Here is a 69,584-nt window from a genome sequence, read left to right as displayed (position 1 = left end):
AGCTGAGAAATTTCTCTACAGGACAACAAAAATGTCTCGAGCTACTTACTTGGAGGAGTCTGGGGAAGGTAGCTGGGATCTCCGGTCCTGAACGCAGAGGTCAAAACATTCTGGGAGACGCCTGGGAGGAGTCTTGCGTTGATCCCGCAGAAAAGAGCTTCCTGCAAAAGAGAAGAATCATCTTGGGTAGCCTCATTAGACAAGTCTGGGGCTGCTACCTGGGATCTCCAGCCCTTATAAGAAAAGGCCAGAAGACTCTAGGAGACGTCTGGAAGGAATCACAGGGGATCCCGGAGGGCAGCGGTTCCTCCAAAAAAGAAAAAAACCTCAACGGTAGCTTCCTTGGAGGAGTCTGGGGCTTCTACCTGACCCCTTAGGTAGGTAAAGCAGAGGACAGAAGACTCTGGGAGATGCCTGGGAGGAGTCTCAGGTGGCTGTCGGAGTTGAGAGATTTCTCTACAGGACAACAAAAATGTCTCGAGCTACTTACTTGGAGGAGTCTGGGGAAGGTAGCTGGGATCTCCGGTCCCGAACGCGGAGGTCAAAACATTCTGGGAGACGCCTGGGAGGAGTCTTGCGTCGATCCCGCAAAAGAGAGCTTCCTGCAAAAGAGAAGAATCATCTAGGGTAGCCTCATTAGACAAGTCTGGGGCTGCTACCTGGGATCTCCAGCCCTTATAAGAAAAGGCCAGAAGACTCTAGGAGACATCTGGAAGGAATCACAGGAGATCCCGGAGGGCAGCGGTTCCTCCAAGAAAAGAAAAAAACCTCAACGGTAGCTTCCTTGCAGGAGTCTGGGGCTTCTGACACCTTAGGTAGTTAAAGCAGAGGACAGAAGACTCTGGGAGATGCCTGGGAGGAGTCTCAGGTGGCTGTCAGAGCTGAGAAATTTCTCTACAGGACAACAAAAATGTCTCGAGCTACTTACTTGGAGGAGTCTGGGGCAGGTAGATGGGATCTCCGGTCCTGAACGCAGAGGTCAAAACATTCTGGGAGACGCCTGGGAGGAGTCTTGCGTTGATCCCGCAGAAAAGAGCTTCCTGCAAAAGAGAAGAATCATCTTGGGTAGCCTCATTAGACAAGTCTGGGGCTGCTACCTGGGATCTCCAGCCCTTATAAGAAAAGGCCAGAAGACTCTAGGAGACGTCTGGAAGGAATCACAGGGGATCCCGGAGGGCAGCGGTTCCTCCAAAAAAGAAAAAAACCTCAACGGTAGCTTCCTTGGAGGAGTCTGGGGCTTCTGACACCTTAGGTAGTTAAAGCAGAGGACAGAAGACTCTGGGAGATGCCTGGGAGGAGTCTCAGGTGGCTGTCAGAGCTGAGAAATTTCTCTACAGGACAACAAAAATGTCTCGAGCTACTTACTTGGAGGAGTCTGGGGCAGGTAGCTGGGATCTCCGGTCCTGAACGCAGAGGTCAAAACATTCTGGGAGACGCCTGGGAGGAGTCTTGCGTTGATCCCGCAGAAAAGAGCTTCCTGCAAAAGAGAAGAATCATCTTGGGTAGCCTCATTAGACAAGTCTGGGGCTGCTACCTGGGATCTCCAGCCCTTATAAGAAAAGGCCAGAAGACTCTAGGAGACGTCTGGAAGGAATCACAGGGGATCCCGGAGGGCAGCGGTTCCTCCAAAAAAGAAAAAAACCTCAACGGTAGCTTCCTTGGAGGAGTCTGGGGCTTCTACCTGACCCCTTAGGTAGGTAAAGCAGAGGACAGAAGACTCTGGGAGATGCCTGGGAGGAGTCTCAGGTGGCTGTCGGAGTTGAGAGATTTCTCTACAGGACAACAAAAATGTCTCGAGCTACTTACTTGGAGGAGTCTGGGGAAGGTAGCTGGGATCTCCGGTCCCGAACGCGGAGGTCAAAACATTCTGGGAGACGCCTGGGAGGAGTCTTGCGTCGATCCCGCAAAAGAGAGCTTCCTGCAAAAGAGAAGAATCATCTAGGGTAGCCTCATTAGACAAGTCTGGGGCTGCTACCTGGGATCTCCAGCCCTTATAAGAAAAGGCCAGAAGACTCTAGGAGACATCTGGAAGGAATCACAGGAGATCCCGGAGGGCAGCGGTTCCTCCAAAAAAAAAAAAAACCTCAACGGTAGTTTCCTTGGAGGAGTCTGGGGCTTCTGACACCTTAGGTAGTTAAAGCAGAGGACAGAAGACTCTGGGAGATGCCTGGGAGGAGTCTCAGGTGGCTGTCAGAGCTGAGAAATTTCTCTACAGGACAACAAAAATGTCTCGAGCTACTTACTTGGAGGAGTCTGGGGAAGGTAGCTGGGATCTCCGGTCCTGAACGCAGAGGTCAAAACATTCTGGGAGACGCCTGGGAGGAGTCTTGCGTTGATCCCGCAGAAAAGAGCTTCCTGCAAAAGAGAAGAATCATCTTGGGTAGCCTCATTAGACAAGTCTGGGGCTGCTACCTGGGATCTCCAGCCCTTATAAGAAAAGGCCAGAAGACTCTAGGAGACATCTGGAAGGAATCACAGGGGATCCCGGAGGGCAGCGGTTCCTCCAAAAAAGAAAAAAACCTCAACGGTAGCTTCCTTGGAGGAGTCTGGGGCTTCTGACACCTTAGGTAGTTAAAGCAGAGGACAGAAGACTCTGGGAGATGCCTGGGAGGAGTCTCAGGTGGCTGTCAGAGCTGAGAAATTTCTCTACAGGACAACAAAAATGTCTCGAGCTACTTACTTGGAGGAGTCTGGGGCAGGTAGATGGGATCTCCGGTCCTGAACACAGAGGTCAAAACATTCTGGGAGACGCCTGGGAGGAGTCTTGCGTTGATCCCGCAGAAAAGAGCTTCCTGCAAAAGAGAAGAATCATCTTGGGTAGCCTCATTAGACAAGTCTGGGGCTGCTACCTGGGATCTCCAGCCCTTATAAGAAAAGGCCAGAAGACTCTAGGAGACGTCTGGAAGGAATCACAGGGGATCCCGGAGGGCAGCGGTTCCTCCAAAAAAGAAAAAAAACTCAACGGTAGCTTCCTTGGAGGAGTCTGGGGCTTCTGACACCTTAGGTAGTTAAAGCAGAGGACAGAAGACTCTGGGAGATGCCTGGGAGGAGTCTCAGGTGGCTGTCAGAGCTGAGAAATTTCTCTACAGGAGAACAAAAATGTCTCGAGCTACTTACTTGGAGGAGTCTGGGGAAGGTAGCTGGGATCTCCGGTCCTGAACGCAGAGGTCAAAACATTCTGGGAGACGCCTGGGAGGAGTCTTGCGTTGATCCCGCAGAAAAGAGCTTCCTGCAAAAGAGAAGAATCATCTTGGGTAGCCTCATTAGACAAGTCTGGGGCTGCTACCTGGGATCTCCAGCCCTTATAAGAAAAGGCCAGAAGACTCTAGGAGACGTCTGGAAGGAATCACAGGGGATCCCGGAGGGCAGCGGTTCCTCCAAAAAAGAAAAAAACCTCAACGGTAGCTTCCTTGGAGGAGTCTGGGGCTTCTACCTGACCCCTTAGGTAGGTAAAGCAGAGGACAGAAGACTCTGGGAGATGCCTGGGAGGAGTCTCAGGTGGCTGTCAGAGCTGAGAAATTTCTCTACAGGACAACAAAAATGTCTCGAGCTACTTACTTGGAGGAGTCTGGGGAAGGTAGCTGGGATCTCCGGTCCCGAACGCGGAGGTCAAAACATTCTGGGAGACGCCTGGGAGGAGTCTTGCGTCGATCCCGCAAAAGAGAGCTTCCTGCAAAAGAGAAGAATCATCTAGGGTAGCCTCATTAGACAAGTCTGGGGCTGCTACCTGGGATCTCCAGCCCTTATAAGAAAAGGCCAGAAGACTCTAGGAGACATCTGGAAGGAATCACAGGAGATCCCGGAGGGCAGCGGTTCCTCCAAGAAAAGAAAAAAACCTCAACGGTAGCTTCCTTGGAGGAGTCTGGGGCTTCTGACACCTTAGGTAGTTAAAGCAGAGGACAGAAGACTCTGGGAGAAGCCTGGGAGGAGTCTCAGGTGGCTGTCAGAGCTGAGAAATTTCTCTACAGGACAACAAAAATGTCTCGAGCTACTTACTTGGAGGAGTCTGGGGAAGGTAGCTGGGATCTCCGGTCCTGAACGCAGAGGTCAAAACATTCTGGGAGACGCCTGGGAGGAGTCTTGCGTTGATCCCGCAGAAAAGAGCTTCCCGCAAAAGAGAATAATCATCTTGGGTAGCCTCATTAGACAAGTCTGGGGCTGCTACCTGGGATCTCCAGCCCTTATAAGAAAAGGCCAGAAGACTCTAGGAGACGTCTGGAAGGAATCACAGGGGATCCCGGAGGGCAGCGGTTCCTCCAAAAAAGAAAAAAAACTCAACGGTAGCTTCCTTGGAGGAGTCTGGGGCTTCTGACACCTTAGGTAGTTAAAGCAGAGGACAGAAGACTCTGGGAGATGCCTGGGAGGAGTCTCAGGTGGCTGTCAGAGCTGAGAAATTTCTCTACAGGACAACAAAAATGTCTCGAGCTACTTACTTGGAGGAGTCTGGGGCAGGTAGATGGGATCTCCGGTCCTGAACACAGAGGTCAAAACATTCTGGGAGACGCCTGGGAGGAGTCTTGCGTTGATCCCGCAGAAAAGAGCTTCCTGCAAAAGAGAAGAATCATCTTGGGTAGCCTCATTAGACAAGTCTGGGGCTGCTACCTGGGATCTCCAGCCCTTATAAGAAAAGGCCAGAAGACTCTAGGAGACGTCTGGAAGGAATCACAGGGGATCCCGGAGGGCAGCGGTTCCTCCAAAAAAGAAAAAAAACTCAACGGTAGCTTCCTTGGAGGAGTCTGGGGCTTCTGACACCTTAGGTAGTTAAAGCAGAGGACAGAAGACTCTGGGAGATGCCTGGGAGGAGTCTCAGGTGGCTGTCAGAGCTGAGAAATTTCTCTACAGGAGAACAAAAATGTCTCGAGCTACTTACTTGGAGGAGTCTGGGGAAGGTAGCTGGGATCTCCGGTCCTGAACGCAGAGGTCAAAACATTCTGGGAGACGCCTGGGAGGAGTCTTGCGTTGATCCCGCAGAAAAGAGCTTCCTGCAAAAGAGAAGAATCATCTTGGGTAGCCTCATTAGACAAGTCTGGGGCTGCTACCTGGGATCTCCAGCCCTTATAAGAAAAGGCCAGAAGACTCTAGGAGACGTCTGGAAGGAATCACAGGGGATCCCGGAGGGCAGCGGTTCCTCCAAAAAAGAAAAAAACCTCAACGGTAGCTTCCTTGGAGGAGTCTGGGGCTTCTACCTGACCCCTTAGGTAGGTAAAGCAGAGGACAGAAGACTCTGGGAGATGCCTGGGAGGAGTCTCAGGTGGCTGTCAGAGCTGAGAAATTTCTCTACAGGACAACAAAAATGTCTCGAGCTACTTACTTGGAGGAGTCTGGGGAAGGTAGCTGGGATCTCCGGTCCCGAACGCGGAGGTCAAAACATTCTGGGAGACGCCTGGGAGGAGTCTTGCGTCGATCCCGCAAAAGAGAGCTTCCTGCAAAAGAGAAGAATCATCTAGGGTAGCCTCATTAGACAAGTCTGGGGCTGCTACCTGGGATCTCCAGCCCTTATAAGAAAAGGCCAGAAGACTCTAGGAGACATCTGGAAGGAATCACAGGAGATCCCGGAGGGCAGCGGTTCCTCCAAGAAAAGAAAAAAACCTCAACGGTAGCTTCCTTGGAGGAGTCTGGGGCTTCTGACACCTTAGGTAGTTAAAGCAGAGGACAGAAGACTCTGGGAGAAGCCTGGGAGGAGTCTCAGGTGGCTGTCAGAGCTGAGAAATTTCTCTACAGGACAACAAAAATGTCTCGAGCTACTTACTTGGAGGAGTCTGGGGAAGGTAGCTGGGATCTCCGGTCCTGAACGCAGAGGTCAAAACATTCTGGGAGACGCCTGGGAGGAGTCTTGCGTTGATCCCGCAGAAAAGAGCTTCCCGCAAAAGAGAATAATCATCTTGGGTAGCCTCATTAGACAAGTCTGGGGCTGCTACCTGGGATCTCCAGCCCTTATAAGAAAAGGCCAGAAGACTCTAGGAGACGTCTGGAAGGAATCACAGGGGATCCCGGAGGGCAGCGGTTCCTCCAAAAAAGAAAAAAAACTCAACGGTAGCTTCCTTGGAGGAGTCTGGGGCTTCTGACACCTTAGGTAGTTAAAGCAGAGGACAGAAGACTCTGGGAGATGCCTGGGAGGAGTCTCAGGTGGCTGTCAGAGCTGAGAAATTTCTCTACAGGACAACAAAAATGTCTCGAGCTACTTACTTGGAGGAGTCTGGGGCAGGTAGATGGGATCTCCGGTCCTGAACACAGAGGTCAAAACATTCTGGGAGACGCCTGGGAGGAGTCTTGCGTTGATCCCGCAGAAAAGAGCTTCCTGCAAAAGAGAAGAATCATCTTGGGTAGCCTCATTAGACAAGTCTGGGGCTGCTACCTGGGATCTCCAGCCCTTATAAGAAAAGGCCAGAAGACTCTAGGAGACGTCTGGAAGGAATCACAGGGGATCCCGGAGGGCAGCGGTTCCTCCAAAAAAGAAAAAAACCTCAACGGTAGCTTCCTTGGAGGAGTCTGGGGCTTCTGACACCTTAGGTAGTTAAAGCAGAGGACAGAAGACTCTGGGAGATGCCTGGGAGGAGTCTCAGGTGGCTGTCAGAGCTGAGAAATTTCTCTACAGGACAACAAAAATGTCTCGAGCTACTTACTTGGAGGAGTCTGGGGAAGGTAGCTGGGATCTCCGGTCCTGAACGCAGAGGTCAAAACATTCTGGGAGACGCCTGGGAGGAGTCTTGCGTTGATCCCGCAGAAAAGAGCTTCCTGCAAAAGAGAAGAATCATCTTGGGTAGCCTCATTAGACAAGTCTGGGGCTGCTACCTGGGATCTCCAGCCCTTATAAGAAAAGGCCAGAAGACTCTAGGAGACGTCTGGAAGGAATCACAGGGGATCCCGGAGGGCAGCGGTTCCTCCAAAAAAGAAAAAAACCTCAACGGTAGCTTCCTTGGAGGAGTCTGGGGCTTCTACCTGACCCCTTAGGTAGGTAAAGCAGAGGACAGAAGACTCTGGGAGATGCCTGGGAGGAGTCTCAGGTGGCTGTCGGAGTTGAGAGATTTCTCTACAGGACAACAAAAATGTCTCGAGCTACTTACTTGGAGGAGTCTGGGGAAGGTAGCTGGGATCTCCGGTCCCGAACGCGGAGGTCAAAACATTCTGGGAGACGCCTGGGAGGAGTCTTGCGTCGATCCCGCAAAAGAGAGCTTCCTGCAAAAGAGAAGAATCATCTAGGGTAGCCTCATTAGACAAGTCTGGGGCTGCTACCTGGGATCTCCAGCCCTTATAAGAAAAGGCCAGAAGACTCTAGGAGACATCTGGAAGGAATCACAGGAGATCCCGGAGGGCAGCGGTTCCTCCAAGAAAAGAAAAAAACCTCAACGGTAGCTTCCTTGGAGGAGTCTGGGGCTTCTGACACCTTAGGTAGTTAAAGCAGAGGACAGAAGACTCTGGGAGATGCCTGGGAGGAGTCTCAGGTGGCTGTCAGAGCTGAGAAATTTCTCTACAGGACAACAAAAATGTCTCGAGCTACTTACTTGGAGGAGTCTGGGGCAGGTAGATGGGATCTCCGGTCCTGAACGCAGAGGTCAAAACATTCTGGGAGACGCCTGGGAGGAGTCTTGCGTTGATCCCGCAGAAAAGAGCTTCCTGCAAAAGAGAAGAATCATCTTGGGTAGCCTCATTAGACAAGTCTGGGGCTGCTACCTGGGATCTCCAGCCCTTATAAGAAAAGGCCAGAAGACTCTAGGAGACGTCTGGAAGGAATCACAGGGGATCCCGGAGGGCAGCGGTTCCTCCAAAAAAGAAAAAAACCTCAACGGTAGCTTCCTTGGAGGAGTCTGGGGCTTCTGACACCTTAGGTAGTTAAAGCAGAGGACAGAAGACTCTGGGAGATGCCTGGGAGGAGTCTCAGGTGGCTGTCAGAGCTGAGAAATTTCTCTACAGGACAACAAAAATGTCTCGAGCTACTTACTTGGAGGAGTCTGGGGCAGGTAGCTGGGATCTCCGGTCCTGAACGCAGAGGTCAAAACATTCTGGGAGACGCCTGGGAGGAGTCTTGCGTTGATCCCGCAGAAAAGAGCTTCCTGCAAAAGAGAAGAATCATCTTGGGTAGCCTCATTAGACAAGTCTGGGGCTGCTACCTGGGATCTCCAGCCCTTATAAGAAAAGGCCAGAAGACTCTAGGAGACGTCTGGAAGGAATCACAGGGGATCCCGGAGGGCAGCGGTTCCTCCAAAAAAGAAAAAAACCTCAACGGTAGCTTCCTTGGAGGAGTCTGGGGCTTCTACCTGACCCCTTAGGTAGGTAAAGCAGAGGACAGAAGACTCTGGGAGATGCCTGGGAGGAGTCTCAGGTGGCTGTCGGAGTTGAGAGATTTCTCTACAGGACAACAAAAATGTCTCGAGCTACTTACTTGGAGGAGTCTGGGGAAGGTAGCTGGGATCTCCGGTCCCGAACGCGGAGGTCAAAACATTCTGGGAGACGCCTGGGAGGAGTCTTGCGTCGATCCCGCAAAAGAGAGCTTCCTGCAAAAGAGAAGAATCATCTAGGGTAGCCTCATTAGACAAGTCTGGGGCTGCTACCTGGGATCTCCAGCCCTTATAAGAAAAGGCCAGAAGACTCTAGGAGACATCTGGAAGGAATCACAGGAGATCCCGGAGGGCAGCGGTTCCTCCAAAAAAAAAAAAAACCTCAACGGTAGTTTCCTTGGAGGAGTCTGGGGCTTCTGACACCTTAGGTAGTTAAAGCAGAGGACAGAAGACTCTGGGAGATGCCTGGGAGGAGTCTCAGGTGGCTGTCAGAGCTGAGAAATTTCTCTACAGGACAACAAAAATGTCTCGAGCTACTTACTTGGAGGAGTCTGGGGAAGGTAGCTGGGATCTCCGGTCCTGAACGCAGAGGTCAAAACATTCTGGGAGACGCCTGGGAGGAGTCTTGCGTTGATCCCGCAGAAAAGAGCTTCCTGCAAAAGAGAAGAATCATCTAGGGTAGCCTCATTAGACAAGTCTGGGGCTGCTACCTGGGATCTCCAGCCCTTATAAGAAAAGGCCAGAAGACTCTAGGAGACATCTGGAAGGAATCACAGGAGATCCCGGAGGGCAGCGGTTCCTCCAAAAAAAAAAAAAACCTCAACGGTAGTTTCCTTGGAGGAGTCTGGGGCTTCTGACACCTTAGGTAGTTAAAGCAGAGGACAGAAGACTCTGGGAGATGCCTGGGAGGAGTCTCAGGTGGCTGTCAGAGCTGAGAAATTTCTCTACAGGACAACAAAAATGTCTCGAGCTACTTACTTGGAGGAGTCTGGGGAAGGTAGCTGGGATCTCCGGTCCTGAACGCAGAGGTCAAAACATTCTGGGAGACGCCTGGGAGGAGTCTTGCGTTGATCCCGCAGAAAAGAGCTTCCTGCAAAAGAGAAGAATCATCTTGGGTAGCCTCATTAGACAAGTCTGGGGCTGCTACCTGGGATCTCCAGCCCTTATAAGAAAAGGCCAGAAGACTCTAGGAGACGTCTGGAAGGAATCACAGGGGATCCCGGAGGGCAGCGGTTCCTCCAAAAAAGAAAAAAACCTCAACGGTAGCTTCCTTGGAGGAGTCTGGGGCTTCTACCTGACCCCTTAGGTAGGTAAAGCAGAGGACAGAAGACTCTGGGAGATGCCTGGGAGGAGTCTCAGGTGGCTGTCAGAGCTGAGAAATTTCTCTACAGGACAACAAAAATGTCTCGAGCTACTTACTTGGAGGAGTCTGGGGCAGGTAGATGGGATCTCCGGTCCTGAACGCAGAGGTCAAAACATTCTGGGAGACGCCTGGGAGGAGTCTTGCGTTGATCCCGCAGAAAAGAGCTTCCTGCAAAAGAGAAGAATCATCTTGGGTAGCCTCATTAGACAAGTCTGGGGCTGCTACCTGGGATCTCCAGCCCTTATAAGAAAAGGCCAGAAGACTCTAGGAGACGTCTGGAAGGAATCACAGGGGATCCCGGAGGGCAGCGGTTCCTCCAAAAAAGAAAAAAACCTCAACGGTAGCTTCCTTGGAGGAGTCTGGGGCTTCTGACACCTTAGGTAGTTAAAGCAGAGGACAGAAGACTCTGGGAGATGCCTGGGAGGAGTCTCAGGTGGCTGTCAGAGCTGAGAAATTTCTCTACAGGACAACAAAAATGTCTCGAGCTACTTACTTGGAGGAGTCTGGGGCAGGTAGATGGGATCTCCGGTCCTGAACACAGAGGTCAAAACATTCTGGGAGACGCCTGGGAGGAGTCTTGCGTTGATCCCGCAGAAAAGAGCTTCCTGCAAAAGAGAAGAATCATCTTGGGTAGCCTCATTAGACAAGTCTGGGGCTGCTACCTGGGATCTCCAGCCCTTATAAGAAAAGGCCAGAAGACTCTAGGAGACGTCTGGAAGGAATCACAGGGGATCCCGGAGGGCAGCGGTTCCTCCAAAAAAGAAAAAAAACTCAACGGTAGCTTCCTTGGAGGAGTCTGGGGCTTCTGACACCTTAGGTAGTTAAAGCAGAGGACAGAAGACTCTGGGAGATGCCTGGGAGGAGTCTCAGGTGGCTGTCAGAGCTGAGAAATTTCTCTACAGGAGAACAAAAATGTCTCGAGCTACTTACTTGGAGGAGTCTGGGGAAGGTAGCTGGGATCTCCGGTCCTGAACGCAGAGGTCAAAACATTCTGGGAGACGCCTGGGAGGAGTCTTGCGTTGATCCCGCAGAAAAGAGCTTCCTGCAAAAGAGAAGAATCATCTTGGGTAGCCTCATTAGACAAGTCTGGGGCTGCTACCTGGGATCTCCAGCCCTTATAAGAAAAGGCCAGAAGACTCTAGGAGACGTCTGGAAGGAATCACAGGGGATCCCGGAGGGCAGCGGTTCCTCCAAAAAAGAAAAAAACCTCAACGGTAGCTTCCTTGGAGGAGTCTGGGGCTTCTACCTGACCCCTTAGGTAGGTAAAGCAGAGGACAGAAGACTCTGGGAGATGCCTGGGAGGAGTCTCAGGTGGCTGTCAGAGCTGAGAAATTTCTCTACAGGACAACAAAAATGTCTCGAGCTACTTACTTGGAGGAGTCTGGGGAAGGTAGCTGGGATCTCCGGTCCCGAACGCGGAGGTCAAAACATTCTGGGAGACGCCTGGGAGGAGTCTTGCGTCGATCCCGCAAAAGAGAGCTTCCTGCAAAAGAGAAGAATCATCTAGGGTAGCCTCATTAGACAAGTCTGGGGCTGCTACCTGGGATCTCCAGCCCTTATAAGAAAAGGCCAGAAGACTCTAGGAGACATCTGGAAGGAATCACAGGAGATCCCGGAGGGCAGCGGTTCCTCCAAGAAAAGAAAAAAACCTCAACGGTAGCTTCCTTGGAGGAGTCTGGGGCTTCTGACACCTTAGGTAGTTAAAGCAGAGGACAGAAGACTCTGGGAGAAGCCTGGGAGGAGTCTCAGGTGGCTGTCAGAGCTGAGAAATTTCTCTACAGGACAACAAAAATGTCTCGAGCTACTTACTTGGAGGAGTCTGGGGAAGGTAGCTGGGATCTCCGGTCCTGAACGCAGAGGTCAAAACATTCTGGGAGACGCCTGGGAGGAGTCTTGCGTTGATCCCGCAGAAAAGAGCTTCCCGCAAAAGAGAATAATCATCTTGGGTAGCCTCATTAGACAAGTCTGGGGCTGCTACCTGGGATCTCCAGCCCTTATAAGAAAAGGCCAGAAGACTCTAGGAGACGTCTGGAAGGAATCACAGGGGATCCCGGAGGGCAGCGGTTCCTCCAAAAAAGAAAAAAAACTCAACGGTAGCTTCCTTGGAGGAGTCTGGGGCTTCTGACACCTTAGGTAGTTAAAGCAGAGGACAGAAGACTCTGGGAGATGCCTGGGAGGAGTCTCAGGTGGCTGTCAGAGCTGAGAAATTTCTCTACAGGACAACAAAAATGTCTCGAGCTACTTACTTGGAGGAGTCTGGGGCAGGTAGATGGGATCTCCGGTCCTGAACACAGAGGTCAAAACATTCTGGGAGACGCCTGGGAGGAGTCTTGCGTTGATCCCGCAGAAAAGAGCTTCCTGCAAAAGAGAAGAATCATCTTGGGTAGCCTCATTAGACAAGTCTGGGGCTGCTACCTGGGATCTCCAGCCCTTATAAGAAAAGGCCAGAAGACTCTAGGAGACGTCTGGAAGGAATCACAGGGGATCCCGGAGGGCAGCGGTTCCTCCAAAAAAGAAAAAAACCTCAACGGTAGCTTCCTTGGAGGAGTCTGGGGCTTCTGACACCTTAGGTAGTTAAAGCAGAGGACAGAAGACTCTGGGAGATGCCTGGGAGGAGTCTCAGGTGGCTGTCAGAGCTGAGAAATTTCTCTACAGGACAACAAAAATGTCTCGAGCTACTTACTTGGAGGAGTCTGGGGAAGGTAGCTGGGATCTCCGGTCCTGAACGCAGAGGTCAAAACATTCTGGGAGACGCCTGGGAGGAGTCTTGCGTTGATCCCGCAGAAAAGAGCTTCCTGCAAAAGAGAAGAATCATCTTGGGTAGCCTCATTAGACAAGTCTGGGGCTGCTACCTGGGATCTCCAGCCCTTATAAGAAAAGGCCAGAAGACTCTAGGAGACGTCTGGAAGGAATCACAGGGGATCCCGGAGGGCAGCGGTTCCTCCAAAAAAGAAAAAAACCTCAACGGTAGCTTCCTTGGAGGAGTCTGGGGCTTCTACCTGACCCCTTAGGTAGGTAAAGCAGAGGACAGAAGACTCTGGGAGATGCCTGGGAGGAGTCTCAGGTGGCTGTCGGAGTTGAGAGATTTCTCTACAGGACAACAAAAATGTCTCGAGCTACTTACTTGGAGGAGTCTGGGGAAGGTAGCTGGGATCTCCGGTCCCGAACGCGGAGGTCAAAACATTCTGGGAGACGCCTGGGAGGAGTCTTGCGTCGATCCCGCAAAAGAGAGCTTCCTGCAAAAGAGAAGAATCATCTAGGGTAGCCTCATTAGACAAGTCTGGGGCTGCTACCTGGGATCTCCAGCCCTTATAAGAAAAGGCCAGAAGACTCTAGGAGACATCTGGAAGGAATCACAGGAGATCCCGGAGGGCAGCGGTTCCTCCAAGAAAAGAAAAAAACCTCAACGGTAGCTTCCTTGCAGGAGTCTGGGGCTTCTGACACCTTAGGTAGTTAAAGCAGAGGACAGAAGACTCTGGGAGATGCCTGGGAGGAGTCTCAGGTGGCTGTCAGAGCTGAGAAATTTCTCTACAGGACAACAAAAATGTCTCGAGCTACTTACTTGGAGGAGTCTGGGGCAGGTAGATGGGATCTCCGGTCCTGAACGCAGAGGTCAAAACATTCTGGGAGACGCCTGGGAGGAGTCTTGCGTTGATCCCGCAGAAAAGAGCTTCCTGCAAAAGAGAAGAATCATCTTGGGTAGCCTCATTAGACAAGTCTGGGGCTGCTACCTGGGATCTCCAGCCCTTATAAGAAAAGGCCAGAAGACTCTAGGAGACGTCTGGAAGGAATCACAGGGGATCCCGGAGGGCAGCGGTTCCTCCAAAAAAGAAAAAAACCTCAACGGTAGCTTCCTTGGAGGAGTCTGGGGCTTCTGACACCTTAGGTAGTTAAAGCAGAGGACAGAAGACTCTGGGAGATGCCTGGGAGGAGTCTCAGGTGGCTGTCAGAGCTGAGAAATTTCTCTACAGGACAACAAAAATGTCTCGAGCTACTTACTTGGAGGAGTCTGGGGCAGGTAGCTGGGATCTCCGGTCCTGAACGCAGAGGTCAAAACATTCTGGGAGACGCCTGGGAGGAGTCTTGCGTTGATCCCGCAGAAAAGAGCTTCCTGCAAAAGAGAAGAATCATCTTGGGTAGCCTCATTAGACAAGTCTGGGGCTGCTACCTGGGATCTCCAGCCCTTATAAGAAAAGGCCAGAAGACTCTAGGAGACGTCTGGAAGGAATCACAGGGGATCCCGGAGGGCAGCGGTTCCTCCAAAAAAGAAAAAAACCTCAACGGTAGCTTCCTTGGAGGAGTCTGGGGCTTCTACCTGACCCCTTAGGTAGGTAAAGCAGAGGACAGAAGACTCTGGGAGATGCCTGGGAGGAGTCTCAGGTGGCTGTCGGAGTTGAGAGATTTCTCTACAGGACAACAAAAATGTCTCGAGCTACTTACTTGGAGGAGTCTGGGGAAGGTAGCTGGGATCTCCGGTCCCGAACGCGGAGGTCAAAACATTCTGGGAGACGCCTGGGAGGAGTCTTGCGTCGATCCCGCAAAAGAGAGCTTCCTGCAAAAGAGAAGAATCATCTAGGGTAGCCTCATTAGACAAGTCTGGGGCTGCTACCTGGGATCTCCAGCCCTTATAAGAAAAGGCCAGAAGACTCTAGGAGACATCTGGAAGGAATCACAGGAGATCCCGGAGGGCAGCGGTTCCTCCAAAAAAAAAAAAAACCTCAACGGTAGTTTCCTTGGAGGAGTCTGGGGCTTCTGACACCTTAGGTAGTTAAAGCAGAGGACAGAAGACTCTGGGAGATGCCTGGGAGGAGTCTCAGGTGGCTGTCAGAGCTGAGAAATTTCTCTACAGGACAACAAAAATGTCTCGAGCTACTTACTTGGAGGAGTCTGGGGAAGGTAGCTGGGATCTCCGGTCCTGAACGCAGAGGTCAAAACATTCTGGGAGACGCCTGGGAGGAGTCTTGCGTTGATCCCGCAGAAAAGAGCTTCCTGCAAAAGAGAAGAATCATCTTGGGTAGCCTCATTAGACAAGTCTGGGGCTGCTACCTGGGATCTCCAGCCCTTATAAGAAAAGGCCAGAAGACTCTAGGAGACATCTGGAAGGAATCACAGGGGATCCCGGAGGGCAGCGGTTCCTCCAAAAAAGAAAAAAACCTCAACGGTAGCTTCCTTGGAGGAGTCTGGGGCTTCTGACACCTTAGGTAGTTAAAGCAGAGGACAGAAGACTCTGGGAGATGCCTGGGAGGAGTCTCAGGTGGCTGTCAGAGCTGAGAAATTTCTCTACAGGACAACAAAAATGTCTCGAGCTACTTACTTGGAGGAGTCTGGGGCAGGTAGATGGGATCTCCGGTCCTGAACACAGAGGTCAAAACATTCTGGGAGACGCCTGGGAGGAGTCTTGCGTTGATCCCGCAGAAAAGAGCTTCCTGCAAAAGAGAAGAATCATCTTGGGTAGCCTCATTAGACAAGTCTGGGGCTGCTACCTGGGATCTCCAGCCCTTATAAGAAAAGGCCAGAAGACTCTAGGAGACGTCTGGAAGGAATCACAGGGGATCCCGGAGGGCAGCGGTTCCTCCAAAAAAGAAAAAAAACTCAACGGTAGCTTCCTTGGAGGAGTCTGGGGCTTCTGACACCTTAGGTAGTTAAAGCAGAGGACAGAAGACTCTGGGAGATGCCTGGGAGGAGTCTCAGGTGGCTGTCAGAGCTGAGAAATTTCTCTACAGGAGAACAAAAATGTCTCGAGCTACTTACTTGGAGGAGTCTGGGGAAGGTAGCTGGGATCTCCGGTCCTGAACGCAGAGGTCAAAACATTCTGGGAGACGCCTGGGAGGAGTCTTGCGTTGATCCCGCAGAAAAGAGCTTCCTGCAAAAGAGAAGAATCATCTTGGGTAGCCTCATTAGACAAGTCTGGGGCTGCTACCTGGGATCTCCAGCCCTTATAAGAAAAGGCCAGAAGACTCTAGGAGACGTCTGGAAGGAATCACAGGGGATCCCGGAGGGCAGCGGTTCCTCCAAAAAAGAAAAAAACCTCAACGGTAGCTTCCTTGGAGGAGTCTGGGGCTTCTACCTGACCCCTTAGGTAGGTAAAGCAGAGGACAGAAGACTCTGGGAGATGCCTGGGAGGAGTCTCAGGTGGCTGTCAGAGCTGAGAAATTTCTCTACAGGACAACAAAAATGTCTCGAGCTACTTACTTGGAGGAGTCTGGGGAAGGTAGCTGGGATCTCCGGTCCCGAACGCGGAGGTCAAAACATTCTGGGAGACGCCTGGGAGGAGTCTTGCGTCGATCCCGCAAAAGAGAGCTTCCTGCAAAAGAGAAGAATCATCTAGGGTAGCCTCATTAGACAAGTCTGGGGCTGCTACCTGGGATCTCCAGCCCTTATAAGAAAAGGCCAGAAGACTCTAGGAGACATCTGGAAGGAATCACAGGAGATCCCGGAGGGCAGCGGTTCCTCCAAGAAAAGAAAAAAACCTCAACGGTAGCTTCCTTGGAGGAGTCTGGGGCTTCTGACACCTTAGGTAGTTAAAGCAGAGGACAGAAGACTCTGGGAGAAGCCTGGGAGGAGTCTCAGGTGGCTGTCAGAGCTGAGAAATTTCTCTACAGGACAACAAAAATGTCTCGAGCTACTTACTTGGAGGAGTCTGGGGAAGGTAGCTGGGATCTCCGGTCCTGAACGCAGAGGTCAAAACATTCTGGGAGACGCCTGGGAGGAGTCTTGCGTTGATCCCGCAGAAAAGAGCTTCCCGCAAAAGAGAATAATCATCTTGGGTAGCCTCATTAGACAAGTCTGGGGCTGCTACCTGGGATCTCCAGCCCTTATAAGAAAAGGCCAGAAGACTCTAGGAGACGTCTGGAAGGAATCACAGGGGATCCCGGAGGGCAGCGGTTCCTCCAAAAAAGAAAAAAAACTCAACGGTAGCTTCCTTGGAGGAGTCTGGGGCTTCTGACACCTTAGGTAGTTAAAGCAGAGGACAGAAGACTCTGGGAGATGCCTGGGAGGAGTCTCAGGTGGCTGTCAGAGCTGAGAAATTTCTCTACAGGACAACAAAAATGTCTCGAGCTACTTACTTGGAGGAGTCTGGGGCAGGTAGATGGGATCTCCGGTCCTGAACACAGAGGTCAAAACATTCTGGGAGACGCCTGGGAGGAGTCTTGCGTTGATCCCGCAGAAAAGAGCTTCCTGCAAAAGAGAAGAATCATCTTGGGTAGCCTCATTAGACAAGTCTGGGGCTGCTACCTGGGATCTCCAGCCCTTATAAGAAAAGGCCAGAAGACTCTAGGAGACGTCTGGAAGGAATCACAGGGGATCCCGGAGGGCAGCGGTTCCTCCAAAAAAGAAAAAAAACTCAACGGTAGCTTCCTTGGAGGAGTCTGGGGCTTCTGACACCTTAGGTAGTTAAAGCAGAGGACAGAAGACTCTGGGAGATGCCTGGGAGGAGTCTCAGGTGGCTGTCAGAGCTGAGAAATTTCTCTACAGGAGAACAAAAATGTCTCGAGCTACTTACTTGGAGGAGTCTGGGGAAGGTAGCTGGGATCTCCGGTCCTGAACGCAGAGGTCAAAACATTCTGGGAGACGCCTGGGAGGAGTCTTGCGTTGATCCCGCAGAAAAGAGCTTCCTGCAAAAGAGAAGAATCATCTTGGGTAGCCTCATTAGACAAGTCTGGGGCTGCTACCTGGGATCTCCAGCCCTTATAAGAAAAGGCCAGAAGACTCTAGGAGACGTCTGGAAGGAATCACAGGGGATCCCGGAGGGCAGCGGTTCCTCCAAAAAAGAAAAAAACCTCAACGGTAGCTTCCTTGGAGGAGTCTGGGGCTTCTACCTGACCCCTTAGGTAGGTAAAGCAGAGGACAGAAGACTCTGGGAGATGCCTGGGAGGAGTCTCAGGTGGCTGTCAGAGCTGAGAAATTTCTCTACAGGACAACAAAAATGTCTCGAGCTACTTACTTGGAGGAGTCTGGGGAAGGTAGCTGGGATCTCCGGTCCCGAACGCGGAGGTCAAAACATTCTGGGAGACGCCTGGGAGGAGTCTTGCGTCGATCCCGCAAAAGAGAGCTTCCTGCAAAAGAGAAGAATCATCTAGGGTAGCCTCATTAGACAAGTCTGGGGCTGCTACCTGGGATCTCCAGCCCTTATAAGAAAAGGCCAGAAGACTCTAGGAGACATCTGGAAGGAATCACAGGAGATCCCGGAGGGCAGCGGTTCCTCCAAGAAAAGAAAAAAACCTCAACGGTAGCTTCCTTGGAGGAGTCTGGGGCTTCTGACACCTTAGGTAGTTAAAGCAGAGGACAGAAGACTCTGGGAGAAGCCTGGGAGGAGTCTCAGGTGGCTGTCAGAGCTGAGAAATTTCTCTACAGGACAACAAAAATGTCTCGAGCTACTTACTTGGAGGAGTCTGGGGAAGGTAGCTGGGATCTCCGGTCCTGAACGCAGAGGTCAAAACATTCTGGGAGACGCCTGGGAGGAGTCTTGCGTTGATCCCGCAGAAAAGAGCTTCCCGCAAAAGAGAATAATCATCTTGGGTAGCCTCATTAGACAAGTCTGGGGCTGCTACCTGGGATCTCCAGCCCTTATAAGAAAAGGCCAGAAGACTCTAGGAGACGTCTGGAAGGAATCACAGGGGATCCCGGAGGGCAGCGGTTCCTCCAAAAAAGAAAAAAAACTCAACGGTAGCTTCCTTGGAGGAGTCTGGGGCTTCTGACACCTTAGGTAGTTAAAGCAGAGGACAGAAGACTCTGGGAGATGCCTGGGAGGAGTCTCAGGTGGCTGTCAGAGCTGAGAAATTTCTCTACAGGACAACAAAAATGTCTCGAGCTACTTACTTGGAGGAGTCTGGGGCAGGTAGATGGGATCTCCGGTCCTGAACACAGAGGTCAAAACATTCTGGGAGACGCCTGGGAGGAGTCTTGCGTTGATCCCGCAGAAAAGAGCTTCCTGCAAAAGAGAAGAATCATCTTGGGTAGCCTCATTAGACAAGTCTGGGGCTGCTACCTGGGATCTCCAGCCCTTATAAGAAAAGGCCAGAAGACTCTAGGAGACGTCTGGAAGGAATCACAGGGGATCCCGGAGGGCAGCGGTTCCTCCAAAAAAGAAAAAAACCTCAACGGTAGCTTCCTTGGAGGAGTCTGGGGCTTCTGACACCTTAGGTAGTTAAAGCAGAGGACAGAAGACTCTGGGAGATGCCTGGGAGGAGTCTCAGGTGGCTGTCAGAGCTGAGAAATTTCTCTACAGGACAACAAAAATGTCTCGAGCTACTTACTTGGAGGAGTCTGGGGAAGGTAGCTGGGATCTCCGGTCCTGAACGCAGAGGTCAAAACATTCTGGGAGACGCCTGGGAGGAGTCTTGCGTTGATCCCGCAGAAAAGAGCTTCCTGCAAAAGAGAAGAATCATCTTGGGTAGCCTCATTAGACAAGTCTGGGGCTGCTACCTGGGATCTCCAGCCCTTATAAGAAAAGGCCAGAAGACTCTAGGAGACGTCTGGAAGGAATCACAGGGGATCCCGGAGGGCAGCGGTTCCTCCAAAAAAGAAAAAAACCTCAACGGTAGCTTCCTTGGAGGAGTCTGGGGCTTCTACCTGACCCCTTAGGTAGGTAAAGCAGAGGACAGAAGACTCTGGGAGATGCCTGGGAGGAGTCTCAGGTGGCTGTCGGAGTTGAGAGATTTCTCTACAGGACAACAAAAATGTCTCGAGCTACTTACTTGGAGGAGTCTGGGGAAGGTAGCTGGGATCTCCGGTCCCGAACGCGGAGGTCAAAACATTCTGGGAGACGCCTGGGAGGAGTCTTGCGTCGATCCCGCAAAAGAGAGCTTCCTGCAAAAGAGAAGAATCATCTAGGGTAGCCTCATTAGACAAGTCTGGGGCTGCTACCTGGGATCTCCAGCCCTTATAAGAAAAGGCCAGAAGACTCTAGGAGACATCTGGAAGGAATCACAGGAGATCCCGGAGGGCAGCGGTTCCTCCAAGAAAAGAAAAAAACCTCAACGGTAGCTTCCTTGGAGGAGTCTGGGGCTTCTGACACCTTAGGTAGTTAAAGCAGAGGACAGAAGACTCTGGGAGATGCCTGGGAGGAGTCTCAGGTGGCTGTCAGAGCTGAGAAATTTCTCTACAGGACAACAAAAATGTCTCGAGCTACTTACTTGGAGGAGTCTGGGGCAGGTAGATGGGATCTCCGGTCCTGAACGCAGAGGTCAAAACATTCTGGGAGACGCCTGGGAGGAGTCTTGCGTTGATCCCGCAGAAAAGAGCTTCCTGCAAAAGAGAAGAATCATCTTGGGTAGCCTCATTAGACAAGTCTGGGGCTGCTACCTGGGATCTCCAGCCCTTATAAGAAAAGGCCAGAAGACTCTAGGAGACGTCTGGAAGGAATCACAGGGGATCCCGGAGGGCAGCGGTTCCTCCAAAAAAGAAAAAAACCTCAACGGTAGCTTCCTTGGAGGAGTCTGGGGCTTCTGACACCTTAGGTAGTTAAAGCAGAGGACAGAAGACTCTGGGAGATGCCTGGGAGGAGTCTCAGGTGGCTGTCAGAGCTGAGAAATTTCTCTACAGGACAACAAAAATGTCTCGAGCTACTTACTTGGAGGAGTCTGGGGCAGGTAGCTGGGATCTCCGGTCCTGAACGCAGAGGTCAAAACATTCTGGGAGACGCCTGGGAGGAGTCTTGCGTTGATCCCGCAGAAAAGAGCTTCCTGCAAAAGAGAAGAATCATCTTGGGTAGCCTCATTAGACAAGTCTGGGGCTGCTACCTGGGATCTCCAGCCCTTATAAGAAAAGGCCAGAAGACTCTAGGAGACGTCTGGAAGGAATCACAGGGGATCCCGGAGGGCAGCGGTTCCTCCAAAAAAGAAAAAAACCTCAACGGTAGCTTCCTTGGAGGAGTCTGGGGCTTCTACCTGACCCCTTAGGTAGGTAAAGCAGAGGACAGAAGACTCTGGGAGATGCCTGGGAGGAGTCTCAGGTGGCTGTCGGAGTTGAGAGATTTCTCTACAGGACAACAAAAATGTCTCGAGCTACTTACTTGGAGGAGTCTGGGGAAGGTAGCTGGGATCTCCGGTCCCGAACGCGGAGGTCAAAACATTCTGGGAGACGCCTGGGAGGAGTCTTGCGTCGATCCCGCAAAAGAGAGCTTCCTGCAAAAGAGAAGAATCATCTAGGGTAGCCTCATTAGACAAGTCTGGGGCTGCTACCTGGGATCTCCAGCCCTTATAAGAAAAGGCCAGAAGACTCTAGGAGACATCTGGAAGGAATCACAGGAGATCCCGGAGGGCAGCGGTTCCTCCAAAAAAAAAAAAAACCTCAACGGTAGTTTCCTTGGAGGAGTCTGGGGCTTCTGACACCTTAGGTAGTTAAAGCAGAGGACAGAAGACTCTGGGAGATGCCTGGGAGGAGTCTCAGGTGGCTGTCAGAGCTGAGAAATTTCTCTACAGGACAACAAAAATGTCTCGAGCTACTTACTTGGAGGAGTCTGGGGAAGGTAGCTGGGATCTCCGGTCCTGAACGCAGAGGTCAAAACATTCTGGGAGACGCCTGGGAGGAGTCTTGCGTTGATCCCGCAGAAAAGAGCTTCCTGCAAAAGAGAAGAATCATCTTGGGTAGCCTCATTAGACAAGTCTGGGGCTGCTACCTGGGATCTCCAGCCCTTATAAGAAAAGGCCAGAAGACTCTAGGAGACGTCTGGAAGGAATCACAGGGGATCCCGGAGGGCAGCGGTTCCTCCAAAAAAGAAAAAAACCTCAACGGTAGCTTCCTTGGAGGAGTCTGGGGCTTCTACCTGACCCCTTAGGTAGGTAAAGCAGAGGACAGAAGACTCTGGGAGATGCCTGGGAGGAGTCTCAGGTGGCTGTCAGAGCTGAGAAATTTCTCTACAGGACAACAAAAATGTCTCGAGCTACTTACTTGGAGGAGTCTGGGGCAGGTAGATGGGATCTCCGGTCCTGAACGCAGAGGTCAAAACATTCTGGGAGACGCCTGGGAGGAGTCTTGCGTTGATCCCGCAGAAAAGAGCTTCCTGCAAAAGAGAAGAATCATCTTGGGTAGCCTCATTAGACAAGTCTGGGGCTGCTACCTGGGATCTCCAGCCCTTATAAGAAAAGGCCAGAAGACTCTAGGAGACGTCTGGAAGGAATCACAGGGGATCCCGGAGGGCAGCGGTTCCTCCAAAAAAGAAAAAAACCTCAACGGTAGCTTCCTTGGAGGAGTCTGGGGCTTCTGACACCTTAGGTAGTTAAAGCAGAGGACAGAAGACTCTGGGAGATGCCTGGGAGGAGTCTCAGGTGGCTGTCAGAGCTGAGAAATTTCTCTACAGGACAACAAAAATGTCTCGAGCTACTTACTTGGAGGAGTCTGGGGCAGGTAGATGGGATCTCCGGTCCTGAACACAGAGGTCAAAACATTCTGGGAGACGCCTGGGAGGAGTCTTGCGTTGATCCCGCAGAAAAGAGCTTCCTGCAAAAGAGAAGAATCATCTTGGGTAGCCTCATTAGACAAGTCTGGGGCTGCTACCTGGGATCTCCAGCCCTTATAAGAAAAGGCCAGAAGACTCTAGGAGACGTCTGGAAGGAATCACAGGGGATCCCGGAGGGCAGCGGTTCCTCCAAAAAAGAAAAAAAACTCAACGGTAGCTTCCTTGGAGGAGTCTGGGGCTTCTGACACCTTAGGTAGTTAAAGCAGAGGACAGAAGACTCTGGGAGATGCCTGGGAGGAGTCTCAGGTGGCTGTCAGAGCTGAGAAATTTCTCTACAGGAGAACAAAAATGTCTCGAGCTACTTACTTGGAGGAGTCTGGGGAAGGTAGCTGGGATCTCCGGTCCTGAACGCAGAGGTCAAAACATTCTGGGAGACGCCTGGGAGGAGTCTTGCGTTGATCCCGCAGAAAAGAGCTTCCTGCAAAAGAGAAGAATCATCTTGGGTAGCCTCATTAGACAAGTCTGGGGCTGCTACCTGGGATCTCCAGCCCTTATAAGAAAAGGCCAGAAGACTCTAGGAGACGTCTGGAAGGAATCACAGGGGATCCCGGAGGGCAGCGGTTCCTCCAAAAAAGAAAAAAACCTCAACGGTAGCTTCCTTGGAGGAGTCTGGGGCTTCTACCTGACCCCTTAGGTAGGTAAAGCAGAGGACAGAAGACTCTGGGAGATGCCTGGGAGGAGTCTCAGGTGGCTGTCAGAGCTGAGAAATTTCTCTACAGGACAACAAAAATGTCTCGAGCTACTTACTTGGAGGAGTCTGGGGAAGGTAGCTGGGATCTCCGGTCCCGAACGCGGAGGTCAAAACATTCTGGGAGACGCCTGGGAGGAGTCTTGCGTCGATCCCGCAAAAGAGAGCTTCCTGCAAAAGAGAAGAATCATCTAGGGTAGCCTCATTAGACAAGTCTGGGGCTGCTACCTGGGATCTCCAGCCCTTATAAGAAAAGGCCAGAAGACTCTAGGAGACATCTGGAAGGAATCACAGGAGATCCCGGAGGGCAGCGGTTCCTCCAAGAAAAGAAAAAAACCTCAACGGTAGCTTCCTTGGAGGAGTCTGGGGCTTCTGACACCTTAGGTAGTTAAAGCAGAGGACAGAAGACTCTGGGAGAAGCCTGGGAGGAGTCTCAGGTGGCTGTCAGAGCTGAGAAATTTCTCTACAGGACAACAAAAATGTCTCGAGCTACTTACTTGGAGGAGTCTGGGGAAGGTAGCTGGGATCTCCAGTCCTGAACGCAGAGGTCAAAACATTCTGGGAGACGCCTGGGAGGAGTCTTGCGTTGATCCCGCAGAAAAGAGCTTCCCGCAAAAGAGAATAATCATCTTGGGTAGCCTCATTAGACAAGTCTGGGGCTGCTACCTGGGATCTCCAGCCCTTATAAGAAAAGGCCAGAAGACTCTAGGAGACGTCTGGAAGGAATCACAGGGGATCCCGGAGGGCAGCGGTTCCTCCAAAAAAGAAAAAAAACTCAACGGTAGCTTCCTTGGAGGAGTCTGGGGCTTCTGACACCTTAGGTAGTTAAAGCAGAGGACAGAAGACTCTGGGAGATGCCTGGGAGGAGTCTCAGGTGGCTGTCAGAGCTGAGAAATTTCTCTACAGGACAACAAAAATGTCTCGAGCTACTTACTTGGAGGAGTCTGGGGCAGGTAGATGGGATCTCCGGTCCTGAACACAGAGGTCAAAACATTCTGGGAGACGCCTGGGAGGAGTCTTGCGTTGATCCCGCAGAAAAGAGCTTCCTGCAAAAGAGAAGAATCATCTTGGGTAGCCTCATTAGACAAGTCTGGGGCTGCTACCTGGGATCTCCAGCCCTTATAAGAAAAGGCCAGAAGACTCTAGGAGACGTCTGGAAGGAATCACAGGGGATCCCGGAGGGCAGCGGTTCCTCCAAAAAAGAAAAAAACCTCAACGGTAGCTTCCTTGGAGGAGTCTGGGGCTTCTGACACCTTAGGTAGTTAAAGCAGAGGACAGAAGACTCTGGGAGATGCCTGGGAGGAGTCTCAGGTGGCTGTCAGAGCTGAGAAATTTCTCTACAGGACAACAAAAATGTCTCGAGCTACTTACTTGGAGGAGTCTGGGGAAGGTAGCTGGGATCTCCGGTCCTGAACGCAGAGGTCAAAACATTCTGGGAGACGCCTGGGAGGAGTCTTGCGTTGATCCCGCAGAAAAGAGCTTCCTGCAAAAGAGAAGAATCATCTTGGGTAGCCTCATTAGACAAGTCTGGGGCTGCTACCTGGGATCTCCAGCCCTTATAAGAAAAGGCCAGAAGACTCTAGGAGACGTCTGGAAGGAATCACAGGGGATCCCGGAGGGCAGCGGTTCCTCCAAAAAAGAAAAAAACCTCAACGGTAGCTTCCTTGGAGGAGTCTGGGGCTTCTACCTGACCCCTTAGGTAGGTAAAGCAGAGGACAGAAGACTCTGGGAGATGCCTGGGAGGAGTCTCAGGTGGCTGTCGGAGTTGAGAGATTTCTCTACAGGACAACAAAAATGTCTCGAGCTACTTACTTGGAGGAGTCTGGGGAAGGTAGCTGGGATCTCCGGTCCCGAACGCGGAGGTCAAAACATTCTGGGAGACGCCTGGGAGGAGTCTTGCGTCGATCCCGCAAAAGAGAGCTTCCTGCAAAAGAGAAGAATCATCTAGGGTAGCCTCATTAGACAAGTCTGGGGCTGCTACCTGGGATCTCCAGCCCTTATAAGAAAAGGCCAGAAGACTCTAGGAGACATCTGGAAGGAATCACAGGAGATCCCGGAGGGCAGCGGTTCCTCCAAGAAAAGAAAAAAACCTCAACGGTAGCTTCCTTGGAGGAGTCTGGGGCTTCTGACACCTTAGGTAGTTAAAGCAGAGGACAGAAGACTCTGGGAGATGCCTGGGAGGAGTCTCAGGTGGCTGTCAGAGCTGAGAAATTTCTCTACAGGACAACAAAAATGTCTCGAGCTACTTACTTGGAGGAGTCTGGGGCAGGTAGATGGGATCTCCGGTCCTGAACGCAGAGGTCAAAACATTCTGGGAGACGCCTGGGAGGAGTCTTGCGTTGATCCCGCAGAAAAGAGCTTCCTGCAAAAGAGAAGAATCATCTTGGGTAGCCTCATTAGACAAGTCTGGGGCTGCTACCTGGGATCTCCAGCCCTTATAAGAAAAGGCCAGAAGACTCTAGGAGACGTCTGGAAGGAATCACAGGGGATCCCGGAGGGCAGCGGTTCCTCCAAAAAAGAAAAAAACCTCAACGGTAGCTTCCTTGGAGGAGTCTGGGGCTTCTGACACCTTAGGTAGTTAAAGCAGAGGACAGAAGACTCTGGGAGATGCCTGGGAGGAGTCTCAGGTGGCTGTCAGAGCTGAGAAATTTCTCTACAGGACAACAAAAATGTCTCGAGCTACTTACTTGGAGGAGTCTGGGGCAGGTAGCTGGGATCTCCGGTCCTGAACGCAGAGGTCAAAACATTCTGGGAGACGCCTGGGAGGAGTCTTGCGTTGATCCCGCAGAAAAGAGCTTCCTGCAAAAGAGAAGAATCATCTTGGGTAGCCTCATTAGACAAGTCTGGGGCTGCTACCTGGGATCTCCAGCCCTTATAAGAAAAGGCCAGAAGACTCTAGGAGACATCTGGAAGGAATCACAGGGGATCCCGGAGGGCAGCGGTTCCTCCAAAAAAGAAAAAAACCTCAACGGTAGCTTCCTTGGAGGAGTCTGGGGCTTCTACCTGACCCCTTAGGTAGGTAAAGCAGAGGACAGAAGACTCTGGGAGATGCCTGGGAGGAGTCTCAGGTGGCTGTCGGAGTTGAGAGATTTCTCTACAGGACAACAAAAATGTCTCGAGCTACTTACTTGGAGGAGTCTGGGGCAGGTAGATGGGATCTCCGGTCCTGAACGCAGAGGTCAAAACATTCTGGGAGACGCCTGGGAGGAGTCTTGCGTTGATCCCGCAGAAAAGAGCTTCCTGCAAAAGAGAAGAATCATCTTGGGTAGCCTCATTAGACAAGTCTGGGGCTGCTACCTGGGATCTCCAGCCCTTATAAGAAAAGGCCAGAAGACTCTAGGAGACGTCTGGAAGGAATCACAGGGGATCCCGGAGGGCAGCGGTTCCTCCAAAAAAGAAAAAAACCTCAACGGTAGCTTCCTTGGAGGAGTCTGGGGCTTCTGACACCTTAGGTAGTTAAAGCAGAGGACAGAAGACTCTGGGAGATGCCTGGGAGGAGTCTCAGGTGGCTGTCAGAGCTGAGAAATTTCTCTACAGGACAACAAAAATGTCTCGAGCTACTTACTTGGAGGAGTCTGGGGAAGGTAGCTGGGATCTCCGGTCCTGAACGCAGAGGTCAAAACATTCTGGGAGACGCCTGGGAGGAGTCTTGCATTGATCCCGCAGAAAAGAGCTTCCTGCAAAAGAGAAGAATCATCTTGGGTAGCCTCATTAGACAAGTCTGGGGCTGCTACCTGGGATCTCCAGCCCTTATAAGAAAAGGCCAGAAGACTCTAGGAGACGTCTGGAAGGAATCACAGGGGATCCCGGAGGGCAGCGGTTCCTCCAAAAAAGAAAAAAACCTCAACGGTAGCTTCCTTGGAGGAGTCTGGGGCTTCTACCTGACCCCTTAGGTAGGTAAAGCAGAGGACAGAAGACTCTGGGAGATGCCTGGGAGGAGTCTCAGGTGGCTGTCGGAGTTGAGAGATTTCTCTACAGGACAACAAAAATGTCTCGAGCTACTTACTTGGAGGAGTCTGGGGAAGGTAGCTGGGATCTCCGGTCCCGAACGCGGAGGTCAAAACATTCTGGGAGACGCCTGGGAGGAGTCTTGTGTCGATCCCGCAAAAGAGAGCTTCCTGCAAAAGAGAAGAATCATCTAGGGTAGCCTCATTAGACAAGTCTGGGGCTGCTACCTGGGATCTCCAGCCCTTATAAGAAAAGGCCAGAAGACTCTAGGAGACATCTGGAAGGAATCACAGGAGATCCCGGAGGGCAGCGGTTCCTCCAAAAAAAAAAAAAACCTCAACGGTAGTTTCCTTGGAGGAGTCTGGGGCTTCTGACACCTTAGGTAGTTAAAGCAGAGGACAGAAGACTCTGGGAGATGCCTGGGAGGAGTCTCAGGTGGCTGTCAGAGCTGAGAAATTTCTCTACAGGACAACAAAAATGTCTCGAGCTACTTACTTGGAGGAGTCTGGGGAAGGTAGCTGGGATCTCAGGTCCTGAACGCAGAGGTCAAAACATTCTGGGAGACGCCTGGGAGTAGTCTTGCGTTGATCCCGCAGAAAAGAGCTTCCTGCAAAAGAGAAGAATCATCTTGGGTAGCCTCATTAGACAAGTCTGGGGCTGCTACCTGGGATCTCCAGCCCTTATAAGAAAAGGCCAGAAGACTCTAGGAGACGTCTGGAAGGAATCACAGGGGATCCCGGAGGGCAGCGGTTCCTCCAAAAAAGAAAAAAACCTCAACGGTAGCTTCCTTGGAGGAGTCTGGGGCTTCTACCTGACCCCTTAGGTAGGTAAAGCAGAGGACAGAAGACTCTGGGAGATGCCTGGGAGGAGTCTCAGGTGGCTGTCAGAGCTGAGAAATTTCTCTACAGGACAACAAAAATGTCTCGAGCTACTTACTTGGAGGAGTCTGGGGCAGGTAGATGGGATCTCCGGTCCTGAACGCAGAGGTCAAAACATTCTGGGAGACGCCTGGGAGGAGTCTTGCGTTGATCCCGCAGAAAAGAGCTTCCTGCAAAAGAGAAGAATCATCTTGGGTAGCCTCATTAGACAAGTCTGGGGCTGCTACCTGGGATCTCCAGCCCTTATAAGAAAAGGCCAGAAGACTCTAGGAGACGTCTGGAAGGAATCACCGGGGATCCCGGAGGGCAGCGGTTCCTCCAAAAAAGAAAAAAACCTCAACGGTAGCTTCCTTGGAGGAGTCTGGGGCTTCTGACACCTTAGGTAGTTAAAGCAGAGGACAGAAGACTCTGGGAGATGCCTGGGAGGAGTCTCAGGTGGCTGTCAGAGCTGAGAAATTTCTCTACAGGACAACAAAAATGTCTCGAGCTACTTACTTGGAGGAGTCTGGGGAAGGTAGCTGGGATCTCCGGTCCCGAACGCGGAGGTCAAAACATTCTGGGAGACGCCTGGGAGGAGTCTTGCGTCGATCCCGCAAAAGAGAGCTTCCTGCAAAAGAGAAGAATCATCTAGGGTAGCCTCATTAGACAAGTCTGGGGCTGCTACCTGGGATCTCCAGCCCTTATAAGAAAAGGCCAGAAGACTCTAGGAGACATCTGGAAGGAATCTCAGGAGATCCCGGAGGGCAGCGGTTCCTCCAAGAAAAGAAAAAAACCTCAACGGTAGCTTCCTTGGAGGAGTCTGGGGCTTCTGACACCTTAGGTAGTTAAAGCAGAGGACAGAAGACTCTGGGAGATGCCTGGGAGGAGTCTCAGGTGGCTGTTCAGAGCTGAGAAATTTCTCTACAGGACAACAAAAATGTCTCGAGCTACTTACTTGGAGGAGTCTGGGGAAGGTAGCTGGGATCTCCGGTCCTGAACGCAGAGGTCAAAACATTCTGGGAGACGCCTGGGAGGAGTCTTGCGTTGATCCCGCAGAAAAGAGCTTCCTGCAAAAGAGAAGAATCATCTTGGGTAGCCTCATTAGACAAGTCTGGGGCTGCTACCTGGGATCTCCAGCCCTTATAAGAAAAGGCCAGAAGACTCTAGGAGACGTCTGGAAGGAATCACAGGGGATCCCGGAGGGCAGCGGTTCCTCCAAAAAAGAAAAAAAACTCAACGGTAGCTTCCTTGGAGGAGTCTGGGGCTTCTACCTGACCCCTTAGGTAGGTAAAGCAGAGGACAGAAGACTCTGGGAGATGCCTGGGAGGAGTCTCAGGTGGCTGTCGGAGTTGAGAGATTTCTCTACAGGACAACAAAAATGTCTCGAGCTACTTACTTGGAGGAGTCTGGGGAAGGTAGCTGGGATCTCCGGTCCCGAACGCAGAGGTCAAAACATTCTGGGAGACGCCTGGGAGGAGTCTTGCGTCGATCCCGCAAAAGAGAGCTTCCTGCAAAAGAGAAGAATCATCTAGGGTAGCCTCATTAGACAAGTCTGGGGCTGCTACCTGGGATCTCTAGCCCTTATAAGAAAAGGCCAGAAGACTCTAGGAGACATCTGGAAGGAATCACAGGAGATCCCGGAGGGCAGCGGTTCCTCCAAGAAAAGAAAAAAACCTCAACGGTAGCTTCCTTGGAGGAGTCTGGGGCTTCTGACACCTTAGGTAGTTAAAGCAGAGGACAGAAGACTCTGGGAGATGCCTGGGAGGAGTCTCAGGTGGCTGTCAGAGCTGAGAAATTTCTCTACAGGACAACAAAAATGTCTCAAGCTACTTACTTGGAGGAGTCTGGGGCAGGTAGATGGGATCTCCGGTCCTGAACACAGAGGTCAAAACATTCTGGGAGACGCCTGGGAGGAGTCTTGCGTTGATCCCGCAGAAAAGAGCTTCCTGCAAAAGAGAAGAATCATCTTGGGTAGCCTCATTAGACAAGTCTGGGGCTGCTACCTGGGATCTCCAGCCCTTATAAGAAAAGGCCAGAAGACTCTAGGAGACGTCTGGAAGGAATCACAGGGGATCCCGGAGGGCAGCGGTTCCTCCAAAAAAGAAAAAAACCTCAACGGTAGCTTCCTTGGAGGAGTCTGGGGCTTCTGACACCTTAGGTAGTTAAAGCAGAGGACAGAAGACTCTGGGAGATGCCTGGGAGGAGTCTCAGGTGGCTGTCAGAGCTGAGAAATTTCTCTACAGGACAACAAAAATGTCTCGAGCTACTTACTTGGAGGAGTCTGGGGAAGGTAGCTGGGATCTCCGGTCCCGAACGCGGAGGTCAAAACATTCTGGGAGACGCCTGGGAGGAGTCTTGCGTTGATCCCGCAAAAGAGAGCTTCCTGCAAAAGAGAAGAATCATCTAGGGTAGCCTCATTAGACAAGTCTGGGGCTGCTACCTGGGATCTCCAGCCCTTATAAGAAAAGGCCAGAAGACTCTAGGAGACATCTGGAAGGAATCACAGGAGATCCCGGAGGGCAGCGGTTCCTCCAAGAAAAGAAAAAAACCTCAACGGTAGCTTCCTTGGAGGAGTCTGGGGCTTCTGACACCTTAGGTAGTTAAAGCAGAGGACAGAAGACTCTGGGAGATGCCTGGGAGGAGTCTCAGGTGGCTGTTCAGAGCTGAGAAATTTCTCTACAGGACAACAAAAATGTCTCGAGCTACTTACTTGGAGGAGTCTGGGGAAGGTAGCTGGGATCTCCGGTCCTGAACGCAGAGGTCAAAACATTCTGGGAGACGCCTGGGAGGAGTCTTGCGTTGATCCCGCAGAAAAGAGCTTCCTGCAAAAGAGAAGAATCATCTTGGGTAGCCTCATTAGACAAGTCTGGGGCTGCTACCTGGGATCTCCAGCCCTTATAAGAAAAGGCCAGAAGACTCTAGGAGACGTCTGGAAGGAATCACAGGGGATCCCGGAGGGCAGCGGTTCCTCCAAAAAAGAAAAAAAACTCAACGGTAGCTTCCTTGGAGGAGTCTGGGGCTTCTACCTGACCCCTTAGGTAGGTAAAGCAGAGGACAGAAGACTCTGGGAGATGCCTGGGAGGAGTCTCAGGTGGCTGTCGGAGTTGAGAGATTTCTCTACAGGACAACAAAAATGTCTCGAGCTACTTACTTGGAGGAGTCTGGGGAAGGTAGCTGGGATCTCCGGTCCCGAACGCGGAGGTCAAAACATTCTGGGAGACGCCTGGGAGGAGTCTTGCGTCGATCCCGCAAAAGAGAGCTTCCTGCAAAAGAGAAGAATCATCTAGGGTAGCCTCATTAGACAAGTCTGGGGCTGCTACCTGGGAGCTCTAGCCCTTATAAGAAAAGGCCAGAAGACTCTAGGAGACATCTGGAAGGAATCACAGGAGATCCCGGAGGGCAGCGGTTCCTCCAAGAAAAGAAAAAAACCTCAACGGTAGCTTCCTTGGAGGAGTCTGGGGCTTCTGACACCTTAGGTAGTTAAAGCAGAGGACAGAAGACTCTGGGAGATGCCTGGGAGGAGTCTCAGGTGGCTGTCAGAGCTGAGAAATTTCTCTACAGGACAACAAAAATGTCTCGAGCTACTTACTTGGAGGAGTCTGGGGCAGGTAGATGGGATCTCCGGTCCTGAACACAGAGGTCAAAACATTCTGGGAGACGCCTGGGAGGAGTCTTGCGTTGATCCCGCAGAAAAGAGCTTCCTGCAAAAGAGAAGAATCATCTTGGGTAGCCTCATTAGACAAGTCTGGGGCTGCTACCTGGGATCTCCAGCCCTTATAAGAAAAGGCCAGAAGACTCTAGGAGACATCTGGAAGGAATCACAGGGGATCCCGGAGGGCAGCGGTTCCTCCAAAAAAGAAAAAAACCTCAACGGTAGATTCCTTGGAGGAGTCTGGGGCTTCTGACACCTTAGGTAGTTAAAGCAGAGGACAGAAGACTCTGGGAGATGCCTGGGAGGAGTCTCAGGTGGCTGTCAGAGCTGAGAAATTTCTCTACAGGAGAACAAAAATGTCTCGAGCTACTTACTTGGAGGAGTCTGGGGAAGGTAGCTGGGATCTCCGGTCCTGAACGCAGAGGTCAAAACATTCTGGGAGATGCCTGGGAGGAGTCTTGCGTTGATCCCGCAGAAAAGAGCTTCCTGCAAAAGAGAAGAATCATCTTGGGTAGCCTCATTAGACAAGTCTGGGGCTGCTACCTGGGATCTCCAGCCCTTATAAGAAAAGGCCAGAAGACTCTAGGAGACGTCTGGAAGGAATCACAGGGGATCCCGGAGGGCAGCGGTTCCTCCAAAAAAGAAAAAAACCTCAACGGTAGCTTCCTTGGAGGAGTCTGGGGCTTCTACCTGACCCCTTAGGTAGGTAAAGCAGAGGACAGAAGACTCTGGGAGATGCCTGGGAGGAGTCTCAGGTGGCTGTCGGAGTTGAGAGATTTCTCTACAGGACAACAAAAATGTCTCGAGCTACTTACTTGGAGGAGTCTGGGGAAGGTAGCTGGGATCTCCGGTCCCGAACGCGGAGGTCAAAACATTCTGGGAGACGCCTGGGAGGAGTCTTGCGTCGATCCCGCAAAAGAGAGCTTCCTGCAAAAGAGAAGAATCATCTAGGGTAGCCTCATTAGACAAGTCTGGGGCTGCTACCTGGGATCTCCAGCCCTTATAAGAAAAGGCCAGAAGACTCTAGGAGACATCTGGAAGGAATCACAGGAGATCCCGGAGGGCAGCGGTTCCTCCAAGAAAAGAAAAAAACCTCAACGGTAGCTTCCTTGGAGGAGTCTGGGGCTTCTGACACCTTAGGTAGTTAAAGCAGAGGACAGAAGACTCTGGGAGATGCCTGGGAGGAGTCTCAGGTGGCTGTCAGAGCTGAGAAATTTCTCTACAGGAGAACAAAAATGTCTCGAGCTACTTACTTGGAGGAGTCTGGGGCAGGTAGATGGGATCTCCGGTCCTGAACGCAGAGGTCAAAACATTCTGGGAGACGCCTGGGAGGAGTCTTGCGTTGATCCCGCAGAAAAGAGCTTCCTGCAAAAGAGAAGAATCATCTTGGGTAGCCTCATTAGACAAGTCTGGGGCTGCTACCTGGGATCTCCAGCCCTTATAAGAAAAGGCCAGAAGACTCTAGGAGACGTCTGGAAGGAATCACAGGGGATCCCGGAGGGCAGCGGTTCCTCCAAAAAAGAAAAAAACCTCAACGGTAGCTTCCTTGGAGGAGTCTGGGGCTTCTGACACCTTAGGTAGTTAAAACAGAGGACAGAAGACTCTGGGAGATGCCTGGGAGGAGTCTCAGGTGGCTGTCAGAGCTGAGAAATTTCTCTACAGGACAACAAAAATGTCTCGAGCTACTTACTTGGAGGAGTCTGGGGAAGGTAGCTGGGATCTCCGGTCCTGAACGCAGAGGTCAAAACATTCTGGGAGACGCCTGGGAGGAGTCTTGCGTTGATCCCGCAGAAAAGAGCTTCCTGCAAAAGAGAAGAATCATCTTGGGTAGCCTCATTAGACAAGTCTGGGGCTGCTACCTGGGATCTCCAGCCCTTATAAGAAAAGGCCAGAAGACTCTAGGAGACGTCTGGAAGGAATCACAGGGGATCCCGGAGGGCAGCGGTTCCTCCAAAAAAGAAAAAAACCTCAACGGTAGCTTCCTTGGAGGAGTCTGGGGCTTCTGACACCTTAGGTAGTTAAAGCAGAGGACAGAAGACTCTGGGAGATGCCTGGGAGGAGTCTCAGGTGGCTGTCGGAGTTGAGAGATTTCTCTACAGGACAACAAAAATGTCTCGAGCTACTTACTTGGAGGAGTCTGGGGAAGGTAGCTGGGATCTCCGGTCCCGAACGCGGAGGTCAAAACATTCTGGGAGACGCCTGGGAGGAGTCTTGCGTCGATCCCGCAAAAGAGAGCTTCCTGCAAAAGAGAAGAATCATCTAGGGTAGCCTCATTAGACAAGTCTGGGGCTGCTACCTGGGATCTCCAGCCCTTATAAGAAAAGGCCAGAAGACTCTAGGAGACGTCTGGAAGGAATCACAGGGGATCCCGGAGGGCAGCGGTTCCTCCAATAAAGAAAAAAACCTCAACGGTAGCTTCCTTGGAGGAGTCTGGGGCTTCTGACACCTTAGGTAGTTAACGCAGAGGACAGAAGACTCTGGGAGTTGCCTGGGAGGAGTCTCAGGTGGCTGTCAGAGCTGAGAAATTTCTCTACAGGAGAACAAAAATGTCTCGAGCTACTTACTTGGAGGAGTCTGGGGAAGGTAGCTGGGATCTCCGGTCCTGAACGCAGAGGTCAAAACATTCTGGGAGACGCCTGGGAGGAGTCTTGCGTTGATCCCGCAGAAAAGAGCTTCCTGCAAAAGAGAAGAATCATCTTGGGTAGCCTCATTAGACAAGTCTGGGGCTGCTACCTGGGATCTCCAGCCCTTATAAGAAAAGGCCAGAAGACTCTAGGAGACGTCTGGAAGGAATCACAGGGGATCCCGGAGGGCAGCGGTTCCTCCAAAAAAGAAAAAAACCTCAACGGTAGCTTCCTTGCAGGAGTCTGGGGCTTCTGACACCTTAGGTAGTTAAAGCAGAGGACAGAAGACTCTGGGAGATGCCTGGGAGGAGTCTCAGGTGGCTGTCAGAGCTGAGAAATTTCTCTACAGGAGAACAAAAATGTCTCGAGCTACTTACTTGGAGGAGTCTGGGGAAGGTAGCTGGGATCTCCGGTCCTGAACGCAGAGGTCAAAACATTCTGGGAGACGCCTGGGAGGAGTCTTGCATTGATCCCGCAGAAAAGAGCTTCCTGCAAAAGAGAAGAATCATCTTGGGTAGCCTCATTAGACAAGTCTGGGGCTGCTACCTGGGATCTCCAGCCCTTATAAGAAAAGGCCAGAAGACTCTAGGAGACGTCTGGAAGGAATCACAGGGGATCCCGGAGGGCAGCGGTTCCTCCAAAAAAGAAAAAAACCTCAACGGTAGCTTCCTTGGAGGAGTCTGGGGCTTCTACCTGACCCCTTAGGTAGGTAAAGCAGAGGACAGAAGACTCTGGGAGATGCCTGGGAGGAGTCTCAGGTGGCTGTCGGAGTTGAGAGATTTCTCTACAGGACAACAAAAATGTCTCGAGCTACTTACTTGGAGGAGTCTGGGGAAGGTAGCTGGGATCTCCGGTCCCGAACGGGGAGGTCAAAACATTCTGGGAGACGCCTGGGAGGAGTCTTGCGTCGATCCCACAAAAGAGAGCTTCCTGCAAAAGAGAAGAATCATCTAGGGTAGCCTCATTAGACAAGTCTGGGGCTGCTACCTGGGATCTCCAGCCCTTATAAGAAAAGGCCAGAAGACTCTAGGAGACGTCTGGAAGGAATCACAGGAGATCCCGGAGGGCAGCGGTTCCTCCAAAAAAAAAAAAAACCTCAACGGTAGTTTCCTTGGAGGAGTCTGGGGCTTCTGACACCTTAGGTAGTTAAAGCAGAGGACAGGAGACTCTGGGAGATGCCTGGGAGGAGTCTCAGGTGGCTGTCAGAGCTGAGAAATTTCTCTACAGGAGAACAAAAATGTCTCGAGCTACTTACTTGGAGGAGTCTGGGGCAGGTAGATGGGATCTCCGGTCCTGAACGCAGAGGTCAAAACATTCTGGGAGACGCCTGGGAGGAGTCTTGCGTTGATCCCGCAGAAAAGAGCTTCCTGCAAAAGAGAAGAATCATCTTGGGTAGCCTCATTAGACAAGTCTGGGGCTGCTACCTGGGATCTCCAGCCCTTATAAGAAAAGGCCAGAAGACTCTAGGAGACGTCTGGAAGGAATCACAGGGGATCCCGGAGGGCAGCGGTTCCTCCAAAAAAGAAAAAAACCTCAACGGTAGCTTCCTTGGAGGAGTCTGGGGCTTCTACCTGACCCCTTAGGTAGGTAAAGCAGAGGACAGAAGACTCTGGGAGATGCCTGGGAGGAGTCTCAGGTGGCTGTCGGAGTTGAGAGATTTCTCTACAGGACAACAAAAATGTCTCGAGCTACTTACTTGGAGGAGTCTGGGGAAGGTAGCTGGGATCTCCGGTCCCGAACGCGGAGGTCAAAACATTCTGGGAGACGCCTGGGAGGAGTCTTGCGTCGATCCCGCAAAAGAGAGCTTCCTGCAAAAGAGAAGAATCATCTAGGGTAGCCTCATTAGACAAGTCTGGGGCTGCTACCTGGGATCTCCAGCCCTTATAAGAAAAGGCCAGAAGACTCTAGGAGACATCTGGAAGGAATCACAGGAGATCCCGGAGGGCAGCGGTTCCTCCAAAAAAAAAAAAAAAAAAACGGTAGCTTCCTTGGAGGAGTCTGGGGCTTCTGACACCTTAGGTAGTTAAAGCAGAGGACAGGAGACTCTGGGAGATCCCTGGGAGGAGTCTCAGGTGGCTGTCAGAGCTGAGAAATTTCTCTACAGGACAACAAAAATGTCTCGAGCTACTTACTTGGAGGAGTCTGGGGCAGGTAGATGGGATCTCCGGTCCTGAACGCAGAGGTCAAAACATTCTGGGAGACGCCTGGGAGGAGTCTTGCGTTGATCCCGCAGAAAAGAGCTTCCTGCAAAAGAGAAGAATCATCTTGGGTAGCCTCATTAGACAAGTCTGGGGCTGCTACCTGGGATCTCCAGCCCTTATAAGAAAAGGCCAGAAGACTCTAGGAGACGTCTGGAAGGAATCACAGGGGATCCCGGAGGGCAGCGGTTCCTCCAAAAAAGAAAAAAACCTCAACGGTAGCTTCCTTGGAGGAGTCTGGGGCTTCTGACACCTTAGGTAGTTAAAGCAGAGGACAGAAGTATCTGGGAGTTGCCTGGGAGGAGTCTCAGGTGGCTGTCAGAGCTGAGAAATTTCTCTACAGGAGAACAAAAATGTCTCGAGCTACTTACTTGGAGGAGTCTGGGGAAGGTAGCTGGGATCTCCGGTCCTGAACGCAGAGGTCAAAACATTCTGGGAGACGCCTGGGAGGAGTCTTGCGTTGATCCCGCAGAAAAGAGCTTCCTGCAAAAGAGAAGAATCATCTTGGGTAGCCTCATTAGACAAGTCTGGGGCTGCTACCTGGGATCTCCAGCCCTTATAAGAAAAGGCCAGAAGACTCTAGGAGACGTCTGGAAGGAATCACAGGGGATCCCGGAGGGCAGCGGTTCCTCCAAAAAAGAAAAAAACCTCAACGGTAGCTTCCTTGCAGGAGTCTGGGGCTTCTGACACCTTAGGTAGTTAAAGCAGAGGACAGGAGACTCTGGGAGATGCCTGGGAGGAGTCTCAGGTGGCTGTCAGAGCTGAGAAATTTCTCTACAGGAGAACAAAAATGTCTCGAGCTACTTACTTGGAGGAGTCTGGGGAAGGTAGCTGGGATCTCCGGTCCTGAACGCAGAGGTCAAAACATTCTGGGAGACGCCTGGGAGGAGTCTTGCATTGATCCCGCAGAAAAGAGCTTCCTGCAAAAGAGAAGAATCATCTTGGGTAGCCTCATTAGACAAGTCTGGGGCTGCTACCTGGGATCTCCAGCCCTTATAAGAAAAGGCCAGAAGACTCTAGGAGACGTCTGGAAGGAATCACAGGGGATCCCGGAGGGCAGCGGTTCCTCCAAAAAAGAAAAAAACCTCAACGGTAGCTTCCTTGGAGGAGTCTGGGGCTTCTACCTGACCCCTTAGGTAGGTAAAGCAGAGGACAGAAGACTCTGGGAGATGCCTGGGAGGAGTCTCAGGTGGCTGTCGGAGTTGAGAGATTTCTCTACAGGACAACAAAAATGTCTCGAGCTACTTACTTGGAGGAGTCTGGGGAAGGTAGCTGGGATCTCCGGTCCCGAACGCGGAGGTCAAAACATTCTGGGAGACGCCTGGGAGGAGTCTTGCGTCGATCCCGCAAAAGAGAGCTTCCTGCAAAAGAGAAGAATCATCTAGGGTAGCCTCATTAGACAAGTCTGGGGCTGCTACCTGGGATCTCCAGCCCTTATAAGAAAAGGCCAGAAGACTCTAGGAGACGTCTGGAAGGAATCACAGGAGATCCCGGAGGGCAGCGTTTCCTCCAAAAAAAAAAAAAAACCTCAACGGTAGTTTCCTTGGAGGAGTCTGGGGCTTCTGACACCTTAGGTAGTTAAAGCAGAGGACAGAAGACTCTGGGAGATGCCTGGGAGGAGTCTCAGGTGGCTGTCAGAGCTGAGAAATTTCTCTACAGGAGAACAAAAATGTCTCGAGCTACTTACTTGGAGGAGTCTGGGGCAGGTAGATGGGATCTCCGGTCCTGAACGCAGAGGTCAAAACATTCTGGGAGACGCCTGGGAGGAGTCTTGCGTTGATCCCGCAGAAAAGAGCTTCCTGCAAAAGAGAAGAATCATCTTGGGTAGCCTCATTAGACAAGTCTGGGGCTGCTACCTGGGATCTCCAGCCCTTATAAGAAAAGGCCAGAAGACTCTAGGAGACGTCTGGAAGGAATCACAGGGGATCCCGGAGGGCAGCGGTTCCTCCAAAAAAGAAAAAAACCTCAACGGTAGCTTCCTTGGAGGAGTCTGGGGCTTCTACCTGACCCCTTAGGTAGGTAAAGCAGAGGACAGAAGACTCTGGGAGATGCCTGGGAGGAGTCTCAGGTGGCTGTCGGAGTTGAGAGATTTCTCTACAGGACAACAAAAATGTCTCGAGCTACTTACTTGGAGGAGTCTGGGGAAGGTAGCTGGGATCTCCGGTCCCGAACGCGGAGGTCAAAACATTCTGGGAGACGCCTGGGAGGAGTCTTGCGTCGATCCCGCAAAAGAGAGCTTCCTGCAAAAGAGAAGAATCATCTAGGGTAGCCTCATTAGACAAGTCTGGGGCTGCTACCTGGGATCTCCAGCCCTTATAAGAAAAGGCCATAAGACTCTAGGAGACATCTGGAAGGAATCACCGGAGATCCCGGAGGGCAGCGGTTCCTCAAAAAAAAAAAAAAAAAAACGGTAGCTTCCTTGGAGGAGTCTGGGGCTTCTGACACCTTAGGTAGTTAAAGCAGAGGACAGGAGACTCTGGGAGATGCCTGGGAGGAGTCTCAGGTGGCTGTCAGAGCTGAGAAATTTCTCTACAGGACAACAAAAATGTCTCGAGCTACTTACTTGGAGGAGTCTGGGGCAGGTAGATGGGATCTCCGGTCCTGAACGCAGAGGTCAAAACATTCTGGGAGACGCCTGGGAGGAGTCTTGCGTTGATCCCGCAGAAAAGAGCTTCCTGCAAAAGAGAAGAATCATCTTGGGTAGCCTCATTAGACAAGTCTGGGGCTGCTACCTGGGATCTCCAGCCCTTATAAGAAAAGGCCAGAAGACTCTAGGAGACGTCTGGAAGGAATCACAGGGGATCCCGGAGGGCAGCGGTTCCTCCAAAAAAGAAAAAAACCTCAACGGTAGCTTCCTTGGAGGAGTCTGGGGCTTCTGACACCTTAGGTAGTTAAAGCAGAGGACAGAAGACTCTGGGAGATGCCTGGGAGGAGTCTCAGGTGGCTGTCAGAGCTGAGAAATTTCTCTACAGGAGAACAAAAATGTCTCGAGCTACTTACTTGGAGGAGTCTGGGGAAGGTAGCTGGGATCTCCGGTCCCGAACGCGGAGGTCAAAACATTCTGGGAGACGCCTGGGAGGAGTCTTGCGTCGATCCCGCAAAAGAGAGCTTCCTGCAAAAGAGAAGAATCATCTAGGGTAGCCTCATTAGACAAGTCTGGGGCTGCTACCTGGGATCTCTAGCCCTTATAAGAAAAGGCCAGAAGACTCTAGGAGACATCTGGAAGGAATCACAGGAGATCCCGGAGGGCAGCGGTTCCTCCAAGAAAAGAAAAAAACCTCAACGGTAGCTTCCTTGGAGGAGTCTGGGGCTTCTGACACCTTAGGTAGTTAAAGCAGAGGACAGAAGACTCTGGGAGATGCCTGGGAGGAGTCTCAGGTGGCTGTCAGAGATGAGAAATTTCTCTACAGGAGAACAAAAATGTCTCGAGCTACTTACTTGGAGGAGTCTGGGGAAGGTAGCTGGGATCTCCGGTCCTGAACGCAGAGGTCAAAACATTCTGGGAGACGCCTGGGAGGAGTCTTGCGTTGATCCCGCAGAAAAGAGCTTCCTGCAAAAGAGAAGAATCATCTTGGGTAGCCTCATTAGACAAGTCTGGGGCTGCTACCTGGGATCTCCAGCCCTTATAAGAAAAGGCCAGAAGACTCTAGGAGACGTCTGGAAGGAATCACAGGGGATCCCGGAGGGCAGCGGTTCCTCCAAAAAAGAAAAAAACCTCAACGGTAGCTTCCTTGGAGGAGTCTGGGGCTTCTGACACCTTAGGTAGTTAAAGCAGAGGACAGAAGACTCTGGGAGATGCCTGGGAGGAGTCTCAGGTGGCTGTCGGAGTTGAGAGATTTCTCTACAGGACAACAAAAATGTCTCGAGCTACTTACTTGGAGGAGTCTGGGGAAGGTAGCTGGGATCTCCGGTCCCGAACGCGGAGGTCAAAACATTCTGGGAGACGCCTGGGAGGAGTCTTGCGTCGATCCTGCAAAAGAGAGCTTCCTGCAAAAGAGAAGAATCATCTAGGGTAGCCTCATTAGACAAGTCTGGGGCTGCTACCTGGGATCTCCAGCCCTTATAAGAAAAGGCCAGAAGACTCTAGGAGACATCTGGAAGGAATCACAGGAGATCCCGGAGGGCAGCGGTTCCTCCAAAAAAAAAAAAAAAAAACGGTAGCTTCCTTGGAGGAGTCTGGGGCTTCTGACACCTTAGGTAGTTAAAGCAGAGGACAGGAGACTCTGGGAGATGCCTGGGAGGAGTCTCAGGTGGCTGTCAGAGCTGAGAAATTTCTCTACAGGACAACAAAAATGTCTCGAGCTACTTACTTGGAGGAGTCTGGGGCAGGTAGATGGGATCTCCGGTCCTGAACGCAGAGGTCAAAACATTCTGGGAGACGCCTGGGAGGAGTCTTGCGTTGATCCCGCAGAAAAGAGCTTCCTGCAAAAGAGAAGAATCATCTTGGGTAGCCTCATTAGACAAGTCTGGGGCTGCTACCTGGGATCTCCAGCCCTTATAAGAAAAGGCCAGAAGACTCTAGGAGACGTCTGGAAGGAATCACAGGGGATCCCGGAGGGCAGCGGTTCCTCCAAAAAAGAAAAAAACCTCAACGGTAGCTTCCTTGGAGGAGTCTGGGGCTTCTGACACCTTAGGTAGTTAAAGCAGAGGACAGAAGACTCTGGGAGATGCCTGGGAGGAGTCTCAGGTGGCTGTCAGAGCTGAGAAATTTCTCTACAGGAGAACAAAAATGTCTCGAGCTACTTACTTGGAGGAGTCTGGGGAAGGTAGCTGGGATCTCCGGTCCCGAACGCGGAGGTCAAAACATTCTGGGAGACGCCTGGGAGGAGTCTTGCGTCGATCCCGCAAAAGAGAGCTTCCTGCAAAAGAGAAGAATCATCTAGGGTAGCCTCATTAGACAAGTCTGGGGCTGCTACCTGGGATCTCTAGCCCTTATAAGAAAAGGCCAGAAGACTCTAGGAGACATCTGGAAGGAATCACAGGAGATCCCGGAGGGCAGCGGTTCCTCCAAGAAAAGAAAAAAACCTCAACGGTAGCTTCCTTGGAGGAGTCTGGGGCTTCTGACACCTTAGGTAGTTAAAGCAGAGGACAGAAGACTCTGGGAGATGCCTGGGAGGAGTCTCAGGTGGCTGTCAGAGCTGAGAAATTTCTCTACAGGAGAACAAAAATGTCTCGAGCTACTTACTTGGAGGAGTCTGGGGAAGGTAGCTGGGATCTCCGGTCCTGAACGCAGAGGTCAAAACATTCTGGGAGACGCCTGGGAGGAGTCTTGCGTTGATCCCGCAGAAAAGAGCTTCCTGCAAAAGAGAAGAATCATCTTGGGTAGCCTCATTAGACAAGTCTGGGGCTGCTACCTGGGATCTCCAGCCCTTATAAGAAAAGGCCAGAAGACTCTAGGAGACGTCTGGAAGGAATCACAGGGGATCCCGGAGGGCAGCGGTTCCTCCAAAAAAGAAAAAAACCTCAACGGTAGCTTCCTTGGAGGAGTCTGGGGCTTCTGACACCTTAGGTAGTTAAAGCAGAGGACAGAAGACTCTGGGAGATGCCTGGGAGGAGTCTCAGGTGGCTGTCGGAGTTGAGAGATTTCTCTACAGGACAACAAAAATGTCTCGAGCTACTTACTTGGAGGAGTCTGGGGAAGGTAGCTGGGATCTCCGGTCCCGAACGCGGAGGTCAAAACATTCTGGGAGACGCCTGGGAGGAGTCTTGCGTCGATCCTGCAAAAGAGAGCTTCCTGCAAAAGAGAAGAATCATCTAGGGTAGCCTCATTAGACAAGTCTGGGGCTGCTACCTGGGATCTCCAGCCCTTATAAGAAAAGGCCAGAAGACTCTAGGAGACATCTGGAAGGAATCACAGGAGATCCCGGAGGGCAGCGGTTCCTCCAAAAAAAAAAAAAAAAAACGGTAGCTTCCTTGGAGGAGTCTGGGGCTTCTGACACCTTAGGTAGTTAAAGCAGAGGACAGGAGACTCTGGGAGATGCCTGGGAGGAGTCTCAGGTGGCTGTCAGAGCTGAGAAATTTCTCTACAGGACAACAAAAATGTCTCGAGCTACTTACTTGGAGGAGTCTGGGGCAGGTAGATGGGATCTCCGGTCCTGAACGCAGAGGTCAAAACATTCTGGGAGACGCCTGGGAGGAGTCTTGCGTTGATCCCGCAGAAAAGAGCTTCCTGCAAAAGAGAAGAATCATCTTGGGTAGCCTCATTAGACAAGTCTGGGGCTGCTACCTGGGATCTCCAGCCCTTATAAGAAAAGGCCAGAAGACTCTAGGAGACGTCTGGAAGGAATCACAGGGGATCCCGGAGGGCAGCGGTTCCTCCAAAAAAGAAAAAAACCTCAACGGTAGCTTCCTTGGAGGAGTCTGGGGCTTCTGACACCTTAGGTAGTTAAAGCAGAGGACAGAAGACTCTGGGAGATGCCTGGGAGGAGTCTCAGGTGGCTGTCAGAGCTGAGAAATTTCTCTACAGGAGAACAAAAATGTCTCGAGCTACTTACTTGGAGGAGTCTGGGGAAGGTAGCTGGGATCTCCGGTCCCGAACGCGGAGGTCAAAACATTCTGGGAGACGCCTGGGAGGAGTCTTGCGTCGATCCCGCAAAAGAGAGCTTCCTGCAAAAGAGAAGAATCATCTAGGGTAGCCTCATTAGACAAGTCTGGGGCTGCTACCTGGGATCTCTAGCCCTTATAAGAAAAGGCCAGAAGACTCTAGGAGACATCTGGAAGGAATCACAGGAGATCCCGGAGGGCAGCGGTTCCTCCAAGAAAAGAAAAAAACCTCAACGGTAGCTTCCTTGGAGGAGTCTGGGGCTTCTGACACCTTAGGTAGTTAAAGCAGAGGACAGAAGACTCTGGGAGATGCCTGGGAGGAGTCTCAGGTGGCTGTCAGAGCTGAGAAATTTCTCTACAGGACAACAAAAATGTCTCGAGCTACTTACTTGGAGGAGTCTGGGGAAGGTAGCTGGGATCTCCGGTCCTGAACGCAGAGGTCAAAACATTCTGGGAGACGCCTGGGAGGAGTCTTGCGTTGATCCCGCAGAAAAGAGCTTCCTGCAAAAGAGAAGAATCATCTTGGGTAGCCTCATTAGACAAGTCTGGGGCTGCTACCTGGGATCTCCAGCCCTTATAAGAAAAGGCCAGAAGACTCTAGGAGACGTCTGGAAGGAATCACAGGGGATCCCGGAGGGCAGCGGTTCCTCCAAAAAAGAAAAAAACCTCAACGGTAGCTTCCTTGGAGGAGTCTGGGGCTTCTGACACCTTAGGTAGTTAAAGCAGAGGACAGAAGACTCTGGGAGATGCCTGGGAGGAGTCTCAGGTGGCTGTCAGAGCTGAGAAATTTCTCTACAGGAGAACAAAAATGTCTCGAGCTACTTACTTGGAGGAGTCTGGGGAAGGTAGCTGGGATCTCCGGTCCTGAACGCAGAGGTCAAAACATTCTGGGAGACGCCTGGGAGGAGTCTTGCGTTGATCCCGCAGAAAAGAGCTTCCTGCAAAAGAGAAGAATCATCTTGGGTAGCCTCATTAGACAAGTCTGGGGCTGCTACCTGGGATCTCCAGCCCTTATAAGAAAAGGCCAGAAGACTCTAGGAGACGTCTGGAAGGAATCACAGGGGATCCCGGAGGGCAGCGGTTCCTCCAAAAAAGAAAAAAACCTCAACGGTAGCTTCCTTGGAGGAGTCTGGGGCTTCTACCTGACCCCTTAGGTAGGTAAAGCAGAGGACAGAAGACTCTGGGAGATGCCTGGGAGGAGTCTCAGGTGGCTGTCGGAGTTGAGAGATTTCTCTACAGGACAACAAAAATGTCTCGAGCTACTTACTTGGAGGAGTCTGGGGAAGGTAGCTGGGATCTCCGGTCCCGAACGCGGAGGTCAAAACATTCTGGGAGACGCCTGGGAGGAGTCTTGCGTCGATCCCGCAAAAGAGAGCTTCCTGCAAAAGAGAAGAATCATCTAGGGTAGCCTCATTAGACAAGTCTGGGGCTGCTACCTGGGATCTCCAGCCCTTATAAGAAAAGGCCAGAAGACTCTAGGAGACATCTGGAAGGAATCACAGGAGATCCCGGAGGGCAGCGGTTCCTCCAAGAAAAGAAAAAAACCTCAACGGTAGCTTCCTTGGAGGAGTCTGGGGCTTCTGACACCTTAGGTAGTTAAAGCAGAGGACAGAAGACTCTGGGAGATGCCTGGGAGGAGTCTCAGGTGGCTGTCAGAGCTGAGAAATTTCTCTACAGGACAACAAAAATGTCTCGAGCTACTTACTTGGAGGAGTCTGGGGCAGGTAGATGGGATCTCCGGTCCTGAACGCAGAGGTCAAAACATTCTGGGAGACGCCTGGGAGGAGTCTTGCGTTGATCCCGCAGAAAAGAGCTTCCTGCAAAAGAGAAGAATCATCTTGGGTAGCCTCATTAGACAAGTCTGGGGCTGCTACCTGGGATCTCCAGCCCTTATAAGAAAAGGCCAGAAGACTCTAGGAGACGTCTGGAAGGAATCACAGGGGATCCCGGAGGGCAGCGGTTCCTCCAAAAAAGAAAAAAACCTCAACGGTAGCTTCCTTGGAGGAGTCTGGGGCTTCTGACACCTTAGGTAGTTAAAGCAGAGGACAGAAGACTCTGGGAGATGCCTGGGAGGAGTCTCAGGTGGCTGTCAGAGCTGAGAAATTTCTCTACAGGAGAACAAAAATGTCTCGAGCTACTTACTTGGAGGAGTCTGGGGAAGGTAGCTGGGATCTCCGGTCCTGAACGCAGAGGTCAAAACATTCTGGGAGACGCCTGGGAGGAGTCTTGCGTTGATCCCGCAGAAAAGAGCTTCCTGCAAAAGAGAAGAATCATCTTGGGTAGCCTCATTAGACAAGTCTGGGGCTGCTACCTGGGATCTCCAGCCCTTATAAGAAAAGGCCAGAAGACTCTAGGAGACGTCTGGAAGGAATCACAGGGGATCCCAGAGGGCAGCGGTTCCTCCAAAAAAGAAAAAAACCTCAACGGTAGCTTCCTTGGAGGAGTCTGGGGCTTCTGACACCTTAGGTAGTTAAAGCAGAGGACAGAAGACTCTGGGAGATGCCTGGGAGGAGTCTCAGGTGGCTGTCAGAGCTGAGAAATTTCTCTACAGGAGAACAAAAATGTCTCGAGCTACTTACTTGGAGGAGTCTGGGGAAGGTAGCTGGGATCTCCGGTCCCGAACGCGGAGGTCAAAACATTCTGGGAGACGCCTGGGAGGAGTCTTGCGTCGATCCCGCAAAAGAGAGCTTCCTGCAAAAGAGAAGAATCATCTAGGGTAGCCTCATTAGACAAGTCTGGGGCTGCTACCTGGGATCTCTAGCCCTTATAAGAAAAGGCCAGAAGACTCTAGGAGACATCTGGAAGGAATCACAGGAGATCCCGGAGGGCAGCGGTTCCTCCAAGAAAAGAAAAAAACCTCAACGGTAGCTTCCTTGGAGGAGTCTGGGGCTTCTGACACCTTAGGTAGTTAAAGCAGAGGACAGAAGACTCTGGGAGATGCCTGGGAGGAGTCTCAGGTGGCTGTCAGAGCTGAGAAATTTCTCTACAGGAGAACAAAAATGTCTCGAGCTACTTACTTGGAGGAGTCTGGGGAAGGTAGCTGGGATCTCCGGTCCTGAACGCAGAGGTCAAAACATTCTGGGAGACGCCTGGGAGGAGTCTTGCGTTGATCCCGCAGAAAAGAGCTTCCTGCAAAAGAGAAGAATCATCTTGGGTAGCCTCATTAGACAAGTCTGGGGCTGCTACCTGGGATCTCCAGCCCTTATAAGAAAAGGCCAGAAGACTCTAGGAGACGTCTGGAAGGAATCACAGGGGATCCCGGAGGGCAGCGGTTCCTCCAAAAAAGAAAAAAACCTCAACGGTAGCTTCCTTGGAGGAGTCTGGGGCTTCTGACACCTTAGGTAGTTAAAGCAGAGGACAGAAGACTCTGGGAGATGCCTGGGAGGAGTCTCAGGTGGCTGTCAGAGCTGAGAAATTTCTCTACAGGAGAACAAAAATGTCTCGAGCTACTTACTTGGAGGAGTCTGGGGAAGGTAGCTGGGATCTCCGGTCCTGAACGCAGAGGTCAAAACATTCTGGGAGACGCCTGGGAGGAGTCTTGCGTTGATCCCGCAGAAAAGAGCTTCCTGCAAAAGAGAAGAATCATCTTGGGTAGCCTCATTAGACAAGTCTGGGGCTGCTACCTGGGATCTCCAGCCCTTATAAGAAAAGGCCAGAAGACTCTAGGAGACGTCTGGAAGGAATCACAGGGGATCCCGGAGGGCAGCGGTTCCTCCAAAAAAGAAAAAAACCTCAACGGTAGCTTCCTTGGAGGAGTCTGGGGCTTCTACCTGACCCCTTAGGTAGGTAAAGCAGAGGACAGAAGACTCTGGGAGATGCCTGGGAGGAGTCTCAGGTGGCTGTCGGAGTTGAGAGATTTCTCTACAGGACAACAAAAATGTCTCGAGCTACTTACTTGGAGGAGTCTGGGGAAGGTAGCTGGGATCTCCGGTCCCGAACGCGGAGGTCAAAACATTCTGGGAGACGCCTGGGAGGAGTCTTGCGTCGATCCCGCAAAAGAGAGCTTCCTGCAAAAGAGAAGAATCATCTAGGGTAGCCTCATTAGACAAGTCTGGGGCTGCTACCTGGGATCTCCAGCCCTTATAAGAAAAGGCCAGAAGACTCTAGGAGACATCTGGAAGGAATCACAGGAGATCCCGGAGGGCAGCGGTTCCTCCAAGAAAAGAAAAAAACCTCAACGGTAGCTTCCTTGGAGGAGTCTGGGGCTTCTGACACCTTAGGTAGTTAAAGCAGAGGACAGAAGACTCTGGGAGATGCCTGGGAGGAGTCTCAGGTGGCTGTCAGAGCTGAGAAATTTCTCTACAGGACAACAAAAATGTCTCGAGCTACTTACTTGGAGGAGTCTGGGGCAGGTAGATGGGATCTCCGGTCCTGAACGCAGAGGTCAAAACATTCTGGGAGACGCCTGGGAGGAGTCTTGCGTTGATCCCGCAGAAAAGAGCTTCCTGCAAAAGAGAAGAATCATCTTGGGTAGCCTCATTAGACAAGTCTGGGGCTGCTACCTGGGATCTCCAGCCCTTATAAGAAAAGGCCAGAAGACTCTAGGAGACGTCTGGAAGGAATCACAGGGGATCCCGGAGGGCAGCGGTTCCTCCAAAAAAGAAAAAAACCTCAACGGTAGCTTCCTTGGAGGAGTCTGGGGCTTCTGACACCTTAGGTAGTTAAAGCAGAGGACAGAAGACTCTGGGAGATGCCTGGGAGGAGTCTCAGGTGGCTGTCAGAGCTGAGAAATTTCTCTACAGGAGAACAAAAATGTCTCGAGCTACTTACTTGGAGGAGTCTGGGGAAGGTAGCTGGGATCTCCGGTCCTGAACGCAGAGGTCAAAACATTCTGGGAGACGCCTGGGAGGAGTCTTGCGTTGATCCCGCAGAAAAGAGCTTCCTGCAAAAGAGAAGAATCATCTTGGGTAGCCTCATTAGACAAGTCTGGGGCTGCTACCTGGGATCTCCAGCCCTTATAAGAAAAGGCCAGAAGACTCTAGGAGACGTCTGGAAGGAATCACAGGGGATCCCAGAGGGCAGCGGTTCATCCAAAAAAGAAAAAAACCTCAACGGTAGCTTCCTTGGAGGAGTCTGGGGCTTCTACCTGACCCCTTAGGTAGGTAAAGCAGAGGACAGAAGACTCTGGGAGATGCCTGGGAGGAGTCTCAGGTGGCTGTCGGAGTTGAGAGATTTCTCTACAGGACAACAAAAATGTCTCGAGCTACTTACTTGGAGGAGTCTGGGGAAGGTAGCTGGGATCTCTGGTCCCGAACGCGGAGGTCAAAACATTCTGGGAGACGCCTGGGAGGAGTCTTGCGTCGATCCCGCAAAAGAGAGCTTCCTGCAAAAGAGAAGAATCATCTAGGGTAGCCTCATTAGACAAGTCTGGGGCTGCTACCTGGGATCTCTAGCCCTTATAAGAAAAGGCCAGAAGACTCTAGGAGACATCTGGAAGGAATCACAGGAGATCCCGGAGGGCAGCGGTTCCTCCAAGAAAAGAAAAAAACCTCAACGGTAGCTTCCTTGGAGGAGTCTGGGGCTTCTGACACCTTAGGTAGTTAAAGCAGAGGACAGAAGACTCTGGGAGATGCCTGGGAGGAGTCTCAGGTGGCTGTCAGAGCTGAGAAATTTCTCTACAGGACAACAAAAATGTCTCGAGCTACTTACTTGGAGGAGTCTGGGGAAGGTAGCTGGGATCTCCGGTCCTGAACGCAGAGGTCAAAACATTCTGGGAGACGCCTGGGAGGAGTCTTGCGTTGATCCCGCAGAAAAGAGCTTCCTGCAAAAGAGAAGAATCATCTAGGGTAGCCTCATTAGACAAGTCTGGGGCTGCTACCTGACCCCTTAGGTAGGTAAAGCAGAGGACAGAAGACTGTGGGAGATGCCTGGGAGGAGTCTCAGGTGGCTGTCGGAGTTGAGAGATTTCTCTACAGGACAACAAAAATGTCTCGAGCTACTTACTTGGAGGAGTCTGGGGAAGGTAGCTGGGATCTCCGGTCCCGAACGCGGAGGTCAAAACATTCTGGGAGACGCCTGGGAGGAGTCTTGCGTCGATCCCGCAAAAGAGAGCTTCCTGCAAAAGAGAAGAATCATCTAGGGTAGCCTCATTAGACAAGTCTGGGGCTGCTACCTGGGATCTCCAGCCCTTATAAGAAAAGGCCAGAAGACTCTAGGAGACATCTGGAAGGAATCACAGGAGATCCCGGAGGGCAGCGGTTCCTCCAAAAAAAAAAAAAAAAAAACGGTAGCTTCCTTGGAGGAGTCTGGGGCTTCTGACACCTTAGGTAGTTAAAGCAGAGGACAGGAGACTCTGGGAGATGCCTGGGAGGAGTCTCAGGTGGCTGTCAGAGCTGAGAAATTTCTCTACAGGACAACAAAAATGTCTCGAGCTACTTACTTGGAGGAGTCTGGGGCAGGTAGATGGGATCTCCGGTCCTGAACGCAGAGGTCAAAACATTCTGGGAGACGCCTGGGAGGAGTCTTGCGTTGATCCCGCAGAAAAGAGCTTCCTGCAAAAGAGAAGAATCATCTTGGGTAGCCTCATTAGACAAGTCTGGGGCTGCTACCTGGGATCTCCAGCCCTTATAAGAAAAGGCCAGAAGACTCTAGGAGACGTCTGGAAGGAATCACAGGGGATCCCGGAGGGCAGCGGTTCCTCCAAAAAAGAAAAAAACCTCAACGGTAGCTTCCTTGGAGGAGTCTGGGGCTTCTGACACCTTAGGTAGTTAAAGCAGAGGACAGAAGACTCTGGGAGATGCCTGGGAGGAGTCTCAGGTGGCTGTCAGAGCTGAGAAATTTCTCTACAGGAGAACAAAAATGTCTCGAGCTACTTACTTGGAGGAGTCTGGGGAAGGTAGCTGGGATCTCCGGTCCCGAACGCGGAGGTCAAAACATTCTGGGAGACGCCTGGGAGGAGTCTTGCGTCGATCCCGCAAAAGAGAGCTTCCTGCAAAAGAGAAGAATCATCTAGGGTAGCCTCATTAGACAAGTCTGGGGCTGCTACCTGGGATCTCTAGCCCTTATAAGAAAAGGCCAGAAGACTCTAGGAGACATCTGGAAGGAATCACAGGAGATCCCGGAGGGCAGCGGTTCCTCCAAGAAAAGAAAAAAACCTCAACGGTAGCTTCCTTGGAGGAGTCTGGGGCTTCTGACACCTTAGGTAGTTAAAGCAGAGGACAGAAGACTCTGGGAGATGCCTGGGAGGAGTCTCAGGTGGCTGTCAGAGCTGAGAAATTTCTCTACAGGAGAACAAAAATGTCTCGAGCTACTTACTTGGAGGAGTCTGGGGAAGGTAGCTGGGATCTCCGGTCCTGAACGCAGAGGTCAAAACATTCTGGGAGACGCCTGGGAGGAGTCTTGCGTTGATCCCGCAGAAAAGAGCTTCCTGCAAAAGAGAAGAATCATCTTGGGTAGCCTCATTAGACAAGTCTGGGGCTGCTACCTGGGATCTCCAGCCCTTATAAGAAAAGGCCAGAAGACTCTAGGAGACGTCTGGAAGGAATCACAGGGGATCCCGGAGGGCAGCGGTTCCTCCAAAAAAGAAAAAAACCTCAACGGTAGCTTCCTTGGAGGAGTCTGGGGCTTCTGACACCTTAGGTAGTTAAAGCAGAGGACAGAAGACTCTGGGAGATGCCTGGGAGGAGTCTCAGGTGGCTGTCAGAGCTGAGAAATTTCTCTACAGGAGAACAAAAATGTCTCGAGCTACTTACTTGGAGGAGTCTGGGGAAGGTAGCTGGGATCTCCGGTCCTGAACGCAGAGGTCAAAACATTCTGGGAGACGCCTGGGAGGAGTCTTGCGTTGATCCCGCAGAAAAGAGCTTCCTGCAAAAGAGAAGAATCATCTTGGGTAGCCTCATTAGACAAGTCTGGGGCTGCTACCTGGGATCTCCAGCCCTTATAAGAAAAGGCCAGAAGACTCTAGGAGACGTCTGGAAGGAATCACAGGGGATCCCGGAGGGCAGCGGTTCCTCCAAAAAAGAAAAAAACCTCAACGGTAGCTTCCTTGGAGGAGTCTGGGGCTTCTACCTGACCCCTTAGGTAGGTAAAGCAGAGGACAGAAGACTCTGGGAGATGCCTGGGAGGAGTCTCAGGTGGCTGTCGGAGTTGAGAGATTTCTCTACAGGACAACAAAAATGTCTCGAGCTACTTACTTGGAGGAGTCTGGGGAAGGTAGCTGGGATCTCCGGTCCCGAACGCGGAGGTCAAAACATTCTGGGAGACGCCTGGGAGGAGTCTTGCGTCGATCCCGCAAAAGAGAGCTTCCTGCAAAAGAGAAGAATCATCTAGGGTAGCCTCATTAGACAAGTCTGGGGCTGCTACCTGGGATCTCCAGCCCTTATAAGAAAAGGCCAGAAGACTCTAGGAGACATCTGGAAGGAATCACAGGAGATCCCGGAGGGCAGCGGTTCCTCCAAGAAAAGAAAAAAACCTCAACGGTAGCTTCCTTGGAGGAGTCTGGGGCTTCTGACACCTTAGGTAGTTAAAGCAGAGGACAGAAGACTCTGGGAGATGCCTGGGAGGAGTCTCAGGTGGCTGTCAGAGCTGAGAAATTTCTCTACAGGACAACAAAAATGTCTCGAGCTACTTACTTGGAGGAGTCTGGGGCAGGTAGATGGGATCTCCGGTCCTGAACGCAGAGGTCAAAACATTCTGGGAGACGCCTGGGAGGAGTCTTGCGTTGATCCCGCAGAAAAGAGCTTCCTGCAAAAGAGAAGAATCATCTTGGGTAGCCTCATTAGACAAGTCTGGGGCTGCTACCTGGGATCTCCAGCCCTTATAAGAAAAGGCCAGAAGACTCTAGGAGACGTCTGGAAGGAATCACAGGGGATCCCGGAGGGCAGCGGTTCCTCCAAAAAAGAAAAAAACCTCAACGGTAGCTTCCTTGGAGGAGTCTGGGGCTTCTGACACCTTAGGTAGTTAAAGCAGAGGACAGAAGACTCTGGGAGATGCCTGGGAGGAGTCTCAGGTGGCTGTCAGAGCTGAGAAATTTCTCTACAGGAGAACAAAAATGTCTCGAGCTACTTACTTGGAGGAGTCTGGGGAAGGTAGCTGGGATCTCCGGTCCTGAACGCAGAGGTCAAAACATTCTGGGAGACGCCTGGGAGGAGTCTTGCGTTGATCCCGCAGAAAAGAGCTTCCTGCAAAAGAGAAGAATCATCTTGGGTAGCCTCATTAGACAAGTCTGGGGCTGCTACCTGGGATCTCCAGCCCTTATAAGAAAAGGCCAGAAGACTCTAGGAGACGTCTGGAAGGAATCACAGGGGATCCCAGAGGGCAGCGGTTCATCCAAAAAAGAAAAAAACCTCAACGGTAGCTTCCTTGGAGGAGTCTGGGGCTTCTACCTGACCCCTTAGGTAGGTAAAGCAGAGGACAGAAGACTCTGGGAGATGCCTGGGAGGAGTCTCAGGTGGCTGTCGGAGTTGAGAGATTTCTCTACAGGACAACAAAAATGTCTCGAGCTACTTACTTGGAGGAGTCTGGGGAAGGTAGCTGGGATCTCTGGTCCCGAACGCGGAGGTCAAAACATTCTGGGAGACGCCTGGGAGGAGTCTTGCGTCGATCCCGCAAAAGAGAGCTTCCTGCAAAAGAGAAGAATCATCTAGGGTAGCCTCATTAGACAAGTCTGGGGCTGCTACCTGGGATCTCTAGCCCTTATAAGAAAAGGCCAGAAGACTCTAGGAGACATCTGGAAGGAATCACAGGAGATCCCGGAGGGCAGCGGTTCCTCCAAGAAAAGAAAAAAACCTCAACGGTAGCTTCCTTGGAGGAGTCTGGGGCTTCTGACACCTTAGGTAGTTAAAGCAGAGGACAGAAGACTCTGGGAGATGCCTGGGAGGAGTCTCAGGTGGCTGTCAGAGCTGAGAAATTTCTCTACAGGACAACAAAAATGTCTCGAGCTACTTACTTGGAGGAGTCTGGGGAAGGTAGCTGGGATCTCCGGTCCTGAACGCAGAGGTCAAAACATTCTGGGAGACGCCTGGGAGGAGTCTTGCGTTGATCCCGCAGAAAAGAGCTTCCTGCAAAAGAGAAGAATCATCTTGGGTAGCCTCATTAGACAAGTCTGGGGCTGCTACCTGGGATCTCCAGCCCTTATAAGAAAAGGCCAGAAGACTCTAGGAGACATCTGGAAGGAATCACAGGAGATCCCGGAGGGCAGCGGTTCCTCCAAGAAAAGAAAAAAACCTCAACGGTAGCTTCCTTGGAGGAGTCTGGGGCTTCTGACACCTTAGGTAGTTAAAGCAGAGGACAGAAGACTCTGGGAGATGCCTGGGAGGAGTCTCAGGTGGCTGTCAGAGCTGAGAAATTTCTCCACAGGAGAACAAAAATGTCTCGAGCTACTTACTTGGAGGAGTCTGGGGAAGGTAGCTGGGATCTCCGGTCCTGAACGCAGAGGTCAAAACATTCTGGGAGACGCCTGGGAGGAGTCTTGCGTTGATCCCGCAGAAAAGAGCTTCCTGCAAAAGAGAAGAATCATCTTGGGTAGCCTCATTAGACAAGTCTGGGGCTGCTACCTGGGATCTCCAGCCCTTATAAGAAAAGGCCAGAAGACTCTAGGAGACGTCTGGAAGGAATCACAGGGGATCCCGGAGGGCAGCGGTTCCTCCAAAAAAGAAAAAAAACTCAACGGTAGCTTCCTTGGAGGAGTCTGGGGCTTCTACCTGACCCCTTAGGTAGGTAAAGCAGAGGACAGAAGACTCTGGGAGATGCCTGGGAGGAGTCTCAGGTGGCTGTCGGAGTTGAGAGATTTCTCTACAGGACAACAAAAATGTCTCGAGCTACTTACTTGGAGGAGTCTGGGGAAGGTAGCTGGGATCTCCGGTCCCGAACGCGGAGGTCAAAACCTTCTGGGAGACGCCTGGGAGGAGTCTTGCGTCGATCCCGCAAAAGAGAGCTTCCTGCAAAAGAGAAGAATCATCTAGGGTAGCCTCATTAGACAAGTCTGGGGCTGCTACCTGGGATCTCTAGCCCTTATAAGAAAAGGCCAGAAGACTCTAGGAGACATCTGGAAGGAATCACAGGAGATCCCGGAGGGCAGTGGTTCCTCCAAAAAAGAAAAAAAACTCAACGGTAGCTTCCTTGGAGGAATTTGGGGCTTCTGACACCTTAGGTAGTTAAAGCAGAGGACAGAAGACTCTGGGAGATGCCTGGGAGGAGTCTCAGGTGGCTGTCAGAGCTGAGAAATTTCTCTACAGGACAACAAAAATGTCTCGAGCTACTTACTTGGAGGAGTCTGGGGAAGGTAGCTGGGATCTCCGGTCCTGAACGCAGAGGTCAAAACATTCTGGGAGACGCCTGGGAGGAGTCTTGCGTTGATCCCGCAGAAAAGAGCTTCCTGCAAAAGAGAAGAATCATCTTGGGTAGCCTCATTAGACAAGTCTGGGGCTGCTACCTGGGATCTCCAGCCCTTATAAGAAAAGGCCAGAAGACTCTAGGAGACGTCTGGAAGGAATCACAGGGGATCCCGGAGGGCAGCGGTTCCTCCAAAAAAGAAAAAAAACTCAACGGTAGCTTCCTTGGAGGAGTCTGGGGCTTCTGACACCTTAGGTAGTTAAAGCAGAGGACAGAAGACTCTGGGAGATGCCTGGGAGGAGTCTCAGGTGGCTGTCAGAGCTGAGAAATTTCTCTACAGGAGAACAAAAATGTCTCGAGCTACTTACTTGGAGGAGTCTGGGGAAGGTAGCTGGGATCTCCGGTCCTGAACGCAGAGGTCAAAACATTCTGGGAGACGCCTGGGAGGAGTCTTGCGTTGATCCCGCAGAAAAGAGCTTCCTGCAAAAGAGAAGAATCATCTTGGGTAGCCTCATTAGACAAGTCTGGGGCTGCTACCTGGGATCTCCAGCCCTTATAAGAAAAGGCCAGAAGACTCTAGGAGACGTCTGGAAGGAATCACAGGGGATCCCGGAGGGCAGCGGTTCCTCCAAAAAAGAAAAAAACCTCAACGGTAGCTTCCTTGGAGGAGTCTGGGGCTTCTACCTGACCCCTTAGGTAGGTAAAGCAGAGGACAGAAGACTCTGGGAGATGCCTGGGAGGAGTCTCAGGTGGCTGTCGGAGTTGAGAGATTTCTCTACAGGACAACAAAAATGTCTCGAGCTACTTACTTGGAGGAGTCTGGGGAAGGTAGCTGGGATCTCCGGTCCCGAACGCGGAGGTCAAAACATTCTGGGAGACGCCTGGGAGGAGTCTTGCGTCGATCCCGCAAAAGAGAGCTTCCTGCAAAAGAGAAGAATCATCTTGGGTAGCCTCATTAGACAAGTCTGGGGCTGCTACCTGGGATCTCCAGCCCTTATAAGAAAAGGCCAGAAGACTCTAGGAGACGTCTGGAAGGAATCACAGGGGATCCCGGAGGGCAGCGGTTCCTCCAAAAAAGAAAAAAACCTCAACGGTAGCTTCCTTGGAGGAGTCTGGGGCTTCTGACACCTTAGGTAGTTAAAGCAGAGGACAGAAGACTCTGGGAGATGCCTGGGAGGAGTCTCAGGTGGCTGTCAGAGCTGAGAAATTTCTCTACAGGACAACAAAAATGTCTCGAGCTACTTACTTGGAGGAGTCTGGGGAAGGTAGCTGGGATCTCCGGTCCTGAACGCAGAGGTCAAAACATTCTGGGAGACGCCTGGGAGGAGTCTTGCGTTGATCCCGCAGAAAAGAGCTTCCTGCAAAAGAGAAGAATCATCTTGGGTAGCCTCATTAGACAAGTCTGGGGCTGCTACCTGGGATCTCCAGCCCTTATAAGAAAAGGCCAGAAGACTCTAGGAGACGTCTGGAAGGAATCACAGGGGATCCCGGAGGGCAGCGGTTCCTCCAAAAAAGAAAAAAACCTCAACGGTAGCTTCCTTGGAGGAGTCTGGGGCTTCTACCTGACCCCTTAGGTAGGTAAAGCAGAGGACAGAAGACTCTGGGAGATGCCTGGGAGGAGTCTCAGGTGGCTGTCGGAGTTGAGAGATTTCTCTACAGGACAACAAAAATGTCTCGAGCTACTTACTTGGAGGAGTCTGGGGAAGGTAGCTGGGATCTCCGGTCCCGAACGCGGAGGTCAAAACATTCTGGGAGACGCCTGGGAGGAGTCTTGCGTTGATCCCGCAAAAGAGAGCTTCCTGCAAAAGAGAAGAATCATCTAGGGTAGCCTCATTAGACAAGTCTGGGGCTGCTACCTGGGATCTCTAGCCCTTATAAGAAAAGGCCAGAAGACTCTAGGAGACATCTGGAAGGAATCACAGGAGATCCCGGAGGGCAGCGGTTCCTCCAAGAAAAGAAAAAAACCTCAACGGTAGCTTCCTTGGAGGAGTCTGGGGCTTCTGACACCTTAGGTAGTTAAAGCAGAGGACAGAAGACTCTGGGAGATGCCTGGGAGGAGTCTCAGGTGGCTGTCAGAGCTGAGAAATTTCTCTACAGGACAACAAAAATGTCTCGAGCTACTTACTTGGAGGAGTCTGGGGCAGGTAGATGGGATCTCCGGTCCTGAACGCAGAGGTCAAAACATTCTGGGAGACGCCTGGGAGGAGTCTTGCGTTGATCCCGCAGAAAAGAGCTTCCTGCAAAAGAGAAGAATCATCTTGGGTAGCCTCATTAGACAAGTCTGGGGCTGCTACCTGGGATCTCCAGCCCTTATAAGAAAAGGCCAGAAGACTCTAGGAGACGTCTGGAAGGAATCACAGGGGATCCCGGAGGGCAGCGGTTCCTCCAAAAAAGAAAAAAACCTCAACGGTAGCTTCCTTGGAGGAGTCTGGGGCTTCTGACACCTTAGGTAGTTAAAGCAGAGGACAGAAGACTCTGGGAGATGCCTGGGAGGAGTCTCAGGTGGCTGTCAGAGCTGAGAAATTTCTCCACAGGAGAACAAAAATGTCTCGAGCTACTTACTTGGAGGAGTCTGGGGAAGGTAGCTGGGATCTCCGGTCCTGAACGCAGAGGTCAAAACATTCTGGGAGACGCCTGGGAGGAGTCTTGCGTTGATCCCGCAGAAAAGAGCTTCCTGCAAAAGAGAAGAATCATCTTGGGTAGCCTCATTAGACAAGTCTGGGGCTGCTACCTGGGATCTCCAGCCCTTATAAGAAAAGGCCAGAAGACTCTAGGAGACGTCTGGAAGGAATCACAGGGGATCCCGGAGGGCAGCGGTTCCTCCAAAAAAGAAAAAAACCTCAACGGTAGCTTCCTTGGAGGAGTCTGGGGCTTCTGACACCTTAGGTAGTTAAAGCAGAGGACAGAAGACTCTGGGAGATGCCTGGGAGGAGTCTCAGGTGGCTGTCAGAGCTGAGAAATTTCTCCACAGGAGAACAAAAATGTCTCGAGCTACTTACTTGGAGGAGTCTGGGGAAGGTAGCTGGGATCTCCGGTCCTGAACGCAGAGGTCAAAACATTCTGGGAGACGCCTGGGAGGAGTCTTGCGTTGATCCCGCAGAAAAGAGCTTCCTGCAAAAGAGAAGAATCATCTTGGGTAGCCTCATTAGACAAGTCTGGGGCTGCTACCTGGGATCTCCAGCCCTTATAAGAAAAGGCCAGAAGACTCTAGGAGACGTCTGGAAGGAATCACAGGAGATCCCGGAGGGCAGCGGTTCCTCCAAGAAAAGAAAAAAACCTCAACGGTAGCTTCCTTGGAGGAGTCTGGGGCTTCTGACACCTTAGGTAGTTAAAGCAGAGGACAGAAGACTCTGGGAGATGCCTGGGAGGAGTCTCAGGTGGCTGTCAGAGCTGAGAAATTTCTCTACAGGAGAACAAAAATGTCTCGAGCTACTTACTTGGAGGAGTCTGGGGAAGGTAGCTGGGATCTCCGGTCCTGAACGCAGAGGTCAAAACATTCTGGGAGACGCCTGGGAGGAGTCTTGCGTTGATCCCGCAGAAAAGAGCTTCCTGCAAAAGAGAAGAATCATCTTGGGTAGCCTCATTAGACAAGTCTGGGGCTGCTACCTGGGATCTCCAGCCCTTATAAGAAAAGGCCAGAAGACTCTAGGAGACGTCTGGAAGGAATCACAGGGGATCCCGGAGGGCAGCGGTTCCTCCAAAAAAGAAAAAAACCTCAACGGTAGCTTCCTTGGAGGAGTCTGGGGCTTCTGACACCTTAGGTAGTTAAAGCAGAGGACAGAAGACTCTGGGAGATGCCTGGGAGGAGTCTCAGGTGGCTGTCAGAGCTGAGAAATTTCTCTACAGGAGAACAAAAATGTCTCGAGCTACTTACTTGGAGGAGTCTGGGGAAGGTAGCTGGGATCTCCGGTCCTGAACGCAGAGGTCAAAACATTCTGGGAGACGCCTGGGAGGAGTCTTGCGTTGATCCCGCAGAAAAGAGCTTCCTGCAAAAGAGAAGAATCATCTTGGGTAGCCTCATTAGACAAGTCTGGGGCTGCTACCTGGGATCTCCAGCCCTTATAAGAAAAGGCCAGAAGACTCTAGGAGACGTCTGGAAGGAATCACAGGGGATCCCGGAGGGCAGCGGTTCCTCCAAAAAAGAAAAAAACCTCAACGGTAGCTTCCTTGGAGGAGTCTGGGGCTTCTACCTGACCCCTTAGGTAGGTAAAGCAGAGGACAGAAGACTCTGGGAGATGCCTGGGAGGAGTCTCAGGTGGCTGTCGGAGTTGAGAGATTTCTCTACAGGACAACAAAAATGTCTCGAGCTACTTACTTGGAGGAGTCTGGGGAAGGTAGCTGGGATCTCCGGTCCCGAACGCGGAGGTCAAAACATTCTGGGAGACGCCTGGGAGGAGTCTTGCGTCGATCCCGCAAAAGAGAGCTTCCTGCAAAAGAGAAGAATCATCTAGGGTAGCCTCATTAGACAAGTCTGGGGCTGCTACCTGGGATCTCCAGCCCTTATAAGAAAAGGCCAGAAGACTCTAGGAGACATCTGGAAGGAATCACAGGAGATCCCGGAGGGCAGCGGTTCCTCCAAGAAAAGAAAAAAACCTCAACGGTAGCTTCCTTGGAGGAGTCTGGGGCTTCTGACACCTTAGGTAGTTAAAGCAGAGGACAGAAGACTCTGGGAGATGCCTGGGAGGAGTCTCAGGTGGCTGTCAGAGCTGAGAAATTTCTCTACAGGACAACAAAAATGTCTCGAGCTACTTACTTGGAGGAGTCTGGGGCAGGTAGATGGGATCTCCGGTCCTGAACGCAGAGGTCAAAACATTCTGGGAGACGCCTGGGAGGAGTCTTGCGTTGATCCCGCAGAAAAGAGCTTCCTGCAAAAGAGAAGAATCATCTTGGGTAGCCTCATTAGACAAGTCTGGGGCTGCTACCTGGGATCTCCAGCCCTTATAAGAAAAGGCCAGAAGACTCTAGGAGACGTCTGGAAGGAATCACAGGGGATCCCGGAGGGCAGCGGTTCCTCCAAAAAAGAAAAAAACCTCAACGGTAGCTTCCTTGGAGGAGTCTGGGGCTTCTGACACCTTAGGTAGTTAAAGCAGAGGACAGAAGACTCTGGGAGATGCCTGGGAGGAGTCTCAGGTGGCTGTCAGAGCTGAGAAATTTCTCTACAGGAGAACAAAAATGTCTCGAGCTACTTACTTGGAGGAGTCTGGGGAAGGTAGCTGGGATCTCCGGTCCTGAACGCAGAGGTCAAAACATTCTGGGAGACGCCTGGGAGGAGTCTTGCGTTGATCCCGCAGAAAAGAGCTTCCTGCAAAAGAGAAGAATCATCTTGGGTAGCCTCATTAGACAAGTCTGGGGCTGCTACCTGGGATCTCCAGCCCTTATAAGAAAAGGCCAGAAGACTCTAGGAGACGTCTGGAAGGAATCACAGGGGATCCCAGAGGGCAGCGGTTCATCCAAAAAAGAAAAAAACCTCAACGGTAGCTTCCTTGGAGGAGTCTGGGGCTTCTACCTGACCCCTTAGGTAGGTAAAGCAGAGGACAGAAGACTCTGGGAGATGCCTGGGAGGAGTCTCAGGTGGCTGTCGGAGTTGAGAGATTTCTCTACAGGACAACAAAAATGTCTCGAGCTACTTACTTGGAGGAGTCTGGGGAAGGTAGCTGGGATCTCTGGTCCCGAACGCGGAGGTCAAAACATTCTGGGAGACGCCTGGGAGGAGTCTTGCGTCGATCCCGCAAAAGAGAGCTTCCTGCAAAAGAGAAGAATCATCTAGGGTAGCCTCATTAGACAAGTCTGGGGCTGCTACCTGGGATCTCTAGCCCTTATAAGAAAAGGCCAGAAGACTCTAGGAGACATCTGGAAGGAATCACAGGAGATCCCGGAGGGCAGCGGTTCCTCCAAGAAAAGAAAAAAACCTCAACGGTAGCTTCCTTGGAGGAGTCTGGGGCTTCTGACACCTTAGGTAGTTAAAGCAGAGGACAGAAGACTCTGGGAGATGCCTGGGAGGAGTCTCAGGTGGCTGTCAGAGCTGAGAAATTTCTCTACAGGACAACAAAAATGTCTCGAGCTACTTACTTGGAGGAGTCTGGGGAAGGTAGCTGGGATCTCCGGTCCTGAACGCAGAGGTCAAAACATTCTGGGAGACGCCTGGGAGGAGTCTTGCGTTGATCCCGCAGAAAAGAGCTTCCTGCAAAAGAGAAGAATCATCTTGGGTAGCCTCATTAGACAAGTCTGGGGCTGCTACCTGGGATCTCCAGCCCTTATAAGAAAAGGCCAGAAGACTCTAGGAGACATCTGGAAGGAATCACAGGAGATCCCGGAGGGCAGCGGTTCCTCCAAGAAAAGAAAAAAACCTCAACGGTAGCTTCCTTGGAGGAGTCTGGGGCTTCTGACACCTTAGGTAGTTAAAGCAGAGGACAGAAGACTCTGGGAGATGCCTGGGAGGAGTCTCAGGTGGCTGTCAGAGCTGAGAAATTTCTCCACAGGAGAACAAAAATGTCTCGAGCTACTTACTTGGAGGAGTCTGGGGAAGGTAGCTGGGATCTCCGGTCCTGAACGCAGAGGTCAAAACATTCTGGGAGACGCCTGGGAGGAGTCTTGCGTTGATCCCGCAGAAAAGAGCTTCCTGCAAAAGAGAAGAATCATCTTGGGTAGCCTCATTAGACAAGTCTGGGGCTGCTACCTGGGATCTCCAGCCCTTATAAGAAAAGGCCAGAAGACTCTAGGAGACGTCTGGAAGGAATCACAGGGGATCCCGGAGGGCAGCGGTTCCTCCAAAAAAGAAAAAAAACTCAACGGTAGCTTCCTTGGAGGAGTCTGGGGCTTCTACCTGACCCCTTAGGTAGGTAAAGCAGAGGACAGAAGACTCTGGGAGATGCCTGGGAGGAGTCTCAGGTGGCTGTCGGAGTTGAGAGATTTCTCTACAGGACAACAAAAATGTCTCGAGCTACTTACTTGGAGGAGTCTGGGGAAGGTAGCTGGGATCTCCGGTCCCGAACGCGGAGGTCAAAACCTTCTGGGAGACGCCTGGGAGGAGTCTTGCGTCGATCCCGCAAAAGAGAGCTTCCTGCAAAAGAGAAGAATCATCTAGGGTAGCCTCATTAGACAAGTCTGGGGCTGCTACCTGGGATCTCTAGCCCTTATAAGAAAAGGCCAGAAGACTCTAGGAGACATCTGGAAGGAATCACAGGAGATCCCGGAGGGCAGTGGTTCCTCCAAAAAAGAAAAAAAACTCAACGGTAGCTTCCTTGGAGGAATTTGGGGCTTCTGACACCTTAGGTAGTTAAAGCAGAGGACAGAAGACTCTGGGAGATGCCTGGGAGGAGTCTCAGGTGGCTGTCAGAGCTGAGAAATTTCTCTACAGGACAACAAAAATGTCTCGAGCTACTTACTTGGAGGAGTCTGGGGAAGGTAGCTGGGATCTCCGGTCCTGAACGCAGAGGTCAAAACATTCTGGGAGACGCCTGGGAGGAGTCTTGCGTTGATCCCGCAGAAAAGAGCTTCCTGCAAAAGAGAAGAATCATCTTGGGTAGCCTCATTAGACAAGTCTGGGGCTGCTACCTGGGATCTCCAGCCCTTATAAGAAAAGGCCAGAAGACTCTAGGAGACGTCTGGAAGGAATCACAGGGGATCCCGGAGGGCAGCGGTTCCTCCAAAAAAGAAAAAAAACTCAACGGTAGCTTCCTTGGAGGAGTCTGGGGCTTCTGACACCTTAGGTAGTTAAAGCAGAGGACAGAAGACTCTGGGAGATGCCTGGGAGGAGTCTCAGGTGGCTGTCAGAGCTGAGAAATTTCTCTACAGGAGAACAAAAATGTCTCGAGCTACTTACTTGGAGGAGTCTGGGGAAGGTAGCTGGGATCTCCGGTCCTGAACGCAGAGGTCAAAACATTCTGGGAGACGCCTGGGAGGAGTCTTGCGTTGATCCCGCAGAAAAGAGCTTCCTGCAAAAGAGAAGAATCATCTTGGGTAGCCTCATTAGACAAGTCTGGGGCTGCTACCTGGGATCTCCAGCCCTTATAAGAAAAGGCCAGAAGACTCTAGGAGACGTCTGGAAGGAATCACAGGGGATCCCGGAGGGCAGCGGTTCCTCCAAAAAAGAAAAAAACCTCAACGGTAGCTTCCTTGGAGGAGTCTGGGGCTTCTACCTGACCCCTTAGGTAGGTAAAGCAGAGGACAGAAGACTCTGGGAGATGCCTGGGAGGAGTCTCAGGTGGCTGTCGGAGTTGAGAGATTTCTCTACAGGACAACAAAAATGTCTCGAGCTACTTACTTGGAGGAGTCTGGGGAAGGTAGCTGGGATCTCCGGTCCCGAACGCGGAGGTCAAAACATTCTGGGAGACGCCTGGGAGGAGTCTTGCGTCGATCCCGCAAAAGAGAGCTTCCTGCAAAAGAGAAGAATCATCTAGGGTAGCCTCATTAGACAAGTCTGGGGCTGCTACCTGGGATCTCTAGCCCTTATAAGAAAAGGCCAGAAGACTCTAGGAGACATCTGGAAGGAATCACAGGAGATCCCGGAGGGCAGCGGTTCCTCCAAGAAAAGAAAAAAACCTCAACGGTAGCTTCCTTGGAGGAGTCTGGGGCTTCTGACACCTTAGGTAGTTAAAGCAGAGGACAGAAGACTCTGGGAGATGCCTGGGAGGAGTCTCAGGTGGCTGTCAGAGCTGAGAAATTTCTCTACAGGACAACAAAAATGTCTCGAGCTACTTACTTGGAGGAGTCTGGGGCAGGTAGATGGGATCTCCGGTCCTGAACGCAGAGGTCAAAACATTCTGGGAGACGCCTGGGAGGAGTCTTGCGTTGATCCCGCAGAAAAGAGCTTCCTGCAAAAGAGAAGAATCATCTTGGGTAGCCTCATTAGACAAGTCTGGGGCTGCTACCTGGGATCTCCAGCCCTTATAAGAAAAGGCCAGAAGACTCTAGGAGACGTCTGGAAGGAATCACAGGGGATCCCGGAGGGCAGCAGTTCCTCCAAAAAAGAAAAAAACCTCAACGGTAGCTTCCTTGGAGGAGTCTGGGGCTTCTACCTGACCCCTTAGGTAGGTAAAGCAGAGGACAGAAGACTCTGGGAGATGCCTGGGAGGAGTCTCAGGTGGCTGTCGGAGTTGAGAGATTTCTCTACAGGACAACAAAAATGTCTCGAGCTACTTACTTGGAGGAGTCTGGGGAAGGTAGCTGGGATCTCCGGTCCCGAACGCGGAGGTCAAAACATTCTGGGAGACGCCTGGGAGGAGTCTTGCGTTGATCCCGCAAAAGAGAGCTTCCTGCAAAAGAGAAGAATCATCTAGGGTAGCCTCATTAGACAAGTCTGGGGCTGCTACCTGGGATCTCTAGCCCTTATAAGAAAAGGCCAGAAGACTCTAGGAGACATCTGGAAGGAATCACAGGAGATCCCGGAGGGCAGCGGTTCCTCCAAGAAAAGAAAAAAACCTCAACGGTAGCTTCCTTGGAGGAGTCTGGGGCTTCTGACACCTTAGGTAGTTAAAGCAGAGGACAGAAGACTCTGGGAGATGCCTGGGAGGAGTCTCAGGTGGCTGTCAGAGCTGAGAAATTTCTCTACAGGACAACAAAAATGTCTCGAGCTACTTACTTGGAGGAGTCTGGGGCAGGTAGATGGGATCTCCGGTCCTGAACGCAGAGGTCAAAACATTCTGGGAGACGCCTGGGAGGAGTCTTGCGTTGATCCCGCAGAAAAGAGCTTCCTGCAAAAGAGAAGAATCATCTTGGGTAGCCTCATTAGACAAGTCTGGGGCTGCTACCTGGGATCTCCAGCCCTTATAAGAAAAGGCCAGAAGACTCTAGGAGACGTCTGGAAGGAATCACAGGGGATCCCGGAGGGCAGCGGTTCCTCCAAAAAAGAAAAAAACCTCAACGGTAGCTTCCTTGGAGGAGTCTGGGGCTTCTGACACCTTAGGTAGTTAAAGCAGAGGACAGAAGACTCTGGGAGATGCCTGGGAGGAGTCTCAGGTGGCTGTCAGAGCTGAGAAATTTCTCCACAGGAGAACAAAAATGTCTCGAGCTACTTACTTGGAGGAGTCTGGGGAAGGTAGCTGGGATCTCCGGTCCTGAACGCAGAGGTCAAAACATTCTGGGAGACGCCTGGGAGGAGTCTTGCGTTGATCCCGCAGAAAAGAGCTTCCTGCAAAAGAGAAGAATCATCTTGGGTAGCCTCATTAGACAAGTCTGGGGCTGCTACCTGGGATCTCCAGCCCTTATAAGAAAAGGCCAGAAGACTCTAGGAGACGTCTGGAAGGAATCACAGGGGATCCCGGAGGGCAGCGGTTCCTCCAAAAAAGAAAAAAACCTCAACGGTAGCTTCCTTGGAGGAGTCTGGGGCTTCTGACACCTTAGGTAGTTAAAGCAGAGGACAGAAGACTCTGGGAGATGCCTGGGAGGAGTCTCAGGTGGCTGTCAGAGCTGAGAAATTTCTCCACAGGAGAACAAAAATGTCTCGAGCTACTTACTTGGAGGAGTCTGGGGAAGGTAGCTGGGATCTCCGGTCCTGAACGCAGAGGTCAAAACATTCTGGGAGACGCCTGGGAGGAGTCTTGCGTTGATCCCGCAGAAAAGAGCTTCCTGCAAAAGAGAAGAATCATCTTGGGTAGCCTCATTAGACAAGTCTGGGGCTGCTACCTGGGATCTCCAGCCCTTATAAGAAAAGGCCAGAAGACTCTAGGAGACGTCTGGAAAGAATCACAGGGGATCCCGGAGGGCAGCGGTTCCTCCAAAAAAGAAAAAAACCTCAACGGTAGCTTCCTTGGAGGAGTCTGGGGCTTCTGACACCTTAGGTAGTTAAAGCAGAGGACAGAAGACTCTGGGAGATGCCTGGGAGGAGTCTCAGGTGGCTATCAGAGCTGAGAAATTTCTCTACAGGAGAACAAAAATGTCTCGAGCTACTTACTTGGAGGAGTCTGGGGAAGGTAGCTGGGATCTCCGGTCCTGAACGCAGAGGTCAAAACATTCTGGGAGACACCTGGGAGGAGTCTTGCGTTGATACCGCAGAAAAGAGCTTCCTGCAAAAGAGAAGAATCATCTTGGGTAGCCTCATTAGACAAGTCTGGGGCTGCTACCTGGGATCTCCAGCCCTTATAAGAAAAGGCCAGAAGACTCTAGGAGACGTCTGGAAGGAATCACAGGGGATCCCGGAGGGCAGCGGTTCCTCCAAAAAAGAAAAAAAACTCAACGGTAGCTTCCTTGGAGGAGTCTGGGGCTTCTACCTGACCCCTTAGGTAGGTAAAGCAGAGGACAGAAGACTCTGGGAGATGCCTGGGAGGAGTCTCAGGTGGCTGTCGGAGTTGAGAGATTTCTCTACAGGACAACAAAAATGTCTCGAGCTACTTACTTGGAGGAGTCTGGGGAAGGTAGCTGGGATCTCCGGTCCCGAACGCGGAGGTCAAAACATTCTGGGAGACGCCTGGGAGGAGTCTTGCGTCGATCCCGCAAAAGAGAGCTTCCTGCAAAAGAGAAGAATCATCTTGGGTAGCCTCATTAGACAAGTCTGGGGCTGCTACCTGGGATCTCCAGCCCTTATAAGAAAAGGCCAGAAGACTCTAGGAGACGTCTGGAAGGAATCACAGGGGATCCCGGAGGGCAGCGGTTCCTCCAAAAAAGAAAAAAACCTCAACGGTAGCTTCCTTGGAGGAGTCTGGGGCTTCTACCTGACCCCTTAGGTAGGTAAAGCAGAGGACAGAAGACTCTGGGAGATGCCTGGGAGGAGTCTCAGGTGGCTGTCGGAGTTGAGAGATTTCTCTACAGGACAACAAAAATGTCTCGAGCTACTTACTTGGAGGAGTCTGGGGAAGGTAGGTGGGATCTCCGGTCCCGAACGCGGAGGTCAAAACATTCTGGGAGACGCCTGGGAGGAGTCTTGCGTCGATCCCGCAAAAGAGAGCTTCCTGCAAAAGAGAAGAATCATCTAGGGTAGCCTCATTAGACAAGTCTGGGGCTGCTACCTGGGATCTCTAGCCCTTATAAGAAAAGGCCAGAAGACTCTAGGAGACATCTGGAAGGAATCACAGGAGATCCCGGAGGGCAGCGGTTCCTCCAAGAAAAGAAAAAAACCTCAACGGTAGCTTCCTTGGAGGAGTCTGGGGCTTCTGACACCTTAGGTAGTTAAAGCAGAGGACAGAAGACTCTGGGAGATGCCTGGGAGGAGTCTCAGGTGGCTGTGAGAGCTGAGAAATTTCTCTACAGGACAACAAAAATGTCTCGAGCTACTTACTTGGAGGAGTCTGGGGCAGGTAGATGGGATCTCCGGTCCTGAACGCAGAGGTCAAAACATTCTGGGAGACGCCTGGGAGGAGTCTTGCGTTGATCCCGCAGAAAAGAGCTTCCTGCAAAAGAGAAGAATCATCTTGGGTAGCCTCATTAGACAAGTCTGGGGCTGCTACCTGGGATCTCCAGCCCTTATAAGAAAAGGCCAGAAGACTCTAGGAGACGTCTGGAAGGAATCACAGGGGATCCCGGAGGGCAGCGGTTCCTCCAAAAAAGAAAAAAACCTCAACGGTAGCTTCCTTGGAGGAGTCTGGGGCTTCTGACACCTTAGGTAGTTAAAGCAGAGGACAGAAGACTCTGGGAGATGCCTGGGAGGAGTCTCAGGTGGCTGTCAGAGCTGAGAAATTTCTCTACAGGAGAACAAAAATGTCTCGAGCTACTTACTTGGAGGAGTCTGGGGAAGGTAGCTGGGATCTCCGGTCCTGAACGCAGAGGTCAAAACATTCTGGGAGACGCCTGGGAGGAGTCTTGCGTTGATCCCGCAGAAAAGAGCTTCCTGCAAAAGAGAAGAATCATCTTGGGTAGCCTCATTAGACAAGTCTGGGGCTGCTACCTGGGATCTCCAGCCCTTATAAGAAAAGGCCAGAAGACTCTAGGAGACGTCTGGAAAGAATCACAGGGGATCCCGGAGGGCAGCGGTTCCTCCAAAAAAGAAAAAAACCTAAACGGTAGCTTCCTTGGAGGAGTCTGGGGCTTCTGACACCTTAGGTAGTTAAAGCAGAGGACAGAAGACTCTGGGAGATGCCTGGGAGGAGTCTCAGGTGGCTGTCAGAGCTGAGAAATTTCTCTACAGGACAACAAAAATGTCTCGAGCTACTTACTTGGAGGAGTCTGGGGAAGGTAGCTGGGATCTCCGGTCCTGAACGCAGAGGTCAAAACATTCTGGGAGACACCTGGGAGGAGTCTTGCGTTGATCCCGCAGAAAAGAGCTTCCTGCAAAAGAGAAGAATCATCTTGGGTAGCCTCATTAGACAAGTCTGGGGCTGCTACCTGGGATCTCCAGCCCTTATAAGAAAAGGCCAGAAGACTCTAGGAGACGTCTGGAAGGAATCACAGGGGATCCCGGAGGGCAGCGGTTCCTCCAAAAAAGAAAAAAACCTCAACGGTAGCTTCCTTGGAGGAGTCTGGGGCTTCTACCTGACCCCTTAGGTAGGTAAAGCAGAGGACAGAAGACTCTGGGAGATGCCTGGGAGGAGTCTCAGGTGGCTGTCGGAGTTGAGAGATTTCTCTACAGGACAACAAAAATGTCTCGAGCTACTTACTTGGAGGAGTCTGGGGAAGGTAGCTGGGATCTCCGGTCCCGAACGCGGAGGTCAAAACATTCTGGGAGACGCCTGGGAGGAGTCTTGCGTCGATCCCGCAAAAGAGAGCTTCCTGCAAAAGAGAAGAATCATCTTGGGTAGCCTCATTAGACAAGTCTGGGGCTGCTACCTGGGATCTCCAGCCCTTATAAGAAAAGGCCAGAAGACTCTAGGAGACGTCTGGAAGGAATCACAGGGGATCCCGGAGGGCAGCGGTTCCTCCAAAAAAGAAAAAAACCTCAACGGTAGCTTCCTTGGAGGAGTCTGGGGCTTCTACCTGACCCCTTAGGTAGGTAAAGCAGAGGACAGAAGACTCTGGGAGATGCCTGGGAGGAGTCTCAGGTGGCTGTCGGAGTTGAGAGATTTCTCTACAGGACAACAAAAATGTCTCGAGCTACTTACTTGGAGGAGTCTGGGGAAGGTAGCTGGGATCTCTGGTCCCGAACGCGGAGGTCAAAACATTCTGGGAGACACCTGGGAGGAGTCTTGCGTTGATCCCGCAGAAAAGAGCTTCCTGCAAAAGAGAAGAATCATCTTGGGTAGCCTCATTAGACAAGTCTGGGGCTGCTACCTGGGATCTCCAGCCCTTATAAGAAAAGGCCAGAAGACTCTAGGAGACGTCTGGAAGGAATCACAGGGGATCCCGGAGGGCAGCGGTTCCTCCAAAAAAGAAAAAAAACTCAACGGTAGCTTCCTTGGAGGAGTCTGGGGCTTCTACCTGACCCCTTAGGTAGGTAAAGCAGAGGACAGAAGACTCTGGGAGATGCCTGGGAGGAGTCTCAGGTGGCTGTCGGAGTTGAGAGATTTCTCTACAGGACAACAAAAATGTCTCGAGCTACTTACTTGGAGGAGTCTGGGGAAGGTAGCTGGGATCTCCGGTCCCGAACGCGGAGGTCAAAACATTCTGGGAGACGCCTGGGAGGAGTCTTGCGTCGATCCCGCAAAAGAGAGCTTCCTGCAAAAGAGAAGAATCATCTAGGGTAGCCTCATTAGACAAGTCTGGGGCTGCTACCTGGGATCTCTAGCCCTTATAAGAAAAGGCCAGAAGACTCTAGGAGACATCTGGAAGGAATCACAGGAGATCCCGGAGGGCAGTGGTTCCTCCAAAAAAGAAAAAAAACTCAACGGTAGCTTCCTTGGAGGAATTTGGGGCTTCTGACACCTTAGGTAGTTAAAGCAGAGGACAGAAGACTCTGGGAGATGCCTGGGAGGAGTCTCAGGTGGCTGTCAGAGCTGAGAAATTTCTCTACAGGACAACAAAAATGTCTCGAGCTACTTACTTGGAGGAGTCTGGGGAAGGTAGCTGGGATCTCCGGTCCTGAACGCAGAGGTCAAAACATTCTGGGAGACGCCTGGGAGGAGTCTTGCGTTGATCCCGCAGAAAAGAGCTTCCTGCAAAAGAGAAGAATCATCTTGGGTAGCCTCATTAGACAAGTCTGGGGCTGCTACCTGGGATCTCCAGCCCTTATAAGAAAAGGCCAGAAGACTCTAGGAGACGTCTGGAAGGAATCACAGGGGATCCCGGAGGGCAGCGGTTCCTCCAAAAAAGAAAAAAAACTCAACGGTAGCTTCCTTGGAGGAGTCTGGGGCTTCTGACACCTTAGGTAGTTAAAGCAGAGGACAGAAGACTCTGGGAGATGCCTGGGAGGAGTCTCAGGTGGCTGTCAGAGCTGAGAAATTTCTCTACAGGAGAACAAAAATGTCTCGAGCTACTTACTTGGAGGAGTCTGGGGAAGGTAGCTGGGATCTCCGGTCCTGAACGCAGAGGTCAAAACATTCTGGGAGACGCCTGGGAGGAGTCTTGCGTTGATCCCGCAGAAAAGAGCTTCCTGCAAAAGAGAAGAATCATCTTGGGTAGCCTCATTAGACAAGTCTGGGGCTGCTACCTGGGATCTCCAGCCCTTATAAGAAAAGGCCAGAAGACTCTAGGAGACGTCTGGAAGGAATCACAGGGGATCCCGGAGGGCAGCGGTTCCTCCAAAAAAGAAAAAAACCTCAACGGTAGCTTCCTTGGAGGAGTCTGGGGCTTCTACCTGACCCCTTAGGTAGGTAAAGCAGAGGACAGAAGACTCTGGGAGATGCCTGGGAGGAGTCTCAGGTGGCTGTCGGAGTTGAGAGATTTCTCTACAGGACAACAAA

Source organism: Accipiter gentilis, unplaced genomic scaffold (genome assembly GCF_929443795.1).
Source record: "Accipiter gentilis unplaced genomic scaffold, bAccGen1.1, whole genome shotgun sequence".
NCBI classification, from domain to species: domain Eukaryota; kingdom Metazoa; phylum Chordata; class Aves; order Accipitriformes; family Accipitridae; genus Astur; species Astur gentilis.
Note: the sequence above shows the minus strand (reverse complement) of the source record.